Source organism: Bidens hawaiensis, unplaced genomic scaffold (assembly GCF_021521415.1).
Source record: "Bidens hawaiensis isolate Kalapana, Puna unplaced genomic scaffold, B.hawaiensis_p1.1 tig00008029_1, whole genome shotgun sequence".
Classification (NCBI taxonomy): domain Eukaryota; kingdom Viridiplantae; phylum Streptophyta; class Magnoliopsida; order Asterales; family Asteraceae; genus Bidens; species Bidens hawaiensis.
The window spans coordinates 603,830-675,918 of NW_027491562.1; the positions used below are offsets into that span (position 1 = coordinate 603,830).

Consider the following 72,089-nt stretch of genomic DNA (forward strand, 5'->3'; position numbering starts at 1 on the left):
GAAATTTTTTATGTTTGTTGCCCATATTTTTTCAAAATTACTTTTAATATAATAATTAACATTCAATAATTAACATTCAAATGTGTAGACTTTAGAACTACTTTTTTAAAATTGAGTGCTTTTACATTATTTTTTTAAAATGGATTAAATATTGGATTATGTTTTGTTATAGGAATCATTTAGTTTTGGGTTATTTTTTGATTTAAATTACATTTATAGAAAATTATAAGGCAAACTATTCAACTGATTGAACCTCCCGGTATAATCCGGTTCAACCGGTTGTACCATTTTTTAGTCCAATACGTTACAAGTAAAATATCGGTTTTTAAAACATTATCTAGAACTACAACTTTATTAGGATTTTTTAAACTTTTACAAATCTATATTTTATAAACTTTACTGTAATGTTACAAATAGTTATCTCCCCTCAAGGCATATGCAATGGAGGACTTATGGACGTCAATGGGCTTATGTGTGACGTGGAATCGTCTTGACGGTGAAAACTTAAGGATGACGCAAGTTTAAATAGCATTTGTGGGTCAAGTTATTCTACAAAGAGTGACAAAAATGAGAAGTGTGAGAAGCCATAAATAATTGACATAAGTCAAGTGGGGACCAAAAGAAAAAGGGTATATGGGTAATTGTACACATTTTCTCTCTCCACATGCAAGACACATGTTAATACCCCCAATATTTTAGAACGTTTATAACTTTTTCGTATGATATTTTTTTTTTAAAAATATCATCATAATAACAAACGTTTTTTTATCTTTAATATGAGTATGATTTTTGTTATATAAAATTTAAAACAAAAATCACGTCATTGTGTCTTTTCGCACACCATTGTGTCATTTTGCTTATCATTGTGTCTTTTCGCACACCATTGTGTCTTTTTTCGTCATTATGTCTTTTCGCTTATCGTTGTGTCTTTTTTCGTCATTGTGTCTTTTTTCGCACACCATTGTGTATTTTTTCGTCATTGTGTCTTTTCACACACCATTGTGTATCTTATCATTGTGTCTTTTTTCGTCATTGTGTCTTTTTGCACACCATTGTGTCTTTTCGCTTATCATTGTGTCTTTTTTCGTCATTGTGTCTTTTCGCTTCTCATTGTGTCTTTTTTCGTCATTGTGTCTTTTCGCACACCATTGTCTTTTTTCGTCATTGTGTTTTTTCGCTTATCATTGTGTCTTTTTTCGTCACTGTGTCTTTTTTCGCACACCATTGTGTCTTTTCGCACACCATTGTGTCTTTTTTCGTCATTGTGTCTTTTTTTCGTCATTGTGTATTTTCGCACACCATTGTGTATTTTCGCTTTTCATTGTGTCTTTATTCGTCATTGTGTCTTTTCGCACACAATTGTGTCTTTTTATCTAATACATAAAACACAATGCTTAATACATGTTACACAATAACTTGAAACGTAAACACAATGGTGAATACGTATAACATAATGACCTAAAACGTAAGACACAATGGTGAATACGTTTAACACAATGACCTAAAACGTAAGACACAATGGTGAATACGCATTACACAATGACTTGAAACGTAAAATACAATGGAAACAACATATTACACAATGACACAATAAACAAAAAAAAACACAATTAAAAAAACCCATTAATTTTTTTTATTTTTATATAACAATATGATACTCATATTAAAGATAAAAAAGCGTTTATTATTATGGTGATTTAAAAAAAAAATAATGTCGTATGAAATAGTTATGGACATTTTAAAATGATGGGGGAATTGACATGTGTCATGCATGTGGAGAGAGAAAGTCAACAAAGATGAGTTATTACCTTAATGCCCTTTTCGTCAATTTTTATTTATTAAATTAATCTCAGCCATTCAAATCTAAAATCAATGGATTGGATTCCTTCTCACCCTTCTCATTTTTGTTGTCCTTTGTATTTTAACTTTACCCTAATATTTGTAGTAGATTATTATTCTATATCGAATTGTCATCTTTTGTACTATAAAATATTTTATAGAATGTTAAAATTTATAAACTTTGACTAGCAAGAAATTAGATAAGAAAACTTACAAACAAAAAAAAGTGGATTTTTAAACCACTATATCCAAAACAATTTAAACTTTCGATTCTTATAAACAATCTATAGATAAGAAAGCCGAAGAACATCATCGAAAATCGTATCCTTTCTGTCCTTGATCTTCCGAAACACCATCACGTTTCTATATCTAGAAATCATCCGCCAAGGTGAAACAAATAGCCTCGATCAAATTTTTACCCAAAGGCTTCAATTTAACAAAGCCGGTCCAATCCAAGATCACATTAGGATTCATAAGCTTATTTACAATTCCAACCACCCCAACCCAAATCTTGACAGATAAACCTCTCACTAGTTCACATTTTAAAAAATATATTTTTTTTGAAAAGTATACTATAGATTCAAGAAATTTTATTAACAGTCGAAATTACATAATTTGCCGTTCGGAAAAAAAATTACATAATCCATCATTCTCAAAATTCTATTTACTCATCTTAAATATATATAAACGAAACTTTTAAAAGCTCTCTAGTTGCTTCTTATATTGTCTCAAGGCATCAGATTGCTTTATTTGTAAATTGAGGCTTTTCATGCATTGACTGAACTTCACCGGAATGCGTCTTACCAAACCCCGTTAGCCCATAAACGAGTTAAAATGTCTCATTATATTAAAAATTAATCTCACCAAATATTTTATATGAATATCCTATAAAATAGAGAGATTAAAAATTAGTATTGGATTTAAAAAAAAAAAGATTATTTATAATTAAGAAACAATTTTATAGTAAAAAAATAAACGGATCATGGGTTTCACCAAACACGGGTAACTTTTAAATCAGGTTATAACATCTAACTTATTTGTGAAACTTTCTCATCATCAAACTCTGAGTATATTATTAACTTTCTTACAATAAATAAAATTAAAATTTTAAAAAAATATATAAATATTAAAAACGAATAATATAAAATAACTCGGGTAATACGGGGAATAAAAGCTAATATCTTTTATAATATATGAAACGCATTTAACTAATAGCTAAACAATTTTTAATTATTTAGCTATAAAAGCAATAGATGACAAAACCCATATAGACCAAATTTCTTACCTTTTACAAAAGCCGCTCTAAGAAATAAATGAAAAACAGTCAGCGTAGATTAAGAAAAGCCTACTAAAATCAAATTAATTTAAAACATATATGATTGCTTTAACTTTAAAATAATTATATATACATGTTTAATATTTAGGTAGCGTTTGGTATGCAGGAATGACATGAGAAATGAAATAATTCATTACGTGGGAATGAAAAAGGTGTTGTTTGTTGCTCAATGAAATGGAATCATCAATTACACATAGAATCTAATTCCATCAAAACCATTCCTTCCCACCCCCTTCTTTTTTTTTTCATTCCATTCATCCCTCACCATACTTTCTCAACACCACCATGACCTAACAATAACCACCACCACTACCATCGCCACCACCACCACTGACCGCCATCGCCGCCGCCGTCGCCACCACCTCCGCCACCGCCACCTTACCACCAGTGCTACCACCGTCACCTGACCATAACCGCCACCATCACTATCGCTGCCTAACTACCACCTCCGTCGTCGCCACCCTACCATCGCCATCACTACCAATGCTACCACCGCCACCCCACCACCACCACCATTTTCGCCGTTGGAGCTACCATCATCATCGCCATTTCAGTTTTTTTTTTGTAAAACAATAAATATTTTTTGAGATGGAGTGTTTTTATTATTTCTGTTTCATTCATACAATTTTTTTTGGATACCAAACAACATAAAGTATTTATTCATTTCATTTCCATAGGTTAACTGAAAAAGACAAAGGAATGGTAATGATCCATTTTATTCCCTTGTTCATTCTATTCTTTCTCTCATTCCATTCCCTCTTCATTCCTTTACTTTCAGCCAAACATACCTTATACTTATTTTAAAAAATCACGGTCAAATTGTTTGAAAATTTGTTTATGCATGCTAAAGATTAATGAGAATGTGAGATATAGATACTTATTTTTTTATTTTCAAACTGTAAATATTTATAAACAAGTTAGCAAAAACCAACCTACAACCTCTAATGCACAGGGACGGCAGGGAGGTTAGGATACCGGTCCCGGGGACGAAAACACGTCGGAAACGCGTTAGAAACGTTTCTTGAACGAACCCATTAAATGGAGACGGTCAACAAACGATTCCGGGACGTATCCGATGAATTCCGGCGCCACATAGGGTATTCCGGCGAAGAATTCCGACGCCGGAAAACCGATGAAGAAGATGGAAGAAGAAGAAGAGGCGGTTGGATATTTTTTAAAGTGTTTTAGGTTAAATTATAAGTTTAGGTTTAAACATTAAACCCCTTGATCTTTCAATTGTTTGCATCTAGTCCCTAACTTTGTTAACATTTGCATAAATAGTATTAAATTAGGTTATGCATTTCAACATTTAACTCTCACTATCTATACTAGTTTACATTTGGTCATCAACTTGTAATTTTATACATAAAATGTTTAAATGACATTATATATAATAAAAATTATATATTTATTTATTTGTTATTAATAATGAATTATCTATGTAATATATATTTTTATTTTTTTATAATTTTTTTGCCACATCTTTGCCGTACCCGTATCTTGGATTTTTGATTTATGGGTTTTCCCGTACCCGTTCCCCGGTCCCGTATCCGTTCCCGTGCTACATAGCCTACAACAACAAAAAAACGCACCCCTCTATAAAAACCCGGAGAGAAGTCCCACGACAAGCACTTATATTAAATCGAATCACATCCCTTAGTCCAATTTATAGACCAATACGTTGACCTATACTTGAACAGTTGAACCACAAAAAAAACCAAAAACTTGATTTAAGATCACCTATGATGTCTTCGACTTTAATCTCGTTGCTTTGGAAAAGTCTTTCATTCCAAGACTTCCAATTTCTTTAACAAGCTATGATTATGATCTTGTGAAAAACAATCTTCTTGCTATCCTTCAAGTCCGAACTGCAGTGAAGCTCCAACATGTCTTTAACTGAAAAAGCTAAGATAAAAATGACCTTACACCACGAGCTAGCAAAGTCCCACACTCTTGAGGCCACTAAGCACCCCGTGAAACATGATTAGTTGGCTCGATTTCCAAGTCACAAAGCCTAAACATAACCCAAATATTCCTCCTTTCCAAAGCCACTTGGATAGGCATCTTACCCATTTATGCCCTCCAAACGTGAATATTGAATTTAATCAGAACCAATTTACTCTGCTTTATAATCGAGTTGTTATAATTGTTCCTGTATAGATCAAGGAGGTTCTTGACCGACCTAACCAGAAAAGGCCTAGTGGAGTCTATCTCCAATCGATGCAATTCGTATGCCAACGTTCTACTAACGTAATAGATAGGCGTTTGGATATTTTTCTATCTATTAGTGTCACACCCCAACCGACGGCGGAAATGCCGGGGCGTGAACTGATTGCCCACAGCTCTCAAGGTACTATTATGCAATACTAAAAGTGTCAATATCTATTAAATTTTATTAAATAGTCAAGTACATCAAACTCATAAATAAACAAGTAAAATAAACATCCAAAATTAAATTCTTGTATCTTCTTCTCTAACATGCATCCTAAGTTGCTTCAAACAATCTTGATACCCATCACATCACACGACAACCTGCATATGCGTTAAAAATACAATAGATTTGTCAACACAAGGTTGAATGAGTATAACACTAGATTTGAGACACTATTATAATAATAATAAGTAAAAGTGCAAACTGTTCCTGTGAGATATACAGCTAAGCCATAACACATAGCAATAAAACAAACCATAAAGAAAGCGCTCAACCAATCCATATAAATGGACATTGGTTACCAAGCAAGGACTAAACCTTTCCCATAAAAATGGACATCGGTTGCCGAAGTAAGCAATAGCGTTCAAATAAAGCAAGCAAATAGCAAGTTAGGTAAACTGATAAACACACAAGGATAGACAGTTGCGGTTGGATACTGTATATAACAGAAAATATCTATGAACACATATGTCCCCAAAACGGTTAAAAATAAGTAAAAGAAGGGGAGTGAAATACTCATCTTAGAGATTAAGCAAGAGATAATGATTAAATTAGAAACCGGTGAGAACGGAAGCAAACAAGGGTCACGCTCTTCGGAAATTACCGACGAGAAATCCTCTAGTGATGACTATACACGAGTTAATTATAACCACTTGCAGACGGAACGAAGAAGCTCAAGAACATGATACAACAGATCTTTATAACGCAATTAGACATAGGGGTAATGTTGGCGCTGCTATAAGGGTTCTATCAGAGCGTTTAATTGAATTATTATGATCGATTTAATGTGTATCAATAAACGGGTTAAAGACGGTAATAATACAATCAATTGGTGTCGTTGTTGATCTTGTTTACTAATCAATTACGTTGGTGAGGTCGATTAAGGTAAGAAGACTAATTTACATAGATCAATTCCATGTTAGACGCGAAGATTAAGGCGCAAGATACGTAACGGGCCACGAGTAGGGTTATTGGATCATGAATACGGGTTAGGGGATGGGTTATTGGGTTAATTGAATTATAAAATCAAATTTTTGCACTTTGGTCCTTGAAGATTTCATGTGGATACAAAATAAGGTAATAGTTTTAGTCTAGGGTGATTATTGTCATTATTAGAAAGTAATAATTATATATTATATAAATAATTAATCAATAATATAATAATAGTTAAGTAACTCGATAAACGTGATAAAAATTTTTGAACATCGAAGTAGATCGGGTATTTAATTAAAATAAAAATTTGAAATTTCCGAGTTGTTACAATCTCCCATACTTTAGGGAATTTCGTACCGAAATTAACTAATGCTATAGCAACACCATTAAATTTTGAGAAAAAGAAAATCTTAAGTATAATTCAAATATTTATCATAACAAAGGACTTTGGATAGTCAAAACAACGCTCTAAATGGAAATCCGATAAGGGCACTTATATAGAGGATGTACCAGCGGCGTATTCACCATGTCCATATCATCTTTACATTTGTACCATTATCCCAACTACTTTCAATTCTATATTATGACACACAATCTTATGCGCCATGATTTCCATGCGAGGACTTCGATAATTATGTTCTGGACCATAATTATTTAGATCGTCGGATGGTCCACATGATTCTTCTAACCGTGTGGGTTTACAAAACGTTTGAAAATATAATTTTTAAGAATAGAATTCCTTTAGGGAAAGGATTTTTAAGTGTGACGTCTTTAAATAGACAAAAGTTTATAGTTTGGTTATTTAAAATGGAGAATTTTATAAAACAACCCTTGGATAATTTTAAACTTTACTCGAGGGGCATAATAATATAAAGTCTTAATTTGTACTTCAATAATTCATAGAAACGTTAATTCAAAATTTATTAAATAGTCGATATAGAGCAGAAAAGTCAAATTCAAGTAAGATAGAATACGACAAGCGGCAAGTCTTCTAGTAGCTTGAAATTGAATCTTCAGTCGCGCGTGACTTAGAACCTTGAATCTTGAGCATCTTGAGTGATTTGATCCATAAGAGCTTGAGTAGTCGAGGTAGATTGATTCGACATTGCTTGAATAACTTGAGCGTGAGTGGTTTGCAAGAGGGTGGTTTGATTAGATTAGGTTTGGTAAACTTGAGCTTGCGGGTGTGAAACTCGGTAAGCTTGGGTTATGTATGGTAGGCCTTGATTGATGGGAGGAGCTTGAAGGACGTGGGATCGATAGGTTTGGACTTGGTGGGTAATGTAGTAGGGTGTAACTATACTTTGAACTTGATTGACATGGATAATCTGAGGGCACATATCATGATGATGATTAGGGTCTCCTGAATGGTAGCAAGCACGGGTAGTGGCATCAGATTGAGCATGAGGGATAGACTGTTGCAGGAGGGCTTGTGCATTAGGCGGTGTAGGGCATGTATTTGCAAGGATGCTCAAAGCAGTTACATTGGGCGCAAAACAACATGAGGATTTAGTCGAATGACGAAAGTTACTAGTGGGACATAACAAGTGAATACCGATGGAGAGTTTCTTGCTCGGGATACTTTGATTTTGTCAAGGTTGATAATTGATTTGATTAACAGCATAATTTTTATGATTAGACTTGCGCTTGTTGTTGTCGTTGTTGTTGTTGTTGTTGCGATGATGAGTAGGGGTAAATAGATTAATATTTCAATCAAGGAAACTAATGAACAATTTTGAATTTTTTGTATTAATGTTTTGAATTTGAGTTTATATTTTAGAGGTTACAGTAGTTAATTCCTTGGCTATACACGCGGTGGTCATGAGAACCAGACGATTGATGTCGAGGACGACAGTGGTTATTTAGGCGAGACATTCTACGAGGACCAAAAATAAAGATTTACAAGATGGATGATAAGTTGAGGAAAACATTCAAATAATAAAATGTTTAATTGTTTCATAAGTGAGGGATTCGTGTCATATCATGAGAAATAAAAATAAAATTTTATAAAGTAAGGGGGCACATAGCGTAAATAGTTATTAGGTGATGTAGTCATTATGATTAATGTGCGGTGACTACCTGAGGAGATAGATCAGTTTAAAAATTAATTTTTTTAATTAATTTAACTTTGAGATAAACTAACGAAACATAAATTGTGTGTTGGCTTCCCATGAGCTTTCCATGGCAGTTTGAATGGCCCAACGAAACTAACGAATAAAAGCAACTGAGTTGGACAGCCCATGAGCGTTACATGGCATTTTGATTGTCCCAACTAATTAATGAATTAACAATACAATATATTTGTCGACCCAATGAGCGTTACATGGCGTTTTAACCGACCAAACTTAATAATGAACAAACGAGAGAAATATGAGTAGTTGGAGCATCCCGTGAACCACCACGTTTGATGAACTCCAACAAAAACATAAAACAAACAGAGAAATGGATAGTAGGAGTGCGCATGGGTTCCATTGAATTTTCATTCAACTAACCATTTAAATAACAAAACACAATAATCGGAAAAAACGAGTTTAGCCACGAACCACCGTGAATTCGGTTAAAAACCAACCTAAGGTGTCGGTCGTATGACAGTAGTGTTCCGCTTTGGCCGAGAGGAACTTGTCATGCTACCTATTCTTAAGATGAAGAAGTAAAAACAAAAGTAGGGAATTCTTAAGGAATTTCCCAATAACAAAAAGGCAATCTACTTTGATTTAAAATATTTACGAAAAATTTTCTTTGAAGGTTGAGGCATAGCCTTGAAGTTGTGTGTGTTTGTGCATAACAATACAAAAATAAATAATTAATTATCTAAGAAAGTTGTAAACAATTTTTTTTGAACACATAAGGCAAACAGATAAGCACATATGGGGTTCCTAATCATGTTACTAAGGCACCACTAACGACCTATCTTAAACCTTCGGCTCTGATACCAATCTGTCACACCCCAACCTACGGCGGAAATGCCGGGACGTGAACTGAATGCCCATAGCTCTCAAGTTACTATTATGCAATATTAAAAGTGTCAATATCTATTAAATTTTATTAAATAGTCAAGTACATCAAACTCATAAATAAACAAGTAAAATAAACATCCAAAATTAAATTCTTGTATCTTTATCTCTAACATGCATCCTAAGTTGCGTCAAACAATCTTGATAACCATCACATTACACGACAACCTGCATATACATTAAAATACAATAGATTTGTCAACACAATGTTGAGTGAGTATAACACCAGATTTGAGACACTATAATAATAAGTAAAAGTGCAAACTGTTCATTTGAGATATACAGCTAAGCCATAGCACATAACAATCAAACAAACCATAAAGAAAGGGCTCAACCAATCCATATAAATGGACATTGGTTACCAAGCAAGGACTAAACCGTTGTCATAAAAATGGACATCGGTTGCCGAAGTAAGCAATAACGTTAAAATAAAGCAAGTTAGGCAAACTGATAAACACACAAGGATAGACAGTTGCGGTTGGATACTATATATAATAGAAAATATCTATGAACACATATGTCCCCAAAACGGTTAAAAATAAGTAAAAGAAGGGGAGTGAAATACTCACCTTAGCGATTAAGCAAGAGATAATGATTAAATTAGAAACTGGTGAGAACGGTAGCAAACAAGGGTCACGCTCTTCGAAAATTACCGACGAGAAATCCTCTAGTGATGATTATACACGGGTTAATTATAACCACTTGTAGACGGAACGAAGAAGCTCAAGAACATGATACAACGTATCTTTATAACGCAATTAGACATAGGGGTAATGTTGGCGCTGCTATAAGGGTTCTATCAGAGCGTTTAATTGAATTGTTATGATTGATTTAATTGGTATCAATAAACGGGTTAAAGACGGTAATAATACAATCAATTGGTTTCGTTGTTGATCTTGTTTACTAATCAATTACGCCGGTGAGGTCGATTAAGGTAAGAAGATTAATTTACATAGAGCAATTCCATGTTAGACGCGAAGATTAAGGCGCAAGATACGTAAACAAGTCACAGGTAGGATTATTGGATCATGAATACGGGTTAGGGGATGGGTTATTGGGTTAACTGAATTATAAAATCAGATTTTTGCACTTTGGTCCTTGAAGATTTCAGGTGGATACAAAATAAGGTAATAGTTTAGTCTAGGGTGATTATTGTCATTACTAGAAAGTTATAATTATATATTATATAAATAATTAAACAATAATATAATAATAGTTAAGTAACTCGATAAACGCGATAAAATTTTCCGAACATCGAAATAGATCGGGTATTTATTTTATCACCCCCGACCAAAGGCGGAACATGCCGGGGCGTAACGTAATGATTGGACAGTAGCTCGGAAGACACTAATTAAAGTGAATAATTATTTAATTCATTAATATCAAAACAAATACACAAATTCAGTAAACAGAACAATTACATCATGTTTTGTATTTTGAATAATATCCTCAGGTAAAACTAATTTCTTCGATCTTGAACATTGTAAATTACTTGTACCTGTAGCATGTATAAAAATAAAGTTTGTCAACACGAATGTTGGTGAGAGTACATAAGTTTTAGTTGAGATATATATATAGATAAATCACAATTCATATTTAAATGATGAGTATTACAATTCTTATGAAAATGTAAACAACTAAATAGATGTGGATCCATTCTTATTGATACAAAATCAATGTACTTGGGTAAATGTATGATTATACTAGATGAGGATAGATGATGATGAGATACCAACCACCAAACATAAAGTAAACAATTAAGCACATAGAGCATTATCATAGAGCATGCAATAATCACACATAAACATATATTGAATTGTGTTTTGAATAGATGTGAAAAAATGAGTAATTCAAATAGGGTATACATGCCACCCTCAAAATTTAAAAGATGAAAAGGGGGGATATGTAAACTCACCTTAGTAAATAAGCAAGAGGAAATGACACGTCAAGTCACAAAAGAAAGATCAAGATCTCCAGGAAAATAATGACGAGATATCCTAAAAGAATAGTCACGGAAGTTAAAATATGAATTCCATCACGATCCTAAACTAGATAGAGGTTCGGGATTTATGACCTGGAGAGTTCTTTTGGAATTAAACATGATTTAGATTTATTATCAATTTTTATTACTTTTATTTAATGACGGTTTATCATAAATAACATTATTTTAATTATACAAAATCACATAAAGTAAATATTTATAAGGCTTTGGATAAATCATATAAAGAGATTTGTTTTAAATAATTATTTTAAGCTAAAAATACATTTGAAGTTTATATATATACTTATGATTAATAAAGATTTCATCTTAAGATTAACATTGCAAATAATTGATAATAAATAATAACACTGATATAAAATATGAACTTTTATAAAGTACTTGTTGATTAACGAGATTTCATTAAATATGAATTTTAGTTTAAAACTTCTTTTTTAAATGTACATATTAACTTAAAGTCATTTTCGAATATTAAAACCTTAAATAATCTATTAAAAATATACATACATACATACATACATACATACATACATACATATATTGATGGCTTTTAGCCGGAGTTCGAAAGAAAAATCGGTTTATATGTCGATTTAACAAAATAAGTTTTATTTGATATTTACTACTAACCATTATGAATTATAACCTTCTAAAATCAATAAAACCATTAAAAGAAAAATAATTTCCAAAAAAAAAGGGGATGGCCGGGACTCGAACCCACGCCAATGGGAGGCCTAAGGAGTTAAACGAACACCAACAACCAACTGGTCTAGGATGGTATTTCTTTTATGTGTTAGAATAAACATTTATAAACAAATCAGCCCTAAACCCCCAAATTTCATAAGAACCCTAAACATTCAATCCGTTAATCTGATACGTTAATGCTTAATAAATGTTAGGGTTTCTGCAATACTGATGACGGCGAGAAAAAGCATGAACTTAATACCTATAATAGCGATGGATTGAGGTTGAATTTGCTACAACAGCCGGCGACCAAAATGGGATCCAGATGGACGTCTTGCAGGTCACGATTACAAAATTAACTATGGGGGTTTGAACGACGATGGAATGAGGATGGTGTGTGTCCATTTAATTGCACAATGGACAAGTATTTATAGGGTTTCGGGGTAAACAGGGTCGCGGTTAGTGATGCCGATAAATCAGTGATTACAGGCTGTAATGTGCATAATTAGAGTATGCTTGGACGCGTAAATTAACGATTGACGTGTATATATGACCAAATCCCGTGATTTACGCCTTAATCCGTGGATCATGAAGCAAAAAAAGGGGGGATTGCTGTCGACGGGGAAGGAGGGAGAGATGGAAAAGGTTTGGGTAATTTTGTAATATAGTCCCTGGTCTATAGGTGTGGCTTCAAAAGTGGTAATAAGTTAGTTAGAGGGGGGTATTATAGCATATATTTATAGTTATTATTAATAAATAAATAAACGAAATATATATCGTTAAACGAGGGCGGGAATTTATTTAGTAACGACCGTTCGAATAATAAATGAGACAAAAGAAAAAAAAATGGGTCGGGTTTCGGATTTGAAAAGTAACGAATGTTACAGGATTCACAAATTTTAGAAATTTCGTCCCGAAATTAAATAAAACATAACATAAAGAAAAAAGTAAGGTTTAAGAAAGAAATAATTTTTTTTATAAAAAAAAATAACACAGTCTTCAGGTGACCCAAATAACTCTACAAACGAAAGGCATGATAAGGACACTTATATATAGGATGTACCAGCGGCGTATCCACCATGCCCTTATCACATCGATATTTGTACCGTTAGCCAAAATCACCCTGGGTTCCGAGGTATGCCACACAACCGTATTAACCATGAGTTCCATGCGAGGATTTTGATAATTATGCGTGCACTCATAATTATTTAGATCGTCGCATAATGCACATGGTTCGCCCCGTTGTGCGTGTGTGAAAACATGGGTAAAATAAAACTTCATTTTTTTATATTTAAATAGAATCATCTGATTGAGAGCAATGAACATATATATAAATAAGGGAAATTTAATGATCATAAATAACTAGTAAAATAAAAAAATGACGAAATTGTTGAAATTAACCATCGAGAGTAATAACAACAAAATGAAATAAACAGATAGAGGAAAAATTTTAAAATTATATAAGTATCTTACACATACGATGTAGAGAAAATACTTGAGATGACGAGAAAATTCACGTAATAATAAATAGGTTCACACAACAAACAAATCACATGACTTATGAGTATAATAATAGATAAGGTTTGAAACAAAGATTATAAAATCGATGAGATGAGATAAGAGTACCATGAGGATGAGGTGAGTTTGGAGGGTTTGGGTAGCCATGTATTAAAATATCGAAATAAAATTTGTATATGTGACTCCTATTAGATAACTATGTACAACACATGTTCATAGTCCCAATTTCCAACACGTTTGTAGGAAATCGGTCATAGGTCGTTTATGATACAAATACGGTACTATTAGATAACTATGCACATTACCATGCACATAGTCTCGGTAATTAACCGGTCATAGACCACTTAAATCATGATAATGAATTGTGTAATAATAAATAGTGCACTAAATGACAAAATAGGAATAAATGAGTGATTGAACACCATTATAAATAGCCATAATTCTCATTCATAACAAAACTGGAGATTTAATGAAGTCAAAACATTATATTTAAATGAAAAGAATTAAATAAAGGAAACGTCTTTGCGTAGCATGTATTCATAAAGGGTTAGGCCATATGTAGTGGGCGATGGATTGGGGCGAGGAATGGGCGACAGGGGCTACAACACCGCCCCCGTGGGCGATTTTTGGGGCTATTTGGGCGGGGGCGGATTGTTCTTGTCGCTGGAGATGTATATGTATGTATATGTGGTGTGTGTGTATTGTATGTATGTATATATATTTATATTATTATTATTATTATATATGTTTGTGTGTGGTATATATATATATGTATATATATTAGCCTACAACACCATTACACCCCAAAAACAAATTCCCACCCCTTCCTGATTGGGCGCCACATGGCGCAATTCGCCCCCAATTGTAGCCCCTCCACTACCATAGCCTTAGGCTTAGACTTGGGAACCGTTGATGTAACACACTTTCCCTTGAGTAGCTTGGTCACTTGAGGTTGGTTGATTGGGATTTGGTTGACTTGAATTGGTTGGGCTTGAATTGCTTGGATGGGTTGAGCTTGGATTGGTTGAAGTTGATTTACTTGGGCTTGGTAGGCTTGATATTGAGCGGTTTGGGTTGGATAGGATTGAATTTGGTTCATGTGTGCGAGTCTTGGGCATGCATTGCGATTATGGTTAGGGTCTCCACAATTGTAGCAAGCTCTAATAGTTGAGGGTGCTTGAGTAAACGGTTGAGCATACGGTAAAGTTTGGGGTTGGGTAAGAGGTGAGGTAAATGGTTGCATCATGAGTTGGTTGCGTTCACGACATGTGGTAAAGAGGTGACCAAATCGATTGCAATGGGTGCATTGTCGACACTTGAGGTTAGGCTAATGGTGAAAGTTACACGTATCACATAATGGGTGGGGTCCTGTGTAGGGCTTCTTGGTGGGTTGGGCTTTTGATTGGGCCAAGACATAGTTTTGGGAAATTGACTTTCTTTTATTGTTGCGGTAGTGGGGAGAGTTGTTGTTGTTGTACATGAAGGTTTCGGGCTTAGAAGACTCGGGTTTGGGAGATTCAGGCTTGGGTTCTTTGGTGGGCTCGGATGTAGGCTTATCATTGAGCTTCTTGGAATTTTTCCGCGTCAAGGTCCCGGCCTTAACGTGGTTTTCGGTGAGGGTACCGGCTAAGGTGATGGCATTATGGAGGGTTTGAGGGTCACGACTCAGGATGGAATCTTGGATTTGCATAGGCAAACCCGAGATGTACTTGTCAGTTGAACGTTCAAGGGGAGTGACCATGTGAGGGATAAGAAGGCTCAGTTCATGGAAACGATCGTTGTAGATGGCGTCATTCCCACTTTCTTGTTTCAACTTCCAAAACTCCTCTTCCAACTTCTGAAGCTCATGTTTCGGGAAAAACTTCTTGAGCATGAGTTTCTTGAGGTCATCTCATGGCAAAGCCAAGGCAACCTCGGCGCCAAGCGTGCGCTTCTCACCGTTCCACCAATTGAGGGAATTCTTCTTGAGCATGCTCGAGGCATAAGTGGTTTTCTTGTCATCAGGACATTCACAGTGGAGGAATATGCTCTCCATTTCTTCAAACCATTGGAGGAGAATGGTAGCATCGTCGATACCGAAGTATTCTGGCGGGTTGGCACTCTTGAATTGTTTGAGGGGGTAAGAAATTGGGTTCGGAGTTGTGGATGATGAAGAAGCATTCACAGTTTGGAGTTGAGAGATGATTGTTGGGAGGGCTTCCACGATTCCTTTAGCGATGAGGGATGACAGGTTACGGCCTGAGTTGCTGGTGCGACGGTTACGGTTGATAAGGCGGGAAGAAGACATGCTACAATGACGACACATGAAGAGTTTATTATGTTTTGGAAAAAAAAGGAAGTTTGTATAACTATGTGAAATTTCGAGTTTTGTGAAAATTCATGAGAATACAAGATAAAATTTTTAATAACCTTAACTTAGAGTATTGATGAAATTGATAATTTGAAAAAAAAAATCCATTCTTAACAAAATAAAAATAAAATTTAAACAAAAATCTCATCGTTGATTTAAGAGTGTGATCGACACATGACCACGTTTGATAAAATGAGGGTAGCAGATTCGGGTACGTTTGGTGTGATATGCTTTGGCCTAATAAGTTCCACACCCTTACCGAACACTCCAGGAAGGCAACCAGGTCTCGCGGTTGATTGATATTTATGCGCATTGCATTTCCTTAGGCTCGCAAGCCTTGGTGTCAAGGGTTCGGTAAACAAGTGCGTCCCTCTTACGGTTACTACATATCCGTCCCACGAATCATCCTCAAGGAGGGAGAGTGAAAAATGCGGGATTTCTTAAGGAATTTCTCTTTTTTTTTAAATCGTCCTAAAGTTTTGAAAACAATTTTGAGAGTGAGGCATAGCCTCGGATTAAGTGTGTGATTTTGTGTACGGGAATAATATTAAATCATCAAATACTATTTAAGCTACTTCAATCAATAACATAATTCAGAGTGCAAACACGTAAAGACATATCACGTAAAGGGACCCTAAGCATGCTACTAGGTCGTTATATCTAACCACTTATCTTATAGCCTTCAGCTCTGAAACCAATCTGTCACACCCCGACCAAAGGCGGAACATGCCGGGGCGTAACGTATTGATTGGACAGTAGCTCGGAAGTCACTAATTAAAGTGACAATAATTATTTAATACACAAATTCAGTAAACAGAACAATTACATCATGTTTTGTATTTTAAATAATATCCTCAGGTAAAACTAATTTCTTCGATCTTGAACATTGTAAATTACTTGTACCTGTAGCATGTATAAAAATAAAGTTTGTCAACACGAATGTTGGTGAGGGTACATAAGTTTTAGTTGAGATATATATATAGATAAATCACAATTCATATGTAAATGATGAGTATTACAATTCTTATGAAAATGTAAACAACTAAATAGATGTGGACCCGTTCTTATTGATACAAAATCAATGTACTTGGGTAAATATATGATCATACTAGATGAGGATAGATGAGGATGAGATACCCACCACCAAACATAAAGTAAACAATTAAGCACATAGAGCATTATCATAGAGCATGCAATAATCACACATAAACATATATTGAATTGTGTTTTGAATAGATGTGGAAAAATGAGTAATTCAAATAGGGTATACATGCCACCCCCAAAATTTAAAAGATGAAAAAGGGGGATATGTAAACTCATCTTAGTAAATAAGCAAGAGGAAATGACACGTCTAGTCACAAAAGAAAGATCAAGATCTCCGGGAAAACAATGACGAGATATCCTAAAAGAATAGTCACGGAAGTTAAAATATGAATTCCATCACGATCCTAAACTAGATAGAGGTTCGGGATTTATGACCTGGAGAGTTCTTTTGGAATTAAACATGATTTAGATTTATTATCAATTTTTTATTACTTTTATTTAATGACGGTTTATCATAAATAACATTATTTTAATTATACAAAATCACATAAAGTAAATATTTATAAGGCTTTGGATAAATCAAATAAAGAGATTTGTTTTAAATAATTATTTTAAGCTAAAAATACATTTGAAGTTTATATATATACTTATGATTAATAAAGATTTCATTTTAAGATTAAAATTGCGAATAATTGATAATAAATAATAACACCGATATAAAATATGAACTTTTATAAAGTACTTGTTGATTAACGAGATTTCATTAAATATGAATTTTAGTTTAAAACTTCTTTTTAAATGTACATATTAACTTAAAGTCCTTTTCGAATATTAAAACCTTAAATAATCTCTTAAAATATACATACATACATACATAAATATATTGATGGCTTTTAGCCGGAGTTCGAAAGAAAAGATCGGTTTATATGTCGGTTTAACAAAATAAGTTTTATTTGATATTTACTACTAACCATTATGAATTATAACCTTCTAAAATCAATAAAACCATTAAAAGAAAAATAATTTCCAAAAAAGGGGCTGGCCGGGACTCGAACCCGCGCCAGTGGGAGGCCTAAGGAGTTAAATGCACACCAGCAACCAACAGGTCTAGGATGGTATTTCGTTTATGTGTTAGAATAAACATTTATAAACAAATCAGCCCTAAACTCCCAAATTTCATAAGAACCCTAAACATTCAATCCGTTAAGCTGATACGTTAATGCTTAATACATGATAGGTTTTCTGCAATACTTATGACGACAAGCAAAAGCACGAATTTAATACCTATAATAGCGATGGATTAAGGTTGAATCTGCTACAACATCCGGCGGCCAAAACGGGATCTAGATGGACGTCTTGCAGGTCACGATTACACAATTAACAATGGGGGTTTGAACGGCGATGGAATGAGGATGGTGTGTGTCCATTTAATTGCACAATGGACAAGTATTTATAGGGTTTCGGGGTCAATAGGGTCGCGGTTAGTGATGCCGATAAATCAGTGATTACAGGCTGTAATGTGCATAATTAGAGTATGCTTGGACGCGTAAATTAATGATTGACGTGTATTTATGACCAAATCCCGTGATTTACGCCTTAATCCATGGATCATGAAGCAAAAAAGGGGGGGGGGGGGTGTTGTCGACGGGGAAGGAGGGAGAGAGGGAAAAGGTTTTGCGTAATTTTGCAATATAGTCCCTGGTCTATAGGTGTGGCTTCAAAAGTAGTAATAAGTTAGTGAGGGGGGGGGGGGGGGTATTATAGAATATATTTATAGTTATTATTAATAAATAAATAAATGAAATATATATCTTTAAACAAGGGCGGGAATTTATTTAGTAACGACCGTTCGAATAATAAATGAGACAAAAGAAAAAAAACGGGTCGGGTCTCAGATTTGAAAAGTAACGAATGTTACATATTTAAAATAATAATTTGAAATTTCCAAGTTGTTACAGTCTGTAGGACGGCCCCAATGGCGATATTCGATGCTGATAAGTATAGCGTCAAAGGCTCTCCCGCATGCGGTGCTGTTAGAGTAGGCAATTCTATCAAACATTTCTTAACTTCTAGAAATGCTTTTTCTGCTTCCGCAGTCCATCTGAAGTGTGCTTTCTTAAGACAATTCCTCAGGGTTGACACAAATGGGTAAGATTTGGCTGCGTGATTAGCCAAAAATCTATTCAGAGCCACAAGTCTTCCATTAAGAGTTTGTACCTCATTGAAGGAAGAAGGTGAAGGCATGCGGGCCGCTGCCTGAACCTTATTAGGGTTAGCTTTGAAGCCCACACCCATGACAATTACGCCCATAAATTTCTCTTCCTCCATCCTAAAGGAACACTTAATAGGATTGAGTTTCATGTTGATATTTCTCAGAGTCTCAAACGTTCCTCAATATCCCGAAGCATCTGATCTTCTTCAACACTCTTTATCACCAGATCATCCATATAGCTTTCAGATTTCACCCAATCTGACCCTTGAAGGCCTCGTCCATCAAACGTTGATATGTAGCACCCGCGTTTTTCAATCCAAAGGTCATCATTTTGTAACAGAATGTGCCTTAGTCTGTGTGAAATGCTGTTTTATCCTCGTCACCTGTCGCCATGCGGATCTAGTGATAACCTATGTATGCATCGAGGAAGCACTTAAACTTAAACGGAGCTACAACATCAACTTTGAGGTCAAAATCTGGTAGTGGGTAATAATCCTTTGGGCACGCCTTGTTCAGATCCTTGAAATCTATGCACATTCGCCATGTCCCGTTACTCTTGGGAACAATGACCGGGTTGGCAACCCACGTTTGGTACTGACTTTCGCGGATGATTCCAGCATGTAGAAGATCTTGAACTTGTTCGTTCATAGCTTTGGTCTAGTCAGGACCCATCTTGCGTTTCTTTTGGACAATTGGCGAGAACACTGGGTTCACCCGCAGCTTGTGCTCCGTAATCCTCCGCGGGACGCCAGTCATATCTTCGGGTTGCCAAGCAAAGATGTGTATTTTCTTTCTTAACAGTTGCTTCAAAAATGTCCTCACTATCTCAGAGATAGCGGGTCCAATCGTTATCGTTTGGTCCGGAAACTTCTTGTTCAGCACCCACTTTTCTGGCTCATTTCTCTAAACTTGCTTTGGTATCTTGCTAGGTTTTGAACTTTCCGTTGTCATGTAGTGACGGTTAATGCGGATGATTGCTACACCAGTGCGGGTCGGAACCCCTACTACGCCATGCGCTGTAGAAGGATGAGCATTGGAATCACCTATTGCTTCACTCCCTAAGATGATATCATGTTTTGATGTCGTCGGTAAGACAAAAAATTCAACATCTTCAATTCTTGAATGAGTTCCATCACTAAGTGTGACTGGATAAGATATTACCACTCGCGGGTGCATCACTTCACTCCCAAAACCATACACAGGTGCATGAATTGGCTTCAGCCTCACCTTTTCTTCCTCGTCAAGTTGTTCAAAACATTGTTCATACATTATGTCCGAAGTACTTCCCGTATCAAAGAAGATATAATGTGAACGATAATGACCTATGAGGGCAGTGATTATTAATGGATTTTTGTTGCAAGGTCCTCCTTTGACAGGCAGAAAAATTACAGGTTCATTCTTCCACTCCTCTTCATCAAATTCTCTCCTCTTCCCTCCAACCTTGTGTCCGCCTTGAATCATGTGAACATTCAGGTCCTTGTGTCCGCCTTTACCATACCTTTTTTTGACCAAATGTCCTAGTTTTCCAGACTTGACTGCCGATTAGATTTCACCTTTCAAAGCTACACTCTCGTCCGTGTTATGACCGATGCCATTATGAAATGAGCAATGTTTCTTAGGGTTGAGGAATAATCCTTTCATGAGTGGCTAAGGTTTTTTGAACTTCACGTTCTCAGTGGTAATGATTTCTGAGCGAGTTTTTGACAATGGAGTCTAATTGTTGGTGACTCGCGCTGAAGCACTTGCTTTGTTCTTGTTGCCTATCAGAGACCTTGCATCAAACTGTTTCGATGTATCTGCGAAAGGCTGAAGCCTTGACCAAATTGTTCATTTGGCCTATCTGTTCAGTCGCGGAGTTTGAAATTCTACTTTTGGAGTTTTTTTTGGGTTATCAGAACCCAAAGCCTTCTCCGTTCTTGCGAACAGTTTTGCCGCGAACATTATTTCGTCCCAAGTCTTAGGCATTCCATCTCTACCAGTTAAGGTGCGGATCAATTCATTACTCTTCACATTCTTGCGAAAGGCTCCTCTCAATATATCTTCGCTGATTCCTCCAATATTGAGACTCTCATTGTTAAACCAAGTAATGAAGTCTTCGATAGACTCATTGTTTCGTCTAACAACGTCCAATATCTTAGAAGGATCACGTGTGTGCTTCTTTTGCTGACTGAAATGTTGGGAGCATTTAGCCATCAAGTCGTCCCAATTATGAATTTGCCCATCCGGCAAGTTTTCAAACCACTCACATGTTGCCCCCGTTAACGTCAACGCAAACATGTTACACCAGTAGGGGAGGGTCCAAGCACTGACGCCTCCCACGACCACAAAGTTTAACAGGTAATCACTAGGATCAATCATCCCGTTGTACTTTCCCAAAGATGTAGGAATCTTTGCATTAACTGTGAACGGGGCTGTTGCGATGCGCGCGACAAATTTTGACTTCTCAGCAAAGGCTGCGGGACGATACGGTTTGGTGAAGTCTTCTTCCGCATCACTGTGGTATTCGGTATGGCTAACTACCGCACGCGGGCGACTAGTTCCCTCCCATCCATGAAGTCTGTTATCCCCACTGTAATAGCTGATAGCACTTGGACAGTATGACGGATCATAACTTTCAAATTCATCTCTGTAGGAGGGTGGGCGTATGACCATACGAGGATGATCATGCCTCCTCCTAACAAATTCATCTTCAGGAAACCCCTCAGTGTGCATGCTTTCACGCATCTGACTCCTCCTCACGGTTGTGGGAGGGAAAGAGATCTCCTGGGAGATTCGTCATAAGCCAAGGTACGGGCACAGATTCGCTCTTCACGAACCATGCGCTCGTACTCAGCAGAAACATTCTCCTGCTGGATACGAAACCATTCCTTAAGGGATAGGACTCCTCTAGCTCTGGAACTACGATGATGGGTTCTCACCGGCTCAGAATTGTCAGATCCGTCTTCCAAACCCAATTCCGTACGAGCCCGGCGAGTTTCCACCGTGACACGTCCTAAGTCACCTAGAGTAGGACCTGTAGGTGCTTCGATATCAGTAGTACGTCTATCAATTACAGAAGTTTCTGTCGACCCCTCAAGAAATTGACTCATATCGTTCGAACCAACAACCAACAAGAATTTTCAGAGTTCTAACACAAGCATGGATGGCGCCAATGAAAAAAAAAACAGAACTTAATCCTCTTATGGGTCTTAGATCCAATGAGTCCACAATCTCCAGGGTATGGCCAAGTACAAACCGACTAACGATATGAGCACAATCTCCAGGAGTCCAATGACAGTAACCTGCAAAACAAGCACCGTGAGCTCGTTATGGGAATGAAAAAGGGGGGGGGGAGGGTCTTCCCATAACCACCCTCCAACGTGAGAATGAGTACAATTTCCGGTGAAGATAAAGTACTTAAGTACTGAGAGTATAGAGTGAAAAGTGAATATGTTACCTCACGGAGATTGTGGGGGGGGGGGGGGGTATTTATAGCCGAAGAATGTGAGAATATTATTGGCCAAGCTGTACCATTCTAAAATATGCCCTTGTAACCGCCTAGTCACGTGTCCTCATGTAATAGGTTGAGCTATACATCCCATGTTCATGGTTATAACAACCTGGACACGTGTCCGTATATGATAGGACGAGATAAACCTAGCCATGTGCACAGTTGTAACAACTTGGCCAGGTGTCCTTCTTCTATTGGCTGAAGGGTCACGTGTTTCCCAAGAGAGGATCTTGGTAAATCTTTTTAGAATGAAGTTGGGTAATCACAGCTGTCCTATGACGTTGCCTTCTGGTCATCCTTGCGGGTGTAAATAGTACCCTGCGGATGTCTTCTGAAGGCGTCTAGATCCTCCCGCACATAGTCTCTAGGATATATAAATATTCTTCCTTTGTCTTGAGTTATGCAGGTGATTTATATGACCCGCGGGTGGCTTATGAGGGGATCCTCTCTGTCCCGCGGGTGGTACTTAAGGGTATTTGGATCTTTTTGGTACCCTACCTCTATAGTTTCAATTGTTGATTTTATTCATATTAGCACCAATGGGGGATGTCAAGGTGAGTAAAGTGAAATGAGCCGAGAAAACACCCTAACACCTTAGCCATCTCGTTAACCTCCGATCTCTCAACTCCACAACTGAAAAGTTTAGATTCCTCAAAGTTTGTTTTAAGCCCCAAACACATGTGAAAACACCTCAGGATCTTGGCCACATTTTTAAGATTGAATAGAGACTATTCTCCTAACAACATAGCATTGTCAGTGTGTAGAAGATGTGAAATGTAAGGCCCCCCTTTCAAAATATGAATACTTGTAAAGATATTAAGAAACACGCCTTTTAGATCATACAAGTTAACGCTTCCAACACAATAAGGAAGAGAAACGAAGAGATCTCATCCCTTTTGAGCATTGAAATTCAAAAAGTAGAGGACTTGTTCTCCAAAACCGAGGGTCTTGCCGATACAATACCCCGAACCTATTTGCATCAAAGAACAAGAAACCCCATTTGATCTAAAACAGAGATTAAGAAGTCGCAGTTTATTTTATCACAACCCTTCTGTAAGTCGATCTTGAAAAAGAAAAAAATTTAACAACTTTTTTCTAGCCCATGCAATAATTTCATTGACAATCAAAGGTCTGTCCCGAATGTCCGTGCCTTTTAAAAAACCGACTGCGTTTCCGAGTTCACCAACTTTAACACGGTTTTCAACTTAGCTAAAATTTTCTAAGTAACCTACCTGATAACCTCGACTAGGGTGATCGACCGATACTTGTTTAAAATAACCTGGTCCAAAACTTTGGGAACAAGACAATGAAAAAGGAACTACACCCGTGGTTTATAATCATTCCCTTTCATGAATAGAAGCCAATATCGCTAAAAAGTCTACCACAAAAAAATTGTCCCATAAGTGTTTCATGAACCGGAAATTAAACCCGTTCGGGCCCAGAGTATGATCCTTGTCGCACCCAAAATTTGTTGGATATCAAGCCTTAAAACTCACTGTCTTAACTCATAAAAAGAAATGACTAGATAACTTTCAAAAAGGTAAACTGAACAATTCTCAAATATGTATATAAAGAGATGTTTGATACATGCAGAAAGAAAAGAAAAGATAGATACTTTATTCATTCCATAGCTGGCTATATATAGCCGTACAAGAGAACGTGCAAATGCGGAAAATAAGGAATAAATACTACCTAATGACCATTTCTACCTATAGACTCAGTAAACATATGACCACATTTTTAACCATAGTGTATACCACTCTCCACATACACTTCCATGTAAACTGGTCAAACCAACTACCAAGTCTACTAAATTAAACTATTAAATAAAAGCAAATAAATACATGTCTTCAAACTCCAGTCATGCAGCTCACGTGATTCTTGAAGCCATGCTTATTCATGCACCCAAATAAGTAAACTCAAACCAATCTAAAATACTAACGACCCAACCCGATAAATAAACGATTAATTCTAACAAAAACCGCCTCTTTTAACTTTTCTTCGGTGAAAACCAAAGTTAATAACTTGGCATCCTCAGGCACAACCTTCATGTTAGAACTTATTAAATCGACTCGCCAATCAAACTGATCATCACTAAACCTTTTTCTAAAGAAGCCGAACGTTTCTTTCTTGATGAGTTTCGGTTTATCACACAAAGTTCCTCCTATATTTAGCAATGGAATAGAACTTTTTGTTTGCTTTTTTGTTGTTTACAACACCGCGAAAGTAAGCGGCGTTAACGACACCCATTACGTTGAGCGTTTTCTTAAATGTTTAGTTTTTATTTCGTCTAACTCCGCAAGGTCTTTCAAAGATTCGGTTCTCATCCACTAATCTTCCTCTTTGATAAGATCCCTATTTTCCTATTTATAATCGAGATTCTCAAATTCGTTCTTCATGTTGGCCTTCTTAATGATGATGTGGTTCCAACGCTTTTATTTGTTGGCCAAGATATCTAGAGAGAAGCCATATTAGAAATCATAGGTTTTTTGAAAGAGACATGATTATTCAATCATAATATTTTCATTCATAAATAAACATTGAACATTCCGAGCAAATTAATGGCTTCTAAAACAAAATGGAAGCTACCCACTACTAAAGAAACTATCCAGTACCAAGGCCGGCCATAAGGTGTGGCAGGGTGGTCGACGGCCACAAGCCCGACACCCCTCTAGGCCCGAATTATTATTATTATTTATTTACAAATTAAATGTTTTTTATTAAACAATATGTATATTTAGGGTTTAAATTCAATTACATAACCACTAGCTTGGTCTAGTGATAAAGACATATTACTCCCAATAAAAAAGTTATGGGTTCTTGTCTCATTTGAGACATGTTTAATACAATTTTTAATAGAGGTGGCAATGTGAGTGGGTTGGGTTGGGTTGGATTTGAGTGATGGGTCAGGATGGATATGGGTCAGGATGGGTATGAGGTCATGATGGATTTATATAATAGAGGGTTATGACGGATATGGGTCAAGACGGGTAAAGTTAACCCATCTTGACCCAAGTGAAGGTTGACATATAAAGGGTTTTAAAAACCATTCAAAAAAATATTCAAAAAAACTATTAAGAAAATAATAACTCAAAATATAAATAAAAAACGCAAAATGTAGAATAACTAAAATATTTCTCACGTCATCCTCGTTCATAAAAAAAAAAAAAGTTTAGTACCAGTTCAGGTTCGAGTTTTTCGGGTTTTTTTGGGTTCGGTTTTGTTTTTTTCATTTCGGTCGCTTTCGGTACCCGCTCGGTTTCGATTTCTCGGTTTTTTCGATTTCAGTGTTGTTTTGTTTTTCGTTTTGGTCAGTTTTTCGGTGTCATATCGGTTTTTATGTATCGTTTTGGTCGTTTTTCTATTTCGGTTCAGTTTCGTTTCAGTTTTTATGTTTCGTTTTGGTATGTTCGGTGTTTTTGATTCATATAGGTTCGGTTTTTAAATTGCATTTAGTTTTTTATGTTTCCTTTTGTTCAGTTTTTCAGTTTCAATTCAGTTTTTTTGTTTCGTTTCGGTCGTTTTTCTATTTCGGTTCAGTTTCGTTTCGGTTTTTTGTTTCGTTTTGGTCGTTTCAGTGTTTTTGTTTTGTTTGGTCAGCTTTTCAGTTGCATTTCGCTTTTTTTTGTTTCGTTTTGGTCGTTTTTATATTTCGGTTCAGTTTCGTTCTGGTTTTTTTTGTTTCGTTTCGGTCGATTTGGTGTTTTTGTTTTGTATTGATCAGCTTTTTTCAGTTGCACGTCGCTTTTTTTTTTGTTTCGTTTTGGTCAGCTTTTCGGTTTCATATCGGCCTTTTGTTTCGTTTTGGTCGTTTTTCTATTTCAATTCAGTTTCGTTTCAGGTTTTTTGTTTCGTTTTGGTCGGTTCGGTGTTTTTGTTTATTTTGGTCAGCTTTTCAGTTGCATTTCGCTTTTTTTTGTTTCGTTTTGGTCAAATTTTCGGTTTCATATCGGTTTTTTTGTTTCGTTTTGGTCGTTTTCTATTTCGATTAAGTTTTGTTTCGGTTTGGTCGATTCGGTGTTTTTGTTTAGTTTTGGTTAGCTTTTCGGTTGCATTTCGTTTTTTTTTTAATTTCGTTTTGGTCAGTTTTTCGGTTTCATTCCGGTTTTTTTTGTTTCGTTTTGGTCATCTTTCTATTTCGGTTCAGTTTCGTTTTTGTTTTTTTGTTTCGTTTTAGTCGGTTTGGGGTTTTTGTTTCGTTTTGGTCGTTTTTTGGGTTTCGGATGAGTTATGTTTCGCACGTGATAGTTTTGGTACTTCGAATTAGATAAATTTTGGATAACTTGGATATTTTGTTTTGACCCATTTTAACCTATAAATAAAACTCACTTGTATATTTCCAACCCATCCTGACCCAATTGAAGAATTTTTATGATTCATCCTAACCCATTTTAATTTTAAAATTATCCATCTTAACCCAAAACAATCAATTTGGGTTGGGTTTGCCACCCTTAATTTTTAAACAAAAGTTTTTTAACACAACTCAAATAATAACCAAAATAACTTCGGTCCATTTTTTCTTTCTTTTTTTTTTGTTTGCATTTTCGGAGCCGGCTTTATCCGGTACTAATATTAAACAGAAAGAAATGAAACAAATTATTAAGCGTGGGTGTGACAAATTAGATAGTGGCACACAGTAATTGACTCCAAAATTAATTGAATTTCTTAACTAACCTCAGGTCCGGAGGCACCTCCGACATGACAATTAACACACTGTCTAAAACGTGGCACGTACTTTGTTTTACGGGGACCTATATCACGAAGTCGCAACCTACGCTAACAAATTAGTTTGTTTGTTTTGAAGGTAGCAACAACTTTCTATACTTCGGTTCAAATCATTATACAATATTACAATTTATTGTGTATGTTATTTCTTGTAGTTCTAACGATATTATATTACAAATGTCTCAAAGACTAATTATAATATCTTTATCTTGTTATATTTAGGTTTAAAGTTGAGATTGTTGTGGTAAATTTTTAAAGTTAGGCTTGGCGCCTATTAAGGGATTAGTTTAGATCATTAAAATCCAATCTCTCTGTTTTTTTTTCTTTCTATCATGTATGTCTATGTAATACAAACAAAAATACTTGAGTTACAATTACAGTGTTGTAAAAATCTCTATTCGCCATTCGGGCGGTGAGGTGGAGACTAGCGATTATTCGGGAATAATTGGATTAGACTTTAATGTATAATTTTCATTTTTTCACACACACACACACACATTTTTTATATGTAATTTTCAGTTTTATACATACACAAACATATTTTGGCAGGAATCTCGCTGAAAACCACCGGTTTCTGCTGAAATCTCGCCGGAAACTGCTAATGTTAGTCGAAATCTCATCGGAAACCGTTGATTTTGGATAGAATCTCACCGGAAACTGTCATTTTAGCCGGATTTGACCATTGACTGACTAGCCCGAAGTTAATCAGTGAAGTGAGAACTAGCAATTAATCGAGGATTAATCGGTACATATTAGGGATTTTGACAACACCAGTTATAAACCAAGATTCTTGAAGTTCAATATTTCTATTTTGGAGATGTGAATAACAAATTCTTTATATTTTGAAGATGGAGATAAAGATGAAAAATTGGATGAAGACTGAAGAAAATAAAAAGACATCCCTAAAATATAGATATCTTGAAGGAAATAAAACAATGTAAGTACTCCCAATAATTTTGAAAAATAATTATATAGCTACATATGAAAAAACAAATATATTATCCATGAAAAATTATAATTATTTGTAAAAATCACCACTAATGTTTTTATAAACCAGCTATACATTTATGCCTATGTAGATTGTAGCCTATGTTTCATGATTGATCACAATTAACCTTTAAAGTACAAAACCTAACCTATATTTTACTATTTTGCAGTAGACCATTGAAAAGGAAAATACCCACACCAGCTTAAGGTTGGGTATCCTTATCAGGATTATCTTCTTAATAACCTCTAGGCCATGAATTTGAATTCTACTTTGCTTAACTTCTAATGATCTTGCATAAACCGAAGCCATTAGCCTTGACACACGAAGATCTCCCCGACGTGAGAATCATTACGGGTTTTACATAATAGAAGCAAAAGTAAAGTGTAGGTCAGAGTATGGAAATTTCGTGTCCGTTTAGTTATCTTATTATGATATATTTATACCACTAGTGTAGGGTTTAGATGTCACTATTTTGAGGGTGGTGGTCCTTGAGAAGGTGATTAACAAAATGGAAATTAAAGTGACTTGTCATCCCTTATTGGTGGGATTCTCACAAATCCTTTCGCATGTTGCCACATAGGCATAACCGGAATATAGGTTCTCACATGATTCAAATCTGTTAAATTCTTGTATTGTGGGTTTCGGGTGTGGAGTTGGGTCATATCTCTTTTAATCATAATCTATGTGATAAAAAAAACCCATAAGTGGGTGAGGTATTGTATTATCATAAATAAATCATGAATCTCTTTCTCGTGAAATCATGGTTATAGATTTATATGAGATTGATACATATAGTCGTATAGATGCATCATAAGTTTCTAAATATCTCTTAACTTTGTTTTATTCAAACTTTCAAGTTAGTTATTGTTATTCAGTTACCCATTCATCATTATAGTAATTTAGAAAAACCACAATCAACCCCTTTAATATTTATTTGTTCAAAAAGAAAATAGAATTAGAGTTAATTTTGATTGTAACTAAATCCAACTCTAAAGACTTCAATATAAAAATTAGAGTTTTGGGATGTTCAAGTCCGACTTGTAACAAAATACATAAGTAATAATAATATAAAAAGAGGGTTCCGGGTTAGACTATGAGGTTTTCTTACTTATGGTGAATTTCCTCATAATAGTGGAATGAAAATGATTGGATGAGTTAGTGGTCCGTTAATGATCCAAATAACCGTTATAAACAAAAGAAAAAGAATATTATCTTACAAGTTCGTTGTTAGTAATAATCAATGTTTAAACGTTTCAATTAAATTAATCAATCAAAGCGTTACCTTTTTCTTTTTTAATATACCATGGAACCTGCACATGGGAATATGCTATACCCTTATTAGTTATTACACATTTCGTTTAAACTTTCATATATTGGAAATCTGACCACAACAAATTAAAACATTTATGAATGATTTAGCATAAATAAGGGTAAGAATAATAAAAATATGTATAACATGGTTTATTCGATCCATATGAGTGGGCAGTCTATTATCGAACAAAAGAGTTATTATATAGATCAATGTTGTAAAAGTAGGTCTTCAAGAGTACTCGTTATAAGGTATGACGTCGATGAGGGTTTCTTTAACTCCGTCTAGTTACTAAGAATCAGTCAAATATGGTCAACCTCAGCCAAAATCACATCTAGTCGGTTAACTTGGGCCGATTTTGACATAAAATAAAACATAATTTTTATTTTATAATATTAAAAGAAGAATATCATCTTTTTTGTTTAATGATTATTAAATAAAGAATAATTTAGTATTTATAAATGTATTTCTCTTATTTATATTGATACTCACCTATTTTGCTATAAATATTAGCATACTTATGATATTTGACATATAATGTCCAAAAAATAATTGTCTTTATATTTACCATTTCAGAGTACTCCCCAAGTACTCTGAGTACAACACCCAACTCCCCTGTCAGACCCACCTTAGATCCGACTAGCGACTTTTGCAACCTTGATATAGCTATAGTTGGTTATATAACAATAAAACTAGAGTTAACATGTTTTCTAGAGCTGCACGGCTGATCTATTTGACATCATCAAAGATGTGTTCTCAAACTATTATAGCAACGTTGAAGTCATACAAAAATTATTAGACTCCATAACTCATCATATTTAGTTATTGACGGAAACAAACATTTAACAAAATTTATTTTAATTATATCGTTTACTGCTTTTAAAGAGCTAATGGTACAGACCATGTTAAAATAACCAGCCCATGCCAAACCAGACATTTTGGCTGGTCCGAACAAGCAAAACGAATTAGTTTCTTCAATAACTCTGGTCATCAATATATCAGTCCAGAAATTCTGTCAAAACCGATCGAACCAAATGGTGAACATCCATTGATCCGTGGGGTTTTTCTCTTCATGTTCAATGTTCACTCTTTTAAAACTTTTAGTACCCATGTGCATGAAGTTGCAACTATAAGGGCTTAGTTATTCTCTTGTTTTTTATATTCTACTTTATATTTGAAGAGAACAAATCCTTACAAATTGCAACTATACATAAAGATAAATATTATACACGTGTAAACGCACATATATATATATATGTATGTATGTATGCATATGTCTGTATATGTGTATATATATAGAAGAATGTATCAACCATACCACCAACAAGCATTCATAAGCAACCCAATAAAAGAAAAATGAAGTTCCAAATGCTTGTTGTCTTTTTCCTTCTTCTATGTGCTCAATTTCTATCCACCTTGGCCCTTGAATCTAAAGGTAAGTTTCCTAAAAACCTTTTACCTGTTACTTAAACATCTTTTAATAAAAAAAAGCTTCCGAGACCGGACCTGTTTAGTATTTTGTATGTAAATCTTGCAGAGACCGAGAAAAACCTGATCAATGTAAAAGGGAATAGCTTTAACAAAGAAGAAGGCTTGAAGCAAGATGCATTTGTTTTTTCAAAGGCGAGTAAGGGCAAAGGTTCACATGGTGGCCAAAACGATCATACTAAGCAAAGCAACGCCATCTCGAGCTTCATAAAGCCACGTACATACGTTTCAAACGTTGGTATTGGTGTTAATATTGTCGCCTGCTTGATGTTTGTTTTCGACTTCTAGATAATTGGCATGCTAAAACTATAAGATCTACTTCATTTTGTTCGGATTGTTTGATCAAAATGGGTTTTTCAAATGTTGTATTTTTGTTTTTAATGGTTAATGAAGTTCTAAAGTCTCAAGAAATAAGTCGCATATATGTTTGTGGCGTGTGAAGCTTAGAAACATAATTGAAATTAAACACTTGGTTAACGAATTGAGATCTTTATTTGGCCATACTGGCCGGGCTTGTTAATTCATATTCGGCTCATTAGTTTAACAACTATTTGGCGATAGAATAACTAGTCAATGGTCCCTCAAAAGTTAAGGCCATGACCAAGAAGGCCAAACGAGTTAAATTATTCAACTCGAGCTCGAATCATATTTTTATTTGTGACAAAATAAATCAACCGTTCATTAACTTTAACCCTAACACACTTAAATTCACACTTAAATTCGTGTAGTCTAAAACATAAACCATTTAACCATTTATTTAAACATGTTAAAGTGATTCTATGTCGAAAAGTTTTGTTAACATTTTTTGCTAGCAAAGATTTTTAAATTAGAGTTAAATAAAAAGGCAATATTAAAATTACAATACTTGGGCTGGGGTCCATTTTTGGGTATGGAAGATGACATGGAATTGAATGATAAGTGTAATGATATCATCTGAATTTGTGTTGGTGCTTCAAGACATCGCACGAGTTTTATTATTATTTTTTGTTGGTTCATCATATGTTTTGTATGTTTGTTTTTTTAAAATATGTCCCCTTTGTTTTTTCCTTTTCTTTAAAACATATGTTAATATATTGTATTTGCGCATTAATGATTTTTTTTGGGTTTAGTTTGGGTGCAATTAAATCGATATTGGCCAAATTCACGACGGTTCGCCGAAGCATTTTGTTTTTTAGTATGTTAATTTGTTGTATTTGAGGGTTGATGAATTTATTTTTGGTTTAGTTCCGATGCCGTAACCTAATACCGATCGAATTCGTATCAACTTGCAGCCACATTGCTCCGATTTTAGTACTAACTGAGTACACGTCGTTTCCCTCATAAACTATGCAAGTCACAATTCTATTCAGCGTGTTTGTTTATTTTTAGGTTTATTGTTGTTACCATTAACTAACCAATACTGTCCGAACTTGGTTCGTTGCACCTCCACAACGCAACGGTTTTAGTTATCTACTTTTATGTTAAACACTTAAACCAACGTAAAGAACATGTGGTGCACAACTTTTATTTATTTATTAAACATAAAATTAAAGCAAAATGAACCGAATCTCATACCCGTGATTTATTCAAGTAAGTTTTACATTTATAAATTATCACCATCTTGTTGATTGCATGATGCTGTTGCTTTGAGTGTTAGCAATTAACGTAGAACACAGGCCGTCTCGGAGAATTTAAATATCTCGGTCGAGCCAATATAAAAAGGCCCATAGCCTTAACGAAAATTTTTTATTCGCTAATGTACATGGATAAAACTTTTATCGACTTATTTATTATAAGCAGAAACCATTCTGAACATGTAATTATACATTAACCATTGCAATAAACCTTATTTTTAACACCAAAAAACACATATATGTAATATGTATAAAAAAGCTTGTGCCCCATAACCTTATGTGCCCCGGCCGATGGTGCAGCTCGCACACCCTCCGAGCCTCCCCTGAACACCCATGTTTCACGCCCAATGTGATTCTGTGAAGCACTACAACATTTATCATTAATTCACTTTTTAATGGAGCATAAAGAATGATTTTCAGAATTGAAAAAATAAAAAATAAAAACAATATAAATTCATGCCTGAATTCAGTCGGCATGCTTTGAGAAAACATCAAGCAGGGGTGTGCATGGTGTAGTTTGGTGCGGTTATTGATTAAAACCGATCTAAAAACCAAACTTTTGGTTTTATGATTTTTTAAAACCGTTTGGTTTCGATTTTTGGTTCGGTTCGGTTTTGGATGCGGTTTTTTTGGTTTTGCTAACCGAGCCAAAACATTTTGGGCAAAAAAAAAAAAAAAAAAAAAAACACTTGACCCAAGATATTGAAATTGGGCATGATATTTTTTTTAAACTAATGATTAATAGAATATTGAATATTTGGACTTTAAATTCTAAAGGCTAAGAAAAGATACATTTAAAATCAAAAAACAAAAATCAAAATTAAAACTAAAAGTACTAGTATTATTATTTATTAACCATATGCAGCAACCATATATATTTGTTATTAACAATATGTTAAAACTAAACAAATGGTCGTCGGTAGATTTTGTTTTAATGGTAACGGTTAAGATATTATGATTATTTCAAAATTTTTGGTTATTTCGGTTCGGTTTTCCGGCTCTTAACAAAACACAAAACCGAACCAAAACCAATATTTTGGTTTTTGCTAAAGTTCAAAACTGAACTGTCGGTTTCTAATTCGGTTGGATTTTTTCAATTCGATTTTTTTTATTTTATCGGTTTCGTTCGGTTTTTGGCTTTGTGCAAACCCCTACATTCAAAAGAATTACATGCCCATGATGATAACCAAACATATTGGAATTTAAAAATTCATGCAACATGGTATTAAATGTATTTTTAAAACTCATATTGGACCCTGCTACTCGCAAAACGTGAAACTGGGTGTCTGTACTCACGAAACGGGTAAAAATATTTCTCTTAATGTACAGTTTAAAAAAATTATGTTACCCTAGAATTATGATCTAGATCTGCCACTGTGTCCAGGTTAATCTCTCATTTGTGCTACAGACATTAATTTTACAGTCCTACACATGTTGCTTCATTGTATACTTTGAGGAAATTCGTCAAAACCCCTGGCACACAAATCAAAATTTGGGGGGGGGGGGTGAACTTGGTTTACGATTTAATCCATTGAGTGAATCAAATTCTAAAGAATAAGAAGAAAAACAGGACAGTTTTGCAACAATATTATCTATCTTTTCATTCCTAGAAATCAACCTTAAATACACCAAAGAATCTAAACATGTAACCACTAAGTGGAGAACATGGAAAGTGAAGGCAAATAACAACACACTAGAACATGTAAACATGTGTACTAAATAAACGGAAGCAATATGCATGCATGAGAAACATGGTTGTCGGTTAACTTAAACGTGTGATGCCATTTGGAGATATTCGCTGGTCGTGTCATCTCCATGGGCTGGGTACGTATCAAGATCACTCGCATTCTAACAATAAGTAGTAGACAACACAAATGACTCATCCATATCATATCACCATTAGTGTCCAGCTTCTAAATTACTCATCCAAACGTGATGGCTTCATCACCAATTCTAAATCTCATTCCCGTGATTTATTCAAGTAAGTTTTACAGTTTTACCTTTACAAATTATCACCATCTTGTTGATTGCATGATAATGTTTGCTTTGAGTGTTATAAATATAAAACAAATTGAAGAAACACATATCCAAACCGTATTAGGGTTAGATCTATATTTTCACCCGGTAAAGAGTAAATGACGTGAACTCACATGTTAGGGAAGCTTAGGAATAAAAGAACAAGCATAAGCTACCAGATGGGGAAGGTCGACACTTGCCCAACAAAATTCCTAAGTTGACAAAGAAGCTTATGCTACAGTTTTGTAACAAAAAGTCAAAAACTGACCAAAAGCTGGTGCCTGCCATAAAGTAAAAGTAACTACAAGACAAATAAAAGTTGAGTGAATGTTACACGGAAATGGCATGCACCCAGTCTGCATGAGCTTTTTTCCACTTAAGAAGCTTAAGCTTCCCTTAAAGAAGCTTCAGACTGCCTATAAAAGGAACATTTCACCAAAGGTATTCTCATTCTCATTCACCCTATTTCCTCTCTACTCTCTCTCTCTTTCTTCATAATTATCATTCCTTTCAACCAACATATTGGATTACTTATTCTCACGTCGGAGATTGATAGCAGGAGACGACAATGTTCTTATTTGATTCTTTGAAGGGCAGAAAGCTTCGATAAGCACATACTCTTGAACCGCCATAATATTCGTTGTAGCAACAGGTGGAGCCCACCTTGGGGCTAGTGCTACTTAGAACAGGTAGCTTTAGCTCCATTTTTCTCAAGTATTATCCTCTTATGGCAGGAAAGAGTAATCCTAATCAAAGTGTTCCTATGAATGATGATTATCCGGAAAAAGATTCCTGGCCGGAGGAAAACGTTGGCTGTAGTTCGCCGGAAATGAGCAGGCCGTTGGTCATGTCATCACAACCTTTTGAGTTCCAAACACCACCCTTGTCTATAAGTGGAAGATTCTCCCAAAGGATTGATTTTCTCCTTCTATTGGAAATAATAGGTATGACAACAGAGGGTGTTAAACGGAATTTCCTTCAGCTCAGAGATCTGATGAACAAATATGCTCCAAGAGAGTGAGCTAAGGGGGTGAGAATAAGGTTAGATTATAATGAGAAACATGAGGTCACACTCTCCCCCATTCCTCGTCCATTAAACACGAGCACACCTTCTCCATTGAGAAGAAACGCTCTGGAACCCAACAGCTAGCATATAGTAGAATATGAGAACACAAGCTCTCCTCGGGATATGGTAAGCCTTACAACTTCACCCATAACCCCTAATGGAATGGTAGAATTCACCATGGAACAACTTTTTTAAAGCTCACACGCTGTGGTACCTCCCCCAACAAGTACCTCAATGGCAGAAGCTTTAATGTCATTACCTTTGACCAGAAGCATGATAACCGCAACTATGGTAGAAACTACATGCTCCATGCCTCAAGCTTACCTACAACCAAGTTTCATGCCGCCTGGTATGACATACCCTCATATGACCGCCTTGATGATGACTCAATATGGCCAACCGTGGCCAGGAAGCCTACAATGGCAAGCTTCTCAAGGCTTCCCATCCATGAATCATCTACTAACACAGGAGACTTGACACACTTGCAACCTTACCAACCTTACAAGCCATCAACCTTGTCATGTTTCTCCGAACAGACAACAAACTTTATGTTCCAAACAAAGATCAAGCTACATGCTAACATTAAGACATTTGATGGAACATAAGATCCCGAAGATCACCTTCAGATCTTCACGGGAGCAGCTATCGTTGAAAGATGGAACAACGCGGAATGTTGTCACATGTTCATGCAAACCTTGATAGGTACTGCCAGACTTTTGTTTAACTCCCTTCCATCAAGAAGCATAGCTTCCTTTGATGACTTATATCAAAGATTCTTGACCAACTTCACTTAGCAAATAAGGTGTACCAAAGACGCAGCTGTCCTGCAACAAATCAGGCAGAGAGAACATGAAGACCTAAGAGTTTTCATGGATAGATACAAGAAAGAATGCTTTAATTAAAGTGATGCTTTAGAAAAGATGCGTGTGTCCGGCTACATGAATGCCATAAAGGCCAAGAAGTTAGTAAGAAGGTTCCACGAAAACATTCATCAAAAGCATGAAAGGATCCAAAATAAGGTAAATGGGGGCAGAAATAAGGTGTTCAGAGTAAACATGGTTCAGATCTGCAACAAGAGGCAGCAAATGCTCGCATGGAACCAACATAACATATGCTTCCCTCCTACCAACCCTCACAACAAAGTCACAACTTTAGTCATTGTAGAATCCGAGCTTAATGGCTTCCCCATAGACAGAGCTTACATGGAATGTGGGGTAGCAACGGAGGTTATGCATGAAAGATGTTTTCTAAGGCTCCCTCAAGAAATCAAGAAACAACTCTGAAAAACCAACAACTCTTTTAAAAGTTTCACTAGAGAGAAGGTAGTTCCCCTTGGGAAGCTCACTTTGGACGTTCGGTTAAGAGACGGAGACCGCTCTCGAGTTGAGAAGCTTACCTTTATATTGGCCAGGTACCCATCTAATTATAATATACTCATCGGAAGAACCGGAATTGCAACTTTCGATGTCGTAGTGTCCACAACTCATGGCATGATGAAATTCCCCACCATCGGAGGTATAGCAAAGATGGTACCAACGCAAGAAGCTCTACTCATAGCTGCCACAGAAGAGTCATGGGAACTCAATGAATACATGGAAGATGACCCTATGGAGGAGATAAGTATCAGTCCATCTTACCCTGAACAACCCATCAAATTCAATAGTAAGCTTCCCCCTCAGACTATGACCTTTCATTACTTATCTTCCACGAACAAAACGCTTTATCCACAAAAGATTTTCGTTTACCCATTTTGTCAAATTGCCCTTTCATTCTCAAGGCTGAGCCTACCGACACATCCCAAGTTAAGTGCGTTTTCTTTTATATTATCTCATATTATTAGTAGTTTGAAAAACCAATTTCCGATAAGTATCATCATCTCTCACTTTCACGCAGAAAACTATATTCAAGGGACATTTTTAAAACATTTTTCATTTTTTTTAACTTAAAACATTAAAATTACTTAACACTTGTGTCACATCCCCACACTTAAAATTTGCATTGTCCCTAGTGCAGGCACGCAAACACGACTCGAAAAATTTAAAAAGAAAAACCTAAGAAATATAAAAATAAAAGCAAAACCTAAAAAGTAAAAACATAAAAATAAAAATAAAAACAGAAAAAAAAAGTACAATGGAAAAGACTTAGCTGGTAATATGCGAGACTATCAATGTGCCAATCTATTTCCATGGGTGCTCTCCTTACCGACCGCTCACCATGATTTAGAAACTCATTCTCTCTTTCTGAACGGACACAGTCACTCCTCTCGAGATACCTAAGTGACATCAAACACAATATCTAGAAAATAAAGGTTACTTATAAGTCTCAAATAGTCACCATACTCCAACCCTCCCACCCAACCAAATAGTCTAGAATAATACCAGTACAGACCAAATAAAAATAAAAACATCATAAAAAGAAAAATAAAAACATCCTAGATAGATAAAAGATACAAACTCCCAAAGCTGGTGCGTCATCCCCACACTTAGTCTTCTTCCTCCTCTGAACTCTGCTCATACGTCTGAAACGTCTCTGCATTATCAAATTCCGAGTTACCCGGATGTAGAATGGTGTCCTATAACCATGACCCAAACCACCCGGGGCATGCGAACCATTCGAACCCGCAACATCCGGCTGTCGAAGATAGTCAGGTAAACCAATGCTCAGCCTAGTCATCAAATGCCTCAATGTGTCATCCTACCTCTGCTGATTTTCTCTCATAATCTGCCTCAAATCATCACATTGTTCAGTCATAAACCTCCTCATCTGATCAAAACCAGACTCCATCAGTCATACAACGACTCCACAGTAATCGTCTCGGGCGAGGCTCTCTAACCAGAAACTGAATACCCAATCTCTCACATCTATGTAACGGCCTCTGATGTCGTGTGGGTAAACCAGCTCTCATAGCCACAGTAGCCTCGGTATCTGGCAGTGGATGAACTTGTGGACCCGCTTTAATATCCTCCCACGCTAACGGGTCACTCAGCTTCAAAATCCCGAATTCCTCAAATCTTTTACTCCAACAATCTCCCTCGCGGGCCCCTTTCTCATATACTCTGATTTAAACATCCGAAAAACACCCAAATTTCTAGCAATAACTGTGATATACGGGCCCATATCAATCTTTGACCTTCTATTTGTTCCACCTCGTCTCGAACGGTGAAAAGACCATCCCAAAATACTAGCATAATTAACTGGCACTTTTTCCACCATCGCCAACAAACTAAACAAATCTAACCAATTTACCTTATTCTCACCGGAACCTTGACCAATAAGCGTGTTCACCAAAATTCGATGAATATAACGAAGCACCGGGTATCGAATATCCGAACTCACCGTACTACCCGAAAACGGAGAAATCGCCATCTTATCCCAAAACCTAGCCAATTGCACCTTAGTAAAACTTACTGGTCTTTGTTTCGAGAAAGCACCCCGTATACTTGTCTTAAACACCGGAAACTGAGCCTCCGCAACTGAGTAAAAACCACTTGCTACCCCAAACTCCAATATATTCATCTCATACGTCTTCCTACCGAGAGCAAAAGTAACCATATTCGGTTGATCAAAGTTACCATCTTTATATTTAAAAGTACTTAAAAACTCCAACGTCAACTCATGGTATTGCGGCTCGTCAAGACACATCATCTCTTTAAATTTTGGACCCAACAACTCCTCCACACACTCTCTTTGCCCAATTACATCTAATAAATTCCAATCGGTAGTCTTGAAAGTGAGAAGATCCGAATTAATGAGATTATTCATCCGAATATATTCCGGTCAATCTTCCGCTAATTGAAGTAACAACTATCGCGGAGATTTTGACTTTTTCTTCTCGTCTCGATCATTTTACTTTGATACGCAATACGATGAGATTTCGGTTTAGCAATAGCATCTCGGTCGGCCCGCCTTGTGGCCGCGAAGCCGGACCTCGTTTTCTCTTTCCCGCTTCTTTAGAGACGTCCATATCCGACATCCTAAAACAAAAGTAAACAAGCAACAAACAATGGGAGTAAGTAAATAAACAAATAAGAATAAAATATTATTTTGTAATTTTCGGATTTTCTTTTTAACTTCAAAAACTGAAAATAAATAAAGTTTGGAAATCCGGGTTAAAACATATATCAAACTGAACTCGTCCAAATAGAAATTGAGTACGAACGAACGGTTTTAATGTCAAATAAAGCTAACGGAAATCCAAAATTGAAAACTTAGTTAGTTTGCAAAACCCGAAAAAAATACAGCAAAGTCTCAATGTACACTACCTCATCCCGGAACTTTAATTGTCCCAAGTAAGCCCAAGTGCCAACAAGCCTATATTGAGTAAAAAACGAACGGTAAACCAATATTTGGAAAAATATATAGCTAATAAAATTGTTTTCCATCTCGTTTCAACCACTAAAAATTTTATGTCCAACATCCCAAACTAAAACCCCAATACTAGATAGAATCGGTTAAAACTCAAACCGACCCAACCGCAACCGAGAATACAATCTTTCAAAAATTTCCAACTCAACCAACCACAACCAACAAACTGAAACAATCTACCTAACCATACCGACCCGCACCCAAAAACTAACTATTACACCTAGTTTTTAACCAAACCCGACAACTAACTAACCAAATCAAAGCAAAAACTAACACTACAAATACATAGAAAATACAAGAATTCAAGAAACCATACCTTTGAGTGATGCAAAACAAGGATTAAAGTTGCAAAAGTTGGAATCTAAGTGTGTGCAAGTGACTTGATTGGTGAAGAATGAGTAAAATTAATGGTGGGTTATGATAATGTGATGATATTATGATGATTTTAAGGTTTAATTTGGTGAAAAATGGTGGATTTGGTGAAGAATGGGGTTAGGGTTCGTGGGTTTTGGGTGAAGGAGAAAGGGAGGTTTTGAAAATTTGGTGAAAGAGTGATATAGAGTGGTGTAAAAAGAAAAAAAATCTAGATATTGACCATACGGCCACGCCGCGCGACCATGAGGCACTCCATAGCCGTGGAAACAACGCCTTGCTACTTTCCAATTCATCTCCGCATCGCGCGGCTGTCTCACATACCACCGTCGCACGTGCAACGGGGTGTTCTTAACAGAAAGTTACGAGTTTTTGAAGCATTTTTTCCTTAATTACCAAGTCTTTTTATGCTCATTTTATGTAATTTTTGCGTACAAAATTTACCTGGAACCTCTTGAATTCTCGTCAAAAACTATTGTTAATGACTCAAAGGAAATAAATAAAATGAAAATAAGATTAAATATACAAACTCTACACTTGAGGTTTCACTCAAGAACCCCTCAATGATTTAGTTCGATGGATTGTGGGGAGTTTCCTCCATCTCGTTTGAATCCTCCGGCCCTCCAAGATAATGCTTTAAACGATGGCCATTCACTTTCCACGAAGTTCCATTGTCCGGGTTTTCTAGCTCCACCGCTCCATACGGAAACCCTTATTTCACCAAATACGGTCCCGTCCACTTTGATCTCAATTTTCCTGCAGATAACTTCAAACGAGAGTTAAATAATAACACTTTATCACCTTTCTTGAAGTCTTTACCTCCCTTCAAACGCCGATCGTGCAACGCTTTCGTCTTTTCCCTGATATCCAACGATCGAGAATATGTCGCATGACGAAGTTCCTCCAACTCATGAATTTGAATATATCTCTTCCTTGCGGCCTCGATGAGATCAAGATTAACTGTATTCAATGCCCAAAACGCCTGGTGCCCTAACTCAATGGGAAGATGACATGCTTTTCCATAAACTAGCATAAACGGTGTAGTACCCAACGGTGTCTTGTACGCGGTTTTGAATGCCCACAACGCGTCATCCAATTTCTCCGACTTATTCCCACCGTCTTTTCTAAAATTCTCTTCACCCCTTTATTTTCATTCTCGACTTGACCATTCGTTTAAGGATGGTAAGCGGTAGAGGTGCGATGAGTCACTTCGTAACGATCTAATGTCTTCTCCATGATGAGGTTGCAAAAATGAGTACATCGATCACTAATAATCGCCCGTGGAGTATCGAAACGAGTAAACAACTTTTTGAGAAATTTCACAACAACTCTAGCATCATTCGTGGCCAATGCTTGGGCTTCAACCCACTTCTATCGCCACTAAAATATACTTGTAACCACTGGAAACGGGAAACGGTCCCATATAATCGATGCCCAAAACATCAAAACTTTCAAGAGTTTGTATGGGGTTTGGGGGCATCTAATTCTTCGATGAAATATTACCGGTGCATTGACAAGCGTCACACGTCTTAAAAAACTCCATCGCGTCTTTCAAAACTGACGACCAATAAAAACCTCTATCAAATACTTTCTGAGCCGTGGCATGCACTCCATGATGACCTCCCGTTAAACCTTCATGAACATGTTTCAAAATATCCAACCCTTCTTCTTTCATCACACATCTTCTAAGAATCCGGTCACCACCAATCTTGAAAAGAAAAGGATCATCCCAAACATACCGAGTCACGTACCGATAAAACTTCTTACTTTGTTGCGTAGTCATCCCCTTCAGCACAAGGGTAGTAGATAAATAATTAGCAAAATCGGTGAACCATGGCATACCTTGCTTTTCGGGCGCAACAAAATCAATCAAATTATTTGGAAATCTATCTCCAATCTCTTCCTCATGAATCTCTTCTCTCTTCGGATCTTCTAAATGGGAAAGATGATCCGCCGCAACATTCTCCGCCCCCTTCTTGTCTTTAATTTCTATGTCAAACTCTAAAAGTAGAAGAATACACCATATAAGACGAGGCTTCGTGTCTTTCTTATGAATGAGAAAACGCAAAGTTTCATGATCAGTAAAGACGGTGGTCTTTGAAAGCACAAAATAGGACCGAAACTTGTCAAATGCAAACACAACGGCTAAAATTTCCTTTTCGGTGGTGGTGTAGTTCTCTTGGGCATCATTCAACGTCTTTCTTGCATAATAAATAGGGTGAAAATTTTTCTCACGCCTTTTCCCCAAAACCGCCTGTAACATCCCAAAAATTTCGATCCAAATTTGACAACTTAGGAAAGTTGAGGGATCAAAAATAATATATATAAACAAGTCATGAGAAAATATTAAATAAGGAAATATAAGAAAAATATGAAAATAAAAATATTTCCTAAGTTAAGTATTCTTACATGTAGGAAATAAGATAAAGAAAACCCATCCCACATTTGAGATGTAAGAAAGTGGAAGCATTCTACTTGGGTATAAATAAGGAAATGGAATCCATCCCACATGGAAAGTGGTAAAGAAATGGAAGCTCTTTATAAGGAAGAGATTTTCCATAGTAATATTCTTTTATGAATATCATGCACCAAATGGTCCTAGCGGAGGGTGCGTAGCACCTGACGCGCACGCGCACGGGCTCGGGCTCGGACGAGGACAATGGCGATGGTGATGGCGAAGGCCACGGCGAAGGGCGTTGGGCGCAATGTGGCGCTTTGATGGCGCGCTTTGCACTTCGCATCACCGCGAGCCGCTTTGAAAGCCGCCTTAGTATTTTTGGACAATGAGAGTTAGACCAGATATGACAAGTTACTAAAGTACAGGGACTGAAAATGAAAAATAATTTCTAGCGACCCATCGCGCTACGCGACGAGTCCAAGAAGACGGCCATCGCGTACCGCGATGGATCGTGATGACTCAGGGACACGTGTCACACTCAGGTGACACGTGGCAGCAGGGCAGGACACGTGGCGTTCATGCAGAAATGGTGGCGCCACGCTACGCGACGGAGTTGAAAGAGGAGCCCATCGCGTACCGCGATGGGATCCAAAATAAGCTATAAAAGGGAAGGCCATGAGCTCATTCCCCACACACCTCACATTCACTCTCTCTCTAGAATTACTCTCTCTACATTGGTTTGCATGCCAAGCATCATTTTGCGTGCCACCAACCCGACAATCATCACCTCGTAATCCGTGCAAATACTCGACGTGTTCCTTGAAGTGCGTGCCACCCAAAGATAACCGACATTTCGTCTCGAATTACGTGCACGACCGGTGACACCTACACAGCGCCTCGATTTGCGTATCAAGGAAGGTTGAATAAGAACGCCTCGATAAACGTGCATATAAAGTAGAAGTGCTGCCCGTATAAACTTAGGAATATTTAACTCCGAATACCCGTGCGAGGTAAGTGGTTCTGCCTAAGTTATTATTATATTATTATAAATGGCTTAGACCATAGTCGGAGATATAGCTGAACCTTGATTACAATTAAGTATTATATAACTTTTCTTAAGCGAAGGTTATAGTCAAAAATAGTATTTCTTTATGACAAAGAAATATAATACAAGAGATTATAATTATGAAATTAATGTTTCTTCTTGAAGAAGAAACTCAGAATAGACGTTTCTTCCTGAAGAAGAAACGTAGCATATAAATGATAAATAAAGAAAAGAACTAAAGGTCCAAATGATTTTATCAACGTTAAAGCTATACGAAATAGACTAAAGGTCTAAAGCTAGATCGCTGATCTAGTTATTTATACAAAATTTTATTCTCGTACTATAGGTCCGAGGTAACAAAACAAGAAGAAGAATCAGAAAACAGGAATCGGTAAAAGAAACTGATCATAAACAGACAAGGTGAATACGCCCCAAACCTTTTATATTGAGTCAGAATGTTTACATAGGATTTACGAATCCTTAAAACTTTGTGTACAATAATAAGAAACGGACACTCTGATTAAGAGTGTACATGTGTCTGGATCGAAACATACATGGTGACTCGGCATTTCCCCGAGGCCATGCATATCATCAACATGCCTTTGAAGGTCTATGGGACTGTTCAGAGAAATGATATTGTGTATATAATTAATTGTACATGGTACTTAGAGTAATTTGATCCTGTTGGTACATGATGTCAGTAGTTCAGTATCTAGTGTTATGTTTGTGTCTGTAATCGTGTTAGTTTGTTTTGGTTTGATTTAGATAGGTTGTCTCACAAGTTCGCCTGATAGTAGCGAACTTGTGGACAAGCGAAGTTATTGACAACTTCGCCTAGTCTGTTAGGCGAAGTTGTCGTAACATATATATACATATGTTACGGGTTGTATTAGATAGATTTTCCGGTACGTGTAATTGTGATTTGAAAATCACGTGTTAAGTGTTGCAATATAACGTGTCTTTTGAGTATTGTAACGTGTGTTCGTGTTCGGTATTAACGTAGTTTACATCTTACGCTCGTATCGTCTTACGTAGGGATTCCGCACCTGCGTACTACGAGATACTTCCGTGTAGATCCGGCTGGGAACCTACAATTGGTATCAAAGCATTTGCTCATGATTGTGTGGTTCGGGATTATCACACGAGTGTAGAAATCGTTCCGTTCGACTATTCGCGGGACGAGTTTACGTTGATATACCGAGTTTCTGTGTCCTACCCATCTCCCACTATCAAATATAACCCATTACACCTTCACATACCTCGCAATACGTCAAATTAAAACCTGCAAAAACCTTGTGTTCATCAGGCGAAGTTGCCGTCACTGTTCGTAGGGTTTAGGCGAAGTTATAAGTTTAAGCGAAGTTATCAACCAAGCGAAGTTGATCTCAGGCGAAGTTGTCATCAAGCGAAGTTGAGTAGCAAGCGAAGTTAAGAGTTTCAGTGAAGTTAAGGAATCAAGCGAAGTTAAGCTTAAGCGAAGTTAAGCATAACTTCGCCTACTGGTCATTGTTCAAATTAAAAAAAAAATCAATTTTTTTTGTGTGTGTTTTCAAGTCGTGTTTCTCTCAGCGATGACTTCGATAAACATTACAGAACTGGTGAAAATGGAAGTTGAAGCCGGTTCAGCAACTAAGGCTTCGAAAATGCTTAAGGGTACCGATTTCGTTGCGTGGAAAGATCGGTTTGAACAGTATGTTAAATATCAAGATGCTAAGATGTGGGTGTGCATTCAAGATGGATACATTCCACCAACGGCCTTGTTTGTGGGTCGTGAACAAATTAAGAAGTATAATAAGATGGAAGAGGAAGAAAAGAAGATGTATGAGGCAGAAAGTAAAGCTCATGCTGCAATAACAATGGCTCTTCCACAAGAGATTCTTCACACCTTCAGGAAATACCAAACCGCTAGAGAGCTATGGGAAGCGCTAGAAAATCGATATGAAGGTAATGTGGGGATACGTGCATCCAAAATTAAGCTACTAAAAACCCAATTCTCGGTGTTCAAATATTTGAAAAATGAATCACTTGATGATATCATCACAAGATATTACCACCTGATGACCGAACTTAGAAATTACTCAATTGACTATAAAGAAGAAGAGATTGTAGAAAAAACTCTTGATGCTCTTCCACCGAAATGGGAAATGTACACGGTTTTGATGAGAGAAGATAAAGAGTTTGCCAATATCGATTTGGAAACAGCAGTCAATAAATTACGAACTTTTGAACTTAACATGGTTCGGAAAGAGACACCAACTGATCAGGTTCAGGATCCGGGAATGTATGGTGCGAAAGTTACTTCAAGTTCAATTTCAAAGTCAGAATCCTTTGCTTATTACTCAAAGGGAGACTCAAACTCAAATTCAACTCAGGATGGTCATGTGACTCTCAACATGTATGGTGATGTATGTTTCGTAGCTGCAGGAAGTAATTCTTCAAAACCTCAAGCCACAACTGGTAAATTTTCATCAAATGTTCCAACCAACAACTACTCACAGATGCCCATGAGTGTTAAATCAGCTGAACAGCAGTTTGCTCTCTTTGCATCTTTCATTGCATCTTATGAGAATTACATCAAAGGTAAAATAGTCGATCCCGCAACTTTGGATGAAGACTATGATCAGATTGATGCTGATGATCTAGAAGAGATGGATCTGCAGTGGCAGATGGCTATGATAGTAAGACGGGTTAAAATATTCATGAAGAAAACGGGTAGAAAGTTCGTTGGCGAAAGACCAGGTTTTGACAAATCAAAGGTTAGATGTTACAACTGTCAACAAAATGGTCACTTTGCCAAGGAATGTACAAATGAGAGAGTCGAACGTAGTCAGAACAGGCCTGCACAACAGAATGGAGGAGGTAGTGAGAATAGGGCTATGGTATCTAGACACAATGGTGGGTATAACTGGAATCTACAGGTTGAGGAAGTCTTCGAACAGGCAAATTTGGTGAACATCGAAACTGCAGGAAGTGAGAAAGAGACGGGAGAAAATCAAGCTTACATGGCAGAAGTGAACGATCAGCTCTCTGAGGTAAGTTCTGAACTTCATTGTATGCAATGTGAAAATCTGTCTGAACAATTGAAAACAGTAACTGATCAGTTTGTAAGTTTGGATGCTCAATTTAAAACGTTAAAAGAAGATCATCACGACACTAAAACTAGAGAAAACACTTACTCATTAAAAATCAAAGCTAGTGAAAAAGATATCAGAAGTCTTAAAGCCAGTCTAGCTGATAAAATACAAGTAATTGATCTTAGTTATGAAGTGTTAGAGGAAAAAACCAAACTAATTGCTGAAAGGGATAAACAGATAGCTGATTACCAGGTAAAAGTGGTGGAATTAAACAGAAAAATTGAACAATTTAGAAATTCCTCAGCAATGCTTGATCACATCGTAAGTGTTCAACGTTCCCCAGTTAACAAAGGGGGAATTGGATTTTCTGAAGTTCCACCACCGTATAACCATAACTATACGTATGATCCTAGTAATCAGAAATCTGTTGATGTTGAGATTAGTCAGACAGTTCCTGTCAAAGTTTCGATTAAAGAACCTGAAGTTAGTAAAAACGAAACGAGTAAGCCTGTTTCGAATGTTAAGATTTCTGTTCCTAGTTCTGTCTCATCAAATTCGGACAAGACATCCGAATCTAGTGAGATAAAAGAAGAGGTAGTGTTACTAAAACGTGGGGAGGAATATAAGCCAACTGAAAAGAACTCTCCCCTAAACCCGTTTGTCCCACCATATGTTAGACAAACGAATAGTAATGCAACCTCAACATCTGAAACAACTGTTGAGACGAAAGTTGAACACAAGAGTTGTTTCTGATGCAATCAAATAGGACACCTGATTGCTGATTGTCCTCTAAATCAGAGATTCAGAAGTATGAGGCCTCAGAAAACTGAGAATAAAACGAATAGAAATTACTATAATGGTAAGAATGCTAACTCACCAAAGTTCAGACATTGGACTAAACCAAGATTTCAAAGATATCAATCTCAGTTTTTCCCAGTTAACAACCAAACCTACCATCATAATTCGGTTAATTCACTAAGGTTTGGAAGGCCTAATAGTCAATCCTCAAGAAGGTTTCCTTTTAGGACTTACAGAAATCATTCTCAAACTGACTTTGGACAACCAAAGTATGGGATGTCGTTTAACAGATTTAATCGACCCAAGACCAATTGGTCTTGGGTCCCCAGATTTTAATCTTTTCTTTAACTGTGCAGGAACAGTTGAACAGGACTGTAAACAATCTGTGGGTTGTGGATAGTGGCTGTTCCTGGCACATGACTGGTAACAAGAATTTGTTACACGAATGGAAACCTGTTCAAGGAGGTAGGGTAAGTTTTGCTGGAGAGAGTGGTGGTAGAATTACTGGTATTGGAACTGTGACAAATGGTAAAATAAAGTTAGAGAAGGTGAATTTTGTTGAGGAGTTGAAGCATAATTTGTTGAGCGTGTCTCAGATTTGTGACAAAGAGTACACATTGCACTTTAGTAAAAATGAAGCAATTGTTCTGTATCCTGGTTTCAAGATACCAGAGGCATGGGTGGTGATGAAAGCTTCAAGAGAAAAGAACACATATGTAATGGATATGAGGTCAACCGAGATGGCAACAGAAGAGTCATGTCTTCTGTCAAAGGCAACTGAATCTGAGTCCGAGTTATGGCATCGGAGAATGGGACATATACATCTTCGAAAAATAAATTATATTGTCAAGAATGGGCTAGTGCTTGGTGTTCCCCTGAAGAATTTCAACTTTGAAGATCAATGCTTATCGTGCAAGAAGGGAAAACAACACAAGAAACCTCATCACTCCAAGAAGGTTAACTCAATTGTCAGTACACTAAACCTACTTCACATGGATCTCTTCGGTCCCGTGAATGTAAAGAGTCTAGGTGGAACGACATACTGCTTGGTAGTAACCGATGATTACTCTCGATACTCTTGGGTGTATTTTCTGAAGGCAAAGGATGAGACGGTTCAGTTGGTAATTAACTTGATTACCAAGGTTGAAAACATTGTTGGGAGAAAGGTCAAGTACATCAGAAGTGATAATGGGACGGAGTTCAAGAACTACCAGATGGATATGTTCTGTTTACAGAAAGGGATAGACCATCAATACAGCGCCCCGTATACTCCGCAACAAAATGGGGTGGCTGAGAGGAAGAACAGGACGCTAATTGAAGGAGCCAGAACCATGCTGGCTGATGCTAAACTTCCCGTGGTGTTCTGGGCTGAAGCAGTTGCCACAGCCTGTTATATCCTTAATCGTGTTTTAACTGTTAAAAGGCTAAATAAAAATTGTTATGAACTTATGCATGGTCGAAAGCCAAACTTGAATGGTCTCGAACCATTCGGGTCCCCATGTACGATATTAAAGACAAACTCAAAATTTGGTGAGAAAGCCGATGAAGGTATTTTAGTCGGATATGTAGTTGGGACACCCAACAGAAGAGTCTTTAATTTATCGAACAGCAAGGTTGAAGTGGTATGTAACACTGACATCACGAGTTACAAACCACCAAAGCCTAGAATGGGACCCGCTGAGGCTTTTGACTATGATAGACTGTTCAAATCTTTTAATGTGCCTTACTTGGATTTTGCAGAAGTTGATGAGAAAATTGCTTCCCAGATCATCTATGACGAGGAGGAAAATATTGTGCAACGTCCACGATACGATGAAAGTCAACCTTCCACGTCAAGTGCCGTTAATACTCCTGCCGCCTCTACTGAAGAAGAATTTTACAACACTTTTCACTCTCAACATCAATCACCCATTGAAGAACTCTCTTCGAATTTGGTAAATAATCTGGAAGTCGGTCCGGTTCAGACTACTGCTATTCACAAAAATCACCCTTTGGAGAACGTGATAGGTGATCTGTCTGACGGTGTTCAAACAAGAAGAAGTTTGAATGAGCACACTTGTGTTTACGCAAGCATTAAAGAAACGGGTATCATAAATGAATGCTTGTACACCTGCTTCATCAGCCAGATTGAACCAAAGAATTATCAAATGGCTCTCAAGGATAGCTCGTGGGTAGAAGCCATGCAAGAAGAGTTAGCTCAGTTCGAGAAGATGGAAGTCTGGAAGTTAGTAGCAAAACTGAAGAATGTACATGCTATTGGCACAAAGTGGGTCTTTAAATGTAAGAGAGATGAGAAAGGAATAACCATAAGAAACAAGGCGAGGCTGGTAGTTAAAGGGTTTAATCAGCAAGAAGGAATCGACTACAATGAAGTGTTTGCTCCTGTGGCAAGATTGGAAGCAATTCGACTATTTTTGGCATTTGCTGCACACAATGAGATGAAGGTGTTCCAATTAGACGTGAAAAGTGCTTTTCTTAATGGTAAAGTCGATGAGGTAGTATACGTTGAACAGCCTCTGGGTTTTCATGACCCTGACTTTCCTGATCATGTGTACAAGCTGAGTAAAGCGCTATATGGACTACATCAGGCCCCTCGTGCCTGGTACGCCACCTTATCTGAGAATGGGTTCGAAAGAGGAAAGATCGACAGCACGCTGTTTGTCAAGAGAAAAGGGCGAGATTTTCTACTAGTTCAAGTCTACGTGGACGACATCATATTTGCTGCATCAAAAGTCGTCATGTGTTAGGAGTTTGAAGAAGTCATGAAAAAGAGGATTGAAATGAGTGCAATGGGTGAATTAACTTTCTTTTTAGGATTGCAGGTTGATCAGAAGAAAGATGGGATGTTCATCCATCAAACTAAATATGTCCAAGACGTTCTCAAACGCTTCAAGATGGAGGACAGCACTCCATTTGATACTCCGGTTTGCGTCAATCACAAACTGGGTGCTGATTCGGACAGTGATGAAGACGTGGACCCCACCCAATATCGAGCAATCATAGGTTCTTTAATGTATTTAACTGCATCTAGACCTGATATTATGTTTGCAGTTTGTCTCTGTGCTCGATTTCAGGCAAGCCCAAAGGAATCTCACATGAAGGGAGTGAAGAGAATACTGCGGTATCTCAAAGGCAAGCCTAAGCTGGGACTGTGGTACACGAAAGGGGGAGACTTGGATTTGATCGCTTACACAGATTCTGACTATGGAGGTAGCAATCAGAACAGGAAGTCGACAACCGGTGGATGTCAGTTTCTGGGAGGAAGATTGGTGTCATGGCAGTGCAAGAAGCAGACCTCAGTAGCCATTTCCACCTGTGAAGCAGAGTACATGGCAGCATCAAACTGCTGCCCCCAGGTTCTTTGGATACAACAGCAATTGCGCGATTACGGTCTGAATTTTACTCAAACTCCTATTTGCATTGATAACACTGCTGCAATCTCAGTAACTAACAATCCCGTAAAACATAGCAAAACTAAACACATTGACATTCGTCATCATTTTATACGGGATTGTGCTGAGAAGAAATTAATAGTGCTCGAAAAGGTTGATTCGTTAGATAATTTCGCTGATCTTTTTACTAAAGCATTTGACCGAACTCGTTTTCAAAATCTCGTTGAGTTTAATGGGATGATCAATCCCGAGTAACCGTATTAAAAAAAAAAAAAAAAAACGTCACTATCGCTTAGAATTATGTCGGTTGCTTCAGTTTGAAGGACATATCTTCGGATGTGTTTGGTTCTCACTTCTACCAGTAGATTATGAGGATAGCCATTAACCAGATGACTGAAAGCGACTGGGGCGGTTTATGATGTGTTTTTATTCTTTCGCTGAAAAGTAGTCGTTCATACTTAGTTAAAAGGATGCATATTCGTATGTGGTCGGTCCAGCTGATCCATTGGATCTTCAGGATAGCCGTTTACCTGATGATTTTGACTTGATCGGGGCGATAGAATTAAAATTTTTTTTTCGGGAGATGATATAATTTTTCAAGTCTATAACTTCGTAAGAAGTTTCAATACAATGTTACTAAGAAAATTGATCCAACCTTGGAAAGTGATACATAAACTATTTATGTGTGCTTAACTAGTGAAGTTATTAGGCCTAAAAGACTCTAGAACAGTCATTGTATGTTATGGTAGCTTTTTATGGTGCGTAAAAGTTAAAGTGATACTAACTAAATCTTCTCGATTTAACGGGAAGACTCATTAAGAGTTGTGTATGTCTCCATATACATCTTTCCGAATGATAGGCAGAAAAGCGATTACCCAGTCATACACGAGCCCGTGAGTGTTCTGATTTCCGAGAAGATAGTGTGTCAAGTACCTGCAGTGATCCAGATTCGGGACTTGCAGTAGTCTACTGTTTGAGGCTATGTAAATCTTTATTATTTAAAAAAAAATGATGTTAAGCCTTCTGAAGCCTATTATGTTATACTTATCAAGAAAGAGAACGGGATGAAGACTCTAAAGATCAGATGTACTTACTGTTTAATCAGACACTACGGGTCAAGGTCAACTCGGGGTGACTCGGGGAAAGTCAAATAAGCTTTGAGAATAGATGGGAGGCATCACAATCTCTGATGTGTTTTCCATTTAAATTTTGAGCTTAATTGAACCTAATCCGTATCACAGAAGCGATGAAAACCATACTAAGTTGTTTACCTGCTTACAACCTGTTTCTTTATGTCATAATACCGCTGAACATGGATCTATGTGACAGTCACTTAATTAGTATGATTCCCGTTCGGATCTTTTCTAAAACATTCTGGTCCCCGTCAAGACTGAAACTTGATCCCGTGTACTTTATTTCTAAAATTTACTTTACATAGTTCATTTTATGGTTCAAAGCTTGGTTACTTGGTTCTTTGATTATAAAGTTTAAATCTTTAACGGAGGATTTTAAATGAAAGTTGCATTTTGTTCAAATGTTTAAGGGCCTCTTTTTTAAATTTAAAGCGAAGTTACTGGGCGAAGTTAAGGGTAAGCGAAGTTAAACCTTAACTTCGCCTGTGTAATGTACAACCCTATATAAATGACTTTTTGGTCAAACACCAGTTAATATTTACAAAATCCAGGTGAACTTATCACATTATAACCCTCGGCGAACTTGTCAATTGAATCAAAACTTGTTGTTAATTGATTTCGATCCGTGTTAAAGGTGTGTAGGGTCTGTGATGCTTATAATTCTTGTTAATAGTGTTAATCAGAAGTCGTTTTGGTCCGATTCGTGACTACGTTCATGCAATCCCTTTAAACACCCGATAACCAATCTGTTTCAAATGTGTTCGTACCTAATTTGATCGTCTAGATCGTTATTATAACATGATTTTATGTAATCAACCAACAATTCACCATTTAAACCTTGTTTGGACGTCTGCAATTCGCCGTTTCAGATTCAGGCGAACTTATGTTTAGGCGAAGTTGTTCACAACTTCGCCTATGGCATAACTTCGCCTAATCAATCTTAAATTAATTATGTTGTCTGGATAGGCTCAGGCGAAGTTAGGATTCGGTGAATTTATACTTAACTTCGCCCTCTCCCTAACTTCGCTTGCACACCAGAAGTTATCATAACTTCGCTCTTGGTAATAGGCGAAGTTATGATCTGCTTTGACATTGTCCTAACTTAGACCGTTTGTTATGCAGATATGGCTGCTGTAGCGGGAGCTGGTGGTGCTGGTGGTGACGAAGGTGGTGATAACAACCGTCAATTCTTTCCGGGGCACAATATGTACATCACACTGGATCCGGATGGCAATGGTATAGATGATTTTCGTGAGATCATCTCATTCTTTGTTCGCTCGCGCATCTTCCACGCTATTACTACAACACTACCCATATCTCTACCGAACATTGAAGATTTCTGGAGGACGGTAGAATATGACTGTAGAGTTGAGCCCCCAGTCATGCGCGCCACTGTTAACAATCAGGAGGTGCAGTTCTCATCTGAACAGATAAGGGTCGCCTTGCAGTTTGGGAATGAAACTAGAGATGATCCTACAGACTTTACTGCTCCATTCAGAGATGGTGCATTTTTACGAATGGGCTATTCCCGTCCATTGGGTGACACTCAGAGGCGTAAGGGATTTTTGTTGGATCAATGGCGTTTTCTCATGCATGTGATGATCGTGTGCATGTCGGGTCGTAAGGCTGGTACGGACGGGATGGGTGCGATGATGCAATCGACAATGACAGCACTGACTTACAACAAGCGTTACAGCTTCAGTCAGATGGTGTTTTATGAAATAGACCGTCAGAGACGTGCGGTAGCTCGTGAAAGATTCTTGATGTATCCAAGATTCTTACAAATGATCTTGAATCATGTGGCTCCTACGCTACCTCAGCGCCGTCCAATTCGATATGTAGAGAGTGTCAGCAAGAGGATATTCGCACAATGCAGATCGTCGAGTGCTCGAAGTAAACCAGAGCTTCGTCCACGACATACTCCGTTATTTGGTTATTTGATAAACCCGGCGTATGTTGCTCCTCGTGGAGACGAGTTTCGGGATCTGGCACCGCAACAGGCAGTTGTTTCCCAACCACCACCTGTGGTACAGCAGGCATTACCTGCTGCTCCTGTTGTGGCACCGGAGGAACAAGTAGACCTTGAAGCTGCTTTTGGTGGCCAAGGATTCTTTGATATGGAACGAGTTGATCCTGAGGCAGAGGTTCAGGTCTCAGTAGTAGAGGTTTCTGGTGCTAATGTGTCGTTGGTAGCTACGTCTGTAGCTGAGTCTGAAAGATCCGACTCTGACTACTCAGCCGGTGATGTTGCTGAAGCAAGACAGATACTGGTCGCCCAAGAAAGAATTCATTGAAAAAGAAAGAAAGACACAGATGACAGTGAATCTGACTATGAGGAGGAGTTAGATCGGTTGATTCGTCGATCGAAAAAGGTCAGAACGGGTGAAGGCTCGGGAGCTGGTGAAAGCTCGAGGGTGGTTCGTTTCTCTCCACCCGCCTTATCTGGTATGACTATGGTCCCTGCATCGATGACTGTGACAGGACCGATCACCTCGGGTGTTCCCGTGATAACAACATCATCTTCCTTTGGCATTCCACCCACTACCTTTCAGCTTTCGGCTCCAGAAATTGTTTCCTTGCCACCTCCTACACTTACTCCATCGGAGGTTGTTGCGAGATTCGTTAAGTCGACACTGGTTGCCACTGCAGGGTTATCTGTTACAATACCACCTGCGGTTACTTATCAGCCTGTTTCTGATGTTCCGGCTACCTTGGGAATCCCTCCACCGTATGCTCAAGACATTTCTCATATGAGATTTGATTTTGATGCAAATTTATCTGACTCAGACAGGATAGCAGCTCTTGAAAGGGTCGTGGAAGAACAATCAAGAATCAACCTGATCCAGACTCACGCTATTCAGCGCCTTGTTGCAAAAAATCAGATTCAGTCGTCCCTCTTGATTGAGCACGGTAAACTATTTGATGCTTTAAAACAGTTCTTAGCATCTCCGGGGGAGACGAGCTGCAAGGGCGATAAGTTGAGGACGAAGAAGAGTAACGATAGAGACGATGATCCTAATGCATCGAAAGGTGCAGGTGGTGAGTTGCCAAGAACTGAACAAACTCTTGGGACTTCCACATCTCAGGGGGAGTCAGCTGGTGCAACAGGTGGATCAGGGGGTGATGATGTGGTGGTAGTGGATAATGAGGAGATGTTGGATGATGATACTGTGGGTGACGACGATGTGTTACCGGTTGAAGAGATTGAGAAAATAGGAGCTGAGATTGTGATTGACAGTGAGGTTGAAGAGGGAGAGATTGTGGAGGATAATGTTGAGCATGAAATTCCAGAATTTGATAAGTCAAATGTGGGTCAAGATATGGGAAGCGATGAGACTGAATGGGAAGAGCAGCCGAGATGGAAAGAAGGCTACGCTCAATGGTTCGTAAAGACAAAGAAACCAGCGGTTCCAACTATGTTTAAGAAGAGTTATAATATCAAAGGGTACGCTGAATCGAAGAAGGGGATTATATGCTGGTTATATGATGAGCAGTTGAGGCTATTTGTGATTAAACGTTTTGACGGAGTTTAGTACTTCAAAAGGTTGTTGAGATCATTGAATACCTTGCTGGAGTGTGAGGTGAAGGATTTAGCCAAGTTGGGGTTGATAAACAGGAGTGATGATAATATGGCTAGGATTATTGGAAAGATCGTGTGGAAAGAAAGTATAAATGAGAAAAAGTTCGAGTTGTTAAAGCCGCAGAAAGGGAAGCTTGTTGAAGACAAAGACAGAGGAATGAGAGCTGATGGCAAACCTTGGATGGTAATGAAGTATAAGCCTATCCGGTGTTTAAAAGAAGTGCCGATGAAACAAATGCCCAAGGATGTCCTAAAGAATCTAAAATGGTGGTATGTCGATAGCCAAACAGCTGAAGCGGTTATGGAGGATGAAGATGAACAAGAGGTGCTGAGAGTGTATGATCCTATGCACTTGGTGAATTTGTCTCAAGCTGACTTGCAGGTGCTGAACGAGAAAAAGATATTCTATATTCCTGCATGGAAAGAAGAAGCCAAGAAATACCAGAGAGTTGTCTCTGTCTGTGTAAGACAGGGAGTTCATGCTTGAAGACGGGAGATACAAGTTTTTGGGATTACCAGACACGTGATTAAAGATATAGATATGAAGCTACTGCCAAGGGGGAGTCTGTTGGTACATGATGTCAGTAGTTCAGTATCTAGTGTTATGTTTGTGTCTGTAATCGTGTTAGTTTGTTTTGGTTTGATTTAGATAGGTTGTCTCACAAGTTCGCCTGATAGAAGCGAACTTGTGGACAAGCGAAGTTATTGACAACTTCGCCTAGTCTGTTAGGCGAAGTTGTCGTAACATATATATACATATGTTACGGGTTGTATTAGATAGATTTTCCAGTACGTGTAATTGTGATTTGAACATCACGTGTTAAGTGTTGCAATATAACGTGTCTTTTGAGTATTGTAACGTGTGTTCGTGTTCGGTATTAACGTAGTTTACATATTACGCTCGTATCGTCTTACGTAGGGATTCTGCACCTACGTACTACGAGATACTTCCGTGTAGATCCGGCTGGGAACCTACAGATCCCAATGTAGTTGGGTGCCTAATGAGTAGTCACAAAGGTATTATTGTTGGTTTCACAAAGGTATTGAAAAGATATTTTAGAGTTAGCGTTATTCACCAGCTTTGTGCTGACGTATTTTCCCGCCCATGTTACAGGGAAACAAGAAAGGTTAGAAAAGACAAGCAAGAAGGAATAGAAGATTGGAGTTATAGTCATTATATGCTATCTGGTGGCTCAGATATTTAATTTGAAAATATTATAAAAGAGTTACGTTTTATAAAGAAATGTATTTGAAATATCAAGCGGGTATTTAAAGCCGAGATTTTAATAAGTTTTCAATATAATAATATTTTACTAAAGACTTCCGCTAAAACAAACCCGCAACTCTGATATATTTACAAAACAGGTACCAACTTGTGGTCACACGCCTAGGCCCTAAGTCGGGGTGTGACACCGCCCCTACACCATAATCACTCGCATCGCACATAAGCTCAAAAGGCAAGTTCCAATCGGGTGATATGAGAATAGGTGCACTCAAGAGTTGCTCTTTCAAGAACTTGAACGCCTTCAAACAATCTTCATCGAACACAAAAGGACATCTTTCTCTAATAGTCAGGTCATCGGGCGGGTAATTTTTGAAAAGTCTTTGATAAACCTCCGATAGAAACCCGCATGACCAAGAAAACTCCATATAGCTTTAACAATTGTCGGTGGAGAAATTCTACTAATTATATCAATCTTCACCCGATCCACCTCTATATCATCTCTAGAAATCTTATGACCCAACATGTTTTCGCCTGTCACCATAAAGTGACATTTTTCCCAATTCAACATCAACTTCGTCTCAATGCACCTTTTCTACATCCTCTCAAGATTACCAACCACTGATCGAAAGAATTATCGTACACCGAAAAATCATCCATAAACACCTCCATGGACGACTCTATCATATCCTGAAAAATTGCCACCATACAACGCTGAAAGGTAGCCATAGCATGACACAACCCTAACGGCGTGCGACGATACGCAAATGTGCCATACAGACATGTAAAAGTCGTCATCTCTTGGTCTTCCAGTGCGATTGGAGTATGAATAACCTGAAAAAACATCAAGAAAACAATAAAATTGCTGACCTGCGAGACGCTCCAACATTTGATCAATAAACGACAATGGGAAATGGTCTTTCCGAGTGGCATCATTCAACCTCCGATAAACAGTACACACACGCCAACCGGTGACCGTACGTGAGGGCATAAGTTCATTCTTTTCGTTCATGACAACCGTCACCCCCTTTCTTTGGAACAACTTGGGCGGACTTACCCATGGAGAATCTGAAATTGGGTAAATCATCCTGGCATCCATCAACTTAAGAACCTCTTTGTTGACAACCTCTTGAATTTTTGGGTTAAGATGCCTTTGGGGTTCAACTACCGGTTTGTACTCATCTTCCATTAAAATTCGGTGGGTACAATAAGCGGGACTAATACCTTGAATATCCGAAAGTCTCCATGCGATCGCCTCCTTATTCAACTTCTACATTTCTATCAATTTTTACTTTTCTTCTTTCGTCAACTTGGAACAAACAATAACGGGAAAATTCGAGCCCTCTTCAAGGTAAGCATACTCCAAATGTGACGGAAGAACCTTTAATTCCAACGGCGCGGGTTTTTCTACATCTTTCTCACAAATAACCTCACTAACCTCCATAATTTCCGCTAAACAAGAAACATCATCCACTACCTCTTCCTCCGACTCCTTATCCATATTCATTCCAACAACATCGACCCCACAAATATAATCAAGATACGTATCAAAACTCGGAAAAAAAGAGTTAAGAAAATAAACCGAATGGCATGGACCAGTAAAATCATCATGATCACCCGGATGTTTCATTGACTTAGCAACATCATAAGTAACATTCTTATCACCAACCCAAAGTGTCATCCTCCCAGCATACACATCAATAAGAGCCTTTGCCGTTCGCAAACACGGATGACCAAGAATAATGGGAACCCTTTCGTCGACCTCCATATCAAGTACCACAAAATCCACCGGGAACACAAACTTATCCACTTTCACTAGTAAATTCTCAATAATTCCCCGTGGGTATTTAACCGAACGATCCGCCAATGAAAACGACATGGGAGTCAGTGTAAGCTCGCCCATCTCCAACTTCTCATACAACGAATATGGCATAAGATTAATACTCGCACCTAAATCCGCCAACGCTTGACTCATAATATCACTTCCGAACATACAAGGGATCGTAAACACACTCGGATCCGACAACTTTTCGGGGACCCGATTCAACACTTCGCTGAACAATCCCCGCTAAGTGGAATAGATGAAACCTCTCCCAACCGATATTTTCTCTTGAGTAAGTCTTTCACAAATATTTTGGCATTTGTTGGAGAGCTTCAATAAATGGAAGATTGATCTTCAACATTCGAACATATATAGAAAATGCCCGTATTCCCACGTGTACTTTTGATGCTTGAGACGAGCGGGATACGAAACATGGGCAAGATCAATAATAGGTGGTGGTCGGACTTCAACCGCCTTTTTCTTAACTTGTGACTCAATAATTGGTGTTTTACCTTGTATATTACCCGGAACTTCCATCTCAATATCTTCATTCTACCACTTCCTCATCTTCAACTCCAGCCCTTTCTTTATCCACCTCGGGACCCAAAATCCTTCCTGTTAGTACACGGTTTTGCGTCTCGAGTCTTTGTAATTATCGTTTAATATAATGTAAAAGATATTATTATTTAAGTTATTCGTTAGAGGATCTGTCTAGTTCGTTAAGGATGTTTAACGAACTAGACCATAAGTTAAGTTATCCCCTGATTCGTTAAGGATGTTTAACGAATCAGGGGGTGTTTCGTTATGTTTGTTTATTTAATGTATTGTAACGAAGTGGGTGGATAGTTCGTTACGGAATGTGTAACGAACTAGATCCATCTTCCTATTTATAGAGGATTCATCCTCTGTTTAATTTAAGTTTGAGATTTAACGTATTGAACATCTGCTCAAGTTTCATCTCAATCCAAACTTCATTCTCTTAATCTATTCCATCTAATAGATACTATATACACCTAATACAACTAATAATATATACATATAACGTATAAGAGAAATAATGAACTTGATCCATTTATTGTTAAGTAAATCCTTAGATCTGAGATCTGATAGGGTTTCACAAGTGGTATCAGAGCTTTCGGGGATTCGATTGCTCTTGATTTATAGTTTAATTCATTAATTAAGGACTGTTTAGTATAATTTTGGTATTATTGTGTTCCGGTTTGGTTTTGATCAAATTCATTGTTGAATTGATCGAATATGGATTGAATTGTATTGGATATGTGATTGGTAAAGTATTTGAAAGAATTGGTGATTTGGAATTGAAAATTGGATTGGTTTGTGTTGTTATTGGTTGAGATTTGGATTTGGCCGAAATAGAGGTTATTGTTTTGGTTAAATTGGTTTTGCGTTAAGGTTAATTGGTTACGGAATGGATTGATTTGGTTTCATGTTGTGATTCCGAGTGTTTCGATAGTTTATTTGGACGATTTGGTGAAGTTACGAGTGAGTATTACGGATTTGTGACTTGTTTGAGTGTTCATTCTTTTTCCAGAAATCTGGAAATGTATGATGAAGGTTTGAAGATTTGAAGATCTTCATCTGATTGTTGAAGATTCGGTAAAAACTCAGTTAGTTCGTTAGTTTAATTCGCTAATTCGTGTTCCAGTTCGTTATATATTCTCATTCGTGTCTTCTAATTCGTGAGACACGTGTCCACTTCGTTTACTTTAATTGTAACAAACTTTTTCCACGTGGCAATAGTTGTCAGAGTTTGTTATAACCGTTATAACAACCTGATTCGTTATAGTTGATTCGTTATCAACTGTAGCAAGGTCATTATCTTAATTCGTTAAGTTGAGTTTGTGATTCGTTAAGCTTGACTTATTGATTCGTTTAGGTAACTCAGCAATTCGTTACCTTGTGTCACACCCTCACTTAGGGCCTAGGCGTGTGACCCAATAGTTGGTACCATATTTGTATATAAATCAGAGTTACGTTTGATTAGCGGAAGTCTTATAAAAGGATCAAAGTTGTAATATTACAAAAAGACGGGACTAAAAAAGATTCCCGTTTAAGTTTCAAAAGATTATTTGTTTTAGTTACAAACCACCATTATATGTATTCAATTTCACAAAAGAAAATCCGAGCCATCGGATATATAAATAGCAGTTCGACATTCCAAGCGCTAATCTTGTTCACCTGCAAAATGTAAATAAAATACGTCAGCAACGAATGTTGGTGAACACGCTGACGCAAAAATATTTTCTTTTACTTTATTACCCCTCGAGACTACGCCTGCCTCGGCCCATCGTGGCTTAGGAATAACAAAGTTAAATAACACATTTATAAATTCAAGTCTCTACTATAGGCCACCTCAGCAAACACCGCAGCGTTAGACTTAGTTAAGTACCCATAAATATACACAATGATCGTACTTCCCGCGGGAAAGAGTCGTAGGATCAGGGTGGTGCGATGTGCCATCGCGTAGTACCACCTATGTAAGGATCCAGAGATACGTATACCACAGCCTGAGGGCTAGGTTTATACTTTCATTTATAATGGTTTTAGGAACACGTAGTTCCTTGTAAGCAATCTTCATATAACATGTTTGACTTGTTTGAAAATAAGTTTATAAAAGTTTGGGGCGTATTCACCTTTTCTCTTTGGGATCGACTTCACTCACCGTCCAAGGGTCTTTCCCTTTTTATCTCGCATTTATAGTACGAGTATAAACATTTGTTAGTCGGATATACAATCCGGCCTAAGACCTTTAGTCTTATTTTATATATCTATCCCGATGAACCTTTAGTTCATATATTTCTTTTACTTGAAAACCTTTAGTTTAAAAGTAAATTATAAACCTTTAGTTTATATGAAAACCCGACGTTTCTTCTTATCTAAGAAATGTATTCTTTTTCTTTTATTATTTAAGAATACTCATTATTACTTAAATAATAACTTCATGACAAAGAATATACATATATACTTACACACATATATACGTATTTACAATTCATTCTTTTCTTTGTTATGTTTATATCTCTTTTATCCAGGTATCGAGTATAACCTCGACTTAAGGCTTAATCCTTTTAATATAATATTATATTATATTCATTCGTCGTTACGCCTAACATTGTTGGCGTTTAGAAAACCTTAGAACTTGAGCAGCACTCCAACGCCGCTTCACTTTCTCGATCAATTTGGACACGCCAATGACAACACCAATCTTTGAGAATTGATGACACGCCTTTGAAGAACAAACACCTTCCTTGGCCGTATGTGGATGGAGGGTGGCACGCACTTCGAGGAAACGTCGGCACGGAAATCAAGGAATCGAGGTACACTTATCGAGGAATCGGAGCACGTTTTACGAGACGGATCGAGGGTATGATTGTGGAATTGTAGAGAGATGTTAGAGAGTTGATTGTGTGTGTGAATTAAGGTGTGAATGGACTGAACCCGTAACCTTCTATTTATAGGCAAAAATTGGAGCCTATCGCGATACGCGATGGCCTCCTGGCCAAGCCCATCGAGTATCGCGATGTAGGATCAGCCAGTCACCATGTAGACCTGCCACGTGGCGACACGTGGAAGGTGTTGTGCCGCGTGGCGACGTGTTCCCACGTGGTGGCACGTGGCGGCAGACGGTGCCACCGTGTGCCACGTGGTACACGTGTCACAATGTGTCAGGCCACGCCATCGCGATAAGACAGCGTTCGCATATCGCTGTTGACTACTTCCAGAACCTTTGACCAAGCCCCATCGCGATACGCGATGGGCTTGTCCTTTGTCCCGTCGCGTATTGCGCTAGGACAAGAAAATAGAATTTTCGTTATAAACCCTAAGGTTTGGAATTTGGTAATTTTAGTCCTTATACTTTGGAAAATTGACATTTTGAACTCGAAATTTTCTAGATGTTACATCCTCCCCACCTTGAAACAAATCTCGTCCTCGAGATTGCTTTACAAGAACAAATGGGGGTATTTCTTTCTCATTTCCGATTCGAGTTCCCAAGTATATTCGGCCCCTCTACGCGAGTCCCATTTTACTTTCACAATTTTCAATGTTCTTCTTTTCAATTTCTTTGTTTTCGAATCTTCTATTTGAATTGGACGTTCAACAAATTTTAAGTTTTCAATTATTTCAACGTCTTTTAATCGCATTGCTAAAGATTCATCAGTTAAACATTTACGCTGATTCAAAACTTGGAATACATCATGTATCGGTTGCATTTCCTCGGGCAGTCGCAAACAGTATGCAACAGTGCCGATTCGTTCGAGTACCTCAAAAGGGTCAACGAATCGAGGACTCAATTTTCCTTTCTTACCTAAGCGAAAAACGCCTCTCCAAGGCGAGACTTTTAATAACACTTTGTCACCAACATTAAACTCTAACGGCTTACGACGGACATCGGCGTAACTCTTTTGGCGATCACGTGCCGTCTTAAGTCGTTCTCGGATTTGAAGGATTTTTTCGGTGGTTTCTTGGACTATCTCAGGTCCAGATAATTGATTATCTCCGGTTCCAGACCAGCACACGGGCGTTCTACACTTTCGACCATATAACGCCTCGAATGGTGCGGCTTGTATACTTGTGTGATAGCTATTATTGTACGAGAATTCCATTAGGGGTAAGTGGTCATCCCAACTTCCACCTAAGTCAATCACACAAGCCCGAAGCATGTCTTCCAACGTTTGAATTGTCCTTTCGCTTTGCCCATCAGTTTGTGGGTGATAGGCGGTGCTAAGGTTTAGTTTTGTGCCGAGTGCTTGTTGGAAGCTTTTCCAGAAATGAGACGTAAAACGACTGTCTCGATCAGAGATTATAGACAGTGGTACTCCATGCTAAGCAACGATGGTGTTTACATAGATATGCGCTAATCTATCCATAGAATATGACTCATTGATGGGTATGAAGTGTGCGGACTTTGTTAATTGATCCACTACCACTCAAATAGCATTGTGTTGTCGAGTCGTTTTTGGGAGTTTAGTGATGAAATCCATAGTGATTAACTCCCACTTCCATACGGGAAGTTCGGGTTGCTGAAGCAATCCCGAAAGCTTTTGATGTTCAGCCTTGATTTTCAAACATGTCAAACATTTCGTAACATGCGAAGCGACATCCCATTTCATCCCATTCCACCAATAGTTTGCTTTGAGGTTATGGTACATTTTGTCGCTTCCGGGATGCATCGTATACTTGGATTTGTGAGCCTCATTCAAAATTTTCTCACGCAAGCCTCCAACGCCTGGTACCCGAATCCTATTACCAAGTCTAAGGATACCATCGTCACCCTTGACTAACGAGTCAATGGTTCCTATACGTTTTTCGTCGGAGATTTGATTTCTTTGATCGCTTGGATTTGCGCGGATTTGATTTGTTCAAAGAGATCGATTTTGAGTTCTAGGCGCAATGCTCGAACTCTTTTTGGCTTCTCGTGCTCCTTACGACTTAAGGCATCGGCCACGACGTTGGCTTTGCCTTCGTGGTAAACAATCTCACAATCATAGTCATTGAGTGTCTCCATCCATCGTCGTTGGCGCATGTTAAGCTCTTTTTGATCGAAGATGTGTTTTAAGCTCTTATGATCGGCGTATACGTAAATCTTACTCCATAGAGATAATGCCTCCATATCTTAAGTGCAAAGATTATGGCGCCTAACTATAGATCGTGAGTCGTATAATTCTTCTCGTGTACTTTGAGTTGACGAGAGGCGTAAGCGATTACTTTCTTGCATTGCATTAGTACACATCCCAAACCAGAGTGATATGCGTCACTAAATAAACAAAATCTTCAGTACCTTCTAGCAAGGCCAGTATCGGTGCTTGAGTAAGCTTTTGTTTAAGTATATTGAACGCCTCTTTTTGCTTCGTTCCCTATTCATACTTGATGTTCTTACGAGTTAAAGAGGTTAGGGGAACAACGATTCGGGAAAAGTTTTCAATGAATCTTCGGTAATAGCCGGCCAAACCTAAGAAACTGCGGATCTCGGTTGGCAATTTTGGAATCTCCCACTTAGAGATAGCTTCAATCTTAGCGGGATCGACTTGTCCGTTGACGTTGATGATGTGTCCAAGAAATTGTACCTCATGTAACCAAAATTCGCATTTGGAAAATTTAGCATACAATTTCTCGGTTCTAAGAATTTCAAGTAGATTTAGAAGATGGACTTCATGATCGGCCTTAGACTTAGAATAAATAAGTATATCGTCGATGAATACAATCACAAATTTATCCAAGTAAGGCTTACAAATTCGGTTCATCATGTCCATGAAAGCGGTTGGTGCATTAGTAAGTCCAAACGGCATGACCGTGAACACATAATGTCCATACCTGGTTCTGAATGCAGTTTTAGGAATATCCTCGGATTGGACTTTGATTTGGTGATAGTCGGAACGAAGATCGATTTTAGAAAAGAAGCTAGCACCTTGAAGTTGATCGAAAAGATCATCAATTCGAGGGAGTGGATATCGGTTCTTAATTTTGACTTTGTTCAACGCACGATAATCGATACACATACGCATGGATCCATCCTTCTTCTTGCCGAATAAGATTGGTGCTCCCCAAGGTGACGAACTCGGTCGAATGAAACCTTTCTCAAGCAGTTCATCGAGTTGTTTCTTCAACTCCTTCATTTCAGTCGGCGCCAAGCGATACGAGGCTTTGGCGATCGGAGCGGTACCGGGAATGAGATCAATCCTAAACTCTACTTCGCGATCGGGAGGAATTCCGGGAAGTTCATCAGGGAAGACATCAGAAAATTCGGAGACTATAGGTACGTCCTTTATCTCCTTTGGCTTTGACTCTTCAGTGACGTAGGCCATGAATGCTAAGCATCATTGAATTAAACATTTGTTAGCCCTAATCATAGAAATTATGCTAACTTGGCCAGCGTCTTTGTCCCCTTCAATTCGAATTGTTCGTTTATTGGGGGCTTGAAGTTCAACGGTTTTGCTATTGCATATGATATGGGCATGATTATTGGATAACCAATCCATACCAAGTACAATATCAAAACCAGCCAGACTCATGGGCAACAAACAGATAGGCAAATTATAAACAGGTAAAAGAATTTTTCCGATTTCAAGGGTTTCGGAGATCTTAACGATTTCGCCACTAGCAGTCTCGACGCTTAGAGTTTTATCTAATTTTGTTAAAGGTTCGTTTAATAGACTACAAAAACTATGATCTATGAAACTTAAATTGGCACCCGAATTAAATAGAACTCTAGCATAGGTGTCGTTGACTAGGAACGTACCGGTGATGGTTTCCGGCATGTCTGCGGCTTTCTTTGTGTTGAGTACAAAGACTCGCGCGTTTCCCTTCTTATCCTTGCCACTTCCACCCGCACCACCCGTCGCGAGTTTGTTCTTGGGGCATTCAAAACTCAAGTTCCCCATCTCCTTACAGTTGTAGCACGTCATTTTCTTCTTCCAACAGTCAGCAGCCTCATGACCCGTAAGATTGCATGACTCACACACTTTAGGAAGCGGGGCGAAGTTACGTCGTCCCTTGTGATACCTCCTACATGTTTTGCATGGCGTAGAATTTTATTGATTTTTCTTTACGCCTTTGCCTTTGAAGTTGGCACCTCTACTCGTTCTTCCTTGGGTTGTTGTTGTTGAAACCTTCTTGTCCTCTTCCTTATTGCGGACCATTCCGCCCATCAGATAACCAGCTAACTCCATCGTGGAGTCAGCGGTTAGAGGTAAGTGTGATCTCACCATGTCGCAGATTTCCCACGGCAGTCCCCATATATACCTCGTAACCTTGCTGGATTCAGGATTCACCAGCTAGGGAAACAGTCGCAATATTCGTGAAACTTTGTGTTGTATTCACGAAGATTTGTCCCCACGACCTTAAGATTCAAGAACTTGGTTTGGATTTGATCGGTTTCATGCATGGGACAAAACTTTCCCATCAACAAATCCTTAAACTCATTCCAGCTCAAATTATACATCGTCTCTCTCCCTTTACTCATCAACATCGTGTTCCACCACTCAAGCGCTTCTCCTTTGAACAAAAGCGCAGAATATTGAATCTTCTCCTCATCGGTACATTTGCTCGTTATTACAATTGTCTCCATCTCCTCAAGCCACCTCACAGTCGTGATGGATCCTTTGTCACCATGGAATTCTTTCGGTCCATAATATTTAAAATCTTTAAACGAACACCCACTAATCTTAAGTTTCTTGAACTCTCGCCTAACCCTACCATCGGCGTTAGACTCATGAACACTTTCTTCCCTATGTGAAGGTCTAGAAAAAAAATTTTGGGAAGGATTAACGGAATGAGAATATTTCGAATTTCGTGATTGAGACCTAGCCATGGACTCTTCTCTCACCGCATCCTTAATCATCTTTTGTATTTTATTCATATATTTTTCGGGAATTTCTTCCTCTTGATTACCCACGGGGTCTTTCCCCTTTTCTTTTCTCATTTCTTGCTCTTTTCGAGCATTCTCGTTATTATTACTTTGTTCAGACATATTTCTTTTCTTTTCAATTTATATCTGAAATTCAAACAACGTTTACTTCTATTAAACATAATATTTTATTATACATTCCTATATATATATATATTAAACATAATATTTATTTCACACATTACATACACATATATATATCATTCATATGATATATATATATATATATATATATATATATATATATATATTATCCTATCTTTTTTCTAAGAACGTTTCAACGTTCTTGTTACATACATTATTCACATAACATATAAGATTATATTACACACACACTTCTCCTTCACATTGTACTTTTCCCCGCTATCTTCAATCTTTCAAGAACTTTTTCACCACCTTTGTCAGCTTGTTACACTGGTGAAGAAGCTTCTCTCCCATCTTCTTCTTTTTCGGTCCTTCCTCAGCTACCTTCTTTCTCCAATCATCTATTTTGTGCAGAGCACGGTCCAAGTGTTCTTCATACGACTGTGGGACCTTGTTGGGGTATCCATATTGTGTAGGTGGGTCGCGGTAACCCTATGTCACCATCTCATTGTGATTCCTTGGTTCAGGATACGGGACCTCAGTCATGTCGGATGCAAGGTAGAAGAAGGTCTTAGCAACCATGTTCTGTTTTCGGATCTCATCAGCTTGCTCTTGGATTGATGGAATCTCCCCTTGGAATAGTGGGAAGCTTGATGAGGCTTGGTTCTTGAGAGCTTCAAGATATTGGACATATGGATCCACAGAACCGTAGCTCGGGTTTTGGGAAGTGAGTGATCCATCCATTGACTCTTCCTCAGGATCCTCCTCTTCTTCGGGATCCTCCTCCTCTTCTGGTTCTTCCTCTTTCATAGGTTCTTCCTCTTCTTCAGGTTCTTCCTCCTCCATATGATGGGTAGTCTCGTTGGTTATCGGAGGCATTTTGAAACTTTCGTAGGGCATCATCACCTTCATTCTTGGTTTGCGGGATGTCCCTTCGTCAATGGTGGCTCGAGAATTAACTTCGTTCATGATGGAGCTTCCAGTAAGCCACCTTCGTGCGTCAGAGTGGCATTGCATCCGGTCGGAGGATGGGGATCTTGGTTCTTCCTTTATTGGTCGGTTTGAGAGGAAACATAGGACGGGTGTGGATTTGGTAGGTATCCAGTTGGAAAGTACTGCGGTATCTCTGATGGTTGATAAGTGGGAATCTCCGAGGGATGGTACGTCGGTACTTCAGAGGGTTGATACATAGGTATGGTTGACGGATGGTAGCTTGAGTGCCTTGGTGGTTCAATTCCTTGTCTTGGTGGACTATCGGGAATGTCTATTGGGTAGTATCTACTTCCAGGGTAGTACACAGGCTTAGTCAAGTCATGTTCCACATCATGGTCAAAGTATGCTTCGTAGTAACCATCACTCATGTTGTCTTCGGGAAAAGGTTCAGCTATTCCGGCCTCTTTTGCTTTTCGTACATAGTTCTCCATTCAACTTTTGAATGACATCTACATTTTAGGTGGTTTAGAATGTGGAGGGAAAGAAAAGGTTACCAGCCTATCTTATCCTTAAAACAAATAATCAATTATTTCCTATACTTGGATCGAAGCTTGGGTATTGTTTTATGATACCCAATTCGCTAAGATCGATGGATCTGATACCAAAACTTGTCACACCCTCACTTAGGGCCTAGGCGTGTGACCCAATAGTTGGTACCATATTTGTATATAAATCAGAGTTACGTTTGATTAGCGGAAATCTTATAAAATATAAGGATCAAAGTTGTAATATTACAAAAGACAGGATTATAAAAGATTCCCGTTTAAGTTTCAAAAGATTATTTGTTTTAGTTACAAACCACCATTATATGTATTCAAGTTCAAAAAAGAAAATCCTAGACATCAGATGTATAAATAGCACTTCGACATTCCAAGCGCTAATCTTGTTCACCTGCAAAATTTAAATAAAATACGTCAGCAACGAATGCTGGTGAACACGCTGACGCAAAATTATTTTCTTTTACTTTATTACGCCTCGAGAATACGCCTGCCTCGGCCCATCGTGGCTTAGGAATAACAAAGTTAAATAACAAATTTATAAATTCAAGTCTCTACTCTAGGTCACCTCAGCAAACACCGCAGCGTTCGACTTAGTTAAGTACCCGTAAATATACACAATGATCGTACTTCCCGCGGGAAAGCGTCCTACGATCAGGGTGGTGCGATGTACCCATCTCATAGTACCACCTATGTAAGGATCCAGACATACGAATACCACAGCCTGAGGGCTAGGTTTATACTTTCATTTATAATGGTTTTAGGAACACGTAGTTCCTTGTAAACAATCTTTATATAACATGTTTGACTCGTTTGAAAATAAGTTTATAAAAGTTTGGGGCGTATTCACCTTTTCTTTTTGGGATCGGATTCACTCACCGTCCAAGGGTCTTTCCCTTTTTATCTCGCACTTATAGTACGAGTATAAACATTTGTTAGTCGGATATACAATCCGGCTTAAGACCTTTAGTCTTATTTTATATATCTACCTCGATGAACCTTTAGTTCATATATTTATTTTACTTGAAAACCTTTAGTTTAAAAGTAAATTATAAACCTTTAGTTTATATGAAAACCCAACGTTTCTTCTTCTCTAAGAAACGTATTCTTTTTCTTTTATTATTTAAAAATACTCATTATTAATTAAATAATAACTTCATAACAAAGAATATACATATATACTTACACACATATATACGTATTTACAATTCATTCTTTTTCATTCTTTTCTTTGTTATGTTTATATCTCTTTTATCCAGGTATCGAGTATAACCTCGACTTAAGGCTTAAGCCTTTTAATATAATATTATATTATATTCATTCGTCGTTACGCCTAACCTTGTTGCCGTTTAGAAAACCTTAGAACCTGAGCAGCACTCCAACGCCGCTTCGCTTTCTCGATCAATTTGGACACGCCAATGACAACACCAATCTTTGGGAATTTATGACACGCCTTTCAAGAATAAACACCTTCCTTGGTCATATGTGGGTGGAGGGTGGCACGCACTTCGAGGAAACGTCGGTACGGAAATCAAGGAATCGAGGCACGCTTATCGAGGAATCAAAGCACGTTTTACGAGACGGATCGAGGGTACGATTGTGGAATTGTAGAGATATGTTAGAGAGATGATTGTGTGTGTGAATTGAGGTGTGAATGGACTGAACCCGTAACCTTCTATTTATAGGCAAAAATTGGAGCCTATCGCGATACGCGATGGCCTCCTGGCCAAGCCTTTTTCCGTGCTCATCTATGGGCGGTTCACCCTGATTGTTCATATTGCTTGGATGAGGTATATATTGTTCTGATGATTGGATATGAGACTATCGGATTTACACCCAAGGCCATATCACAATACTTCCAAGAAGAAAAGATAGCATTAGAGATTGAAATAAAAGCCTGCTCTACTCTTACAATGGCTTTTCGCGAAAACATCTTTCATCAAGTTGGTAGCATAAATATTTGTGCCTCGTTATTCCAACACATTCGTATGAGGAGTATGGGTAACACCGCTGAGAGCAAGAAGGTTATGCTAAAGTTTCAATTTAGAAACTTTAACTTACTTAAGGGTGAGATTGTCGAGGAGATGAAAACAAGGTTTAATCATCTGATAGCCGAAATGGACAAAATGAAGTTGGAACCTACTGAGATTGATAAGATTGATACACTCAAGAGTGCATTACCGAGTTCTTATTCCACATTTTTAATGGTATTGAAAGAAAATAACTACTTCAGTAATGAAGATCTGACTGCAACTGAATTCATACAAAAAATCGAAGCTCGTGAGCATGACCTTCGATCTCAGAAGTCTTCTAAGGATAGTCAAGATCCGGCATTTTATGGTGGAAGTATGCCTCTGTGCTCGACAATCTCTCCAATCACTGCATTTCTTACACAAAGTGCAAGTGAGAATGCGACAATTATCTATAGTGATCCAAGGGCATGTTTCTATTCAGCTGGAAGTTCTGGGTCACCTGGTGCTTCTGGTTCATCTGGTGGATCTGGAAATTCATCCACTGCAAGTCCATTCTCATCTTCATCGAATGTAAATATGAAGGAAGCTGAACAAAACTTTTCTTTCTTGTCTTCCTTCATGACCTCATATGATAATCTGGTAAGTAGCAAGATTGCTACTAGTGATTTGACTGATGAAGATTACGATCAAATTGATCTGGATGAGTTAGAGCTTATGGATTTGAAATGGAACATGGCGATGATTGTTCGAAAGGTTAAAAGGTTTATGCAACGAACCGGCAATCTTCCTGCTTTAAACATGAAGGTTGGATTCAATATACTAAAGGTTAAATGTTATAATTTCCCAGAGTTCAGCCATTTTTCA

General features: G+C 37.7%; 2 protein-coding genes across 2 annotated transcripts; both read right to left on the reverse strand.

Moving 5' to 3' along the window:
* Window positions 1-19,517: 19,517 nt before the first annotated feature.
* Window positions 19,518-20,005, reverse strand: LOC143636600 (uncharacterized). The gene is made up of 2 exons (XM_077104161.1): window positions 19,791-20,005; window positions 19,518-19,710 (listed from the first exon to the last, which is right to left on the reverse strand). The coding sequence occupies exons 1-2, from the start codon at window positions 20,003-20,005 to the stop codon at window positions 19,518-19,520; spliced, it is 408 nt and encodes a 135-aa protein (XP_076960276.1).
* Window positions 20,006-58,719: 38,714 nt separating this feature from the next.
* On the reverse strand, window positions 58,720-59,406 carry LOC143636601 (uncharacterized). Its single transcript, XM_077104162.1, has one exon. It carries the CDS (start codon window positions 59,404-59,406, stop codon window positions 58,720-58,722), a length of 687 nt encoding a protein of 228 aa, XP_076960277.1.
* Window positions 59,407-72,089: the final 12,683 nt, after the last annotated feature.

Bases quoted from the DNA above. Each gene is read 5' to 3' on its own strand.
- LOC143636600 (XM_077104161.1), bottom strand. From the start codon at position 20,005: ATGAACGAACAAGTTCAAGATCTTCTACATGCTGGAATCATCCGCGAA. The intron at 19,711-19,790 runs GTGCTTCCTCGA...CATTTCACACAG, and splicing joins GTAGCTCCGTTTAAGTTTAA to ACTAAGGCACATTCTGTTAC.
- LOC143636601 (XM_077104162.1), bottom strand. From the start codon at position 59,406: ATGAGTCAAGCGTTGGCGGATTTAGGTGCGAGTATTAATCTTATGCCA.